General features: G+C 37.5%; 3 protein-coding genes across 3 annotated transcripts; 2 read left to right on the top strand and 1 right to left on the bottom strand.

The window, feature by feature from the left end:
* Positions 1 to 8,720: 8,720 nt before the first annotated feature.
* Positions 8,721 to 11,940, bottom strand: LOC140819689 (probable 1-acylglycerol-3-phosphate O-acyltransferase). The gene is made up of 9 exons (XM_073179867.1): positions 11,603 to 11,940; positions 11,276 to 11,512; positions 10,971 to 11,017; positions 10,747 to 10,865; positions 10,484 to 10,644; positions 9,797 to 9,906; positions 9,623 to 9,722; positions 9,179 to 9,305; positions 8,721 to 9,044 (listed from the first exon to the last, which is right to left on the bottom strand). The coding sequence occupies exons 1-9, from the start codon at positions 11,746 to 11,748 to the stop codon at positions 8,919 to 8,921; spliced, it is 1,173 nt and encodes a 390-aa protein (XP_073035968.1). The 5' UTR covers positions 11,749 to 11,940; the 3' UTR covers positions 8,721 to 8,918.
* Positions 11,941 to 22,916: 10,976 nt separating this feature from the next.
* Positions 22,917 to 24,891, top strand: LOC140819826 (aldehyde oxidase GLOX1-like). The gene has a single exon (XM_073180063.1). The coding sequence runs from the start codon at positions 22,924 to 22,926 to the stop codon at positions 24,538 to 24,540; it is 1,617 nt and encodes a 538-aa protein (XP_073036164.1). The 5' UTR covers positions 22,917 to 22,923; the 3' UTR covers positions 24,541 to 24,891.
* A 17,703-nt stretch (positions 24,892 to 42,594) lies between these two features.
* LOC140820155 (aldehyde oxidase GLOX-like) lies at positions 42,595 to 48,962 on the top strand. The gene is made up of 2 exons (XM_073180477.1): positions 42,595 to 42,647; positions 47,384 to 48,962. The coding sequence occupies exons 1-2, from the start codon at positions 42,595 to 42,597 to the stop codon at positions 48,960 to 48,962; spliced, it is 1,632 nt and encodes a 543-aa protein (XP_073036578.1).
* The last annotated feature ends 23,127 nt before the right edge of the window (positions 48,963 to 72,089 follow it).

Below are 72,089 nucleotides of genomic sequence, written 5' to 3'. Positions count from 1 at the left end.
CCAAGAGACTCTGTAAGTATTGCCTTCTCTTTTCCGGTTAACACAGTAGTTTCAGCAGAATCTCTAACTATACATGAATGCTTCTGAAAAGCTACAGAATAACCATTATCACATAGTTGACTAATGCTGATTAGATTGTAACAAAGATTGTCAACTAATAACACATCATTAATAGTTATGTTACCATGGATAATCTTACCCTTACCCATGGTTTTACCTTTTGAGTTGTCTCCAAAAGTTATCTTTGGTCCAGTACAACTCACTATCTCGGAAAGTAGGTTTTTCTGTCCAGTCATGTGTCTGGAACATCCACTGTCCAGATACCATGTAGAGTTACTGACTTCTGCTTTCTTCTGCAGTTCTTGCAAACACAAATTTTAGTATCTGGTACCCAAATCTATTTGGGTCCAAGCCTTATCAGTCCTTTGGGGACCCACATTTGTACAATTCTTGGTGACCTTGTACTTCGGGTATCCAAAGATGTGTGTGCAACAGAAGGTCTGTTATTTCTAACAGTATGCATATTAAAATATTGTTCCTCCCTTCTGTTTCTGTTTTCCAGTCTGTATCTCTTCTGAACAGGTTTAGAGTTGTAGTACTGGTGGTTTTTAACATTCATAGGATGTTGTCTTCCAGAGTTGAATTCTTTTCTGAATCTAGAACTCTGGTCAACTTTTTCCTTAGGTTTAACGTAACCCAGACCATAGTGCATTCTTCTGTTCATCTGATTTACATTCCTTTCAACTGAAGCAGTATGTACCTCTGGTTCCTGTACCACACTGGATTTCACAAAGTGAATGTATTTCCCTTTGCACATATCCAGTGTTGGCTTAGTATTAGTTTCAGAAGTGCCTTCATTATTACAAAAACCGAGACCACTACTATCTCCTGACTGTTTTTGTAATTCTTGCATATTTTCCAATGAAACAGAAGACTTTTTCCAAGTATTTACCAGTAGCGACAACTTCTGGTTTTCAGAATGCACCTTCTGGTAATCTGCTTTGGCTCTTTCTTTCTCAGTTATTAATTTACTCATCTTAACTTGTAAATCATTACAGCTGTCTACTTGCAAGCAAGTTAACTTACTGTTCTGATTCTTTAAGTTCTGATTTTCGATCTTAACTTCTTCAAATGATTGAGAAAGTCTGGAATACTCTTTTACCATGTCATGTAGTGCATCAATCAAATCAGTTCGTGTAAATTCATTAGAGTCAAAATCAAATACCTCTTCAAATGTCGAGGTTGAGTCATTGTCTGCCATGAGACATTTGACTTCTTCTGTATCACTATCACTGGAATGACTTTCTGAGTCAGATAACTCAGAACTAGAGTCCGCCCATTTGGATTTGCTTTCTTCGGCAATCATTGATTTTCGATCTCTTCTGGTCTTTTTGTCATTTCTCTTGTGATCCTTTCTCTTTTGGTCATCCTTCTTTGGTTTAGGACAATCAGCAATGAAGTGACCTATCTTTCCACAGTTAAAACATCCCATATCACCGGATGGTGAATCTTTCTTGAAGTTGCGATTGGGACCCTGATAAGTTCGATGGTTCTTCTTCTTCATGAACCTGGAGAATTTCTTTACAAATAAGGACATAGCATCACTACTGATTTGTTCAGCAGTCTTCTCCAATGCATTGTCAATGATCACAGTAGGTAATGTCTGAGGTACAACTGCAGCAGCACTAGAAGAGGTAGTGGCAGTAGCAGTAAAAGCAGTAGCAGTAGCAGCAAGAGCCTTGGTGGGTAGGTTTGAAGGCTCTTCTCCACTCCTTACTTCCAATTCAAACTCGTAGGCTTTCAGATCTGCAAATAAGTCGTGCAGTTCCAACTTGTTCAAGTATTTGGATACTCTCATAGCCATTGTTTTAACATCTCATTCTCTGGGTAAGGCTCTCATCACCTTGAGGGTTATTTCTCTGTTGTTATACTCCTTACCCAGAGCTGTTAGCTCATTTACCAGGCTGCTGAATCTTTCATCAAACTCGTTTAGAGTTTCACCAGCTCTCATTTTTAGATTTTCGAACTTTTGCATTGCTACAGACAGTTTGTTTTCTTTCGTTTGCTCATTTCCTTCACATATCTGGATGAGCTTCTCCCAAATATCCTTTGCAGTAGAACACATTTTGATCTTGCTAAAAGTGTTCTTGTCGAGAGTTTTATACAATATATCATTCGCCACATTATCAAGGTTGGCCTTCTTCTTATCTTCACTGGTCCATTCACTTCTTGATTTTTCAACCATCTGTGGTGCACCCTCAGTAACAGCAACAGCTGTATTAGGCTTTAATATTTTCAGTGGACCATCTGTGATGACATACCACATGTCATCATCTTGTGCTGCAAGATGAGCTTGCATTCTGATCTTCCAGTCATCGAAATCTTCCTTAAAGAACATAGGGATCTTGCTGAAGTGTGCCATTTGTTGTAGTTTTTCACGAACAAGAATAACCTGCTCTGATACCAATTTTTGATGATCGAAGTCGAGTTTAGAGGGGGGGTGAATAAACCCTACTCGTTTTTCTTTCTTTTCTGATGAGGTACTAAAATCCTGTTAGGGATAGTAGTTTATCTTGTGAATATACTTTCACCTGATTACAATAAAACGTGCGGAAACAATCTGATGAAGTAGTTGAAAGACAATAAAACAGTAGGCAGCAGTTGTTTATGGAAGTTCGAAGATAAACTCTTCTACGTCTCCCCTTCTCCTGTTTCCAAAAGGTATAACTAAAAGACTTTGGATGTTACAGTACAACTCTTGTACACACCCACTTCAGAAGGACTTATACCTTGGCCTACTGAAACTCTTAGTTTCTCAACTCACAAAAATGCGAAACACAAAGTTCTGAAAAGACTCATTTCAGATTAAAAACTCTTCCTGATAAAGTATAAGTGATGTAAAGATTGTGAAGAGTGTAAGAATCAGTAGCACAAGATGATCTTCGAAAGATCAGATATTAGCTATGAAGCGTGTGCTACTTTTCTTTGTGTTGAACTTTTAAGTACTCAAGGAATTTCGAGATTTGTCTGATAAGAGAAGATAGCTTTGTTCCTTGAAAGATGATATTATGCGAAGTCAAGTGTCGTATAAGGATTTGATCCAAGTATATATAATCGACTGAGTTCAACGTTCACAATCAAAGGATGTCTCCAGATAACTGATACAATCAGCTTTATTACCAAAAGAAGTTCCTGCAGAAAAGCTATAAAACAATCAGTCTTGTTTCATACTTAATTGGGTAAAATGCATTAAATGACTCCGTATAGTATTTAATGCTGCAATTAATACTAGTACTAGGAACTCTTTAACGGTAACAATAAAGGTAGCAACGTTAGGAAACGTCAACTACTGCTTTTGTATTACTATTTTTTCTACTGGTTTAGTTTTATTAGACCAGTAGCTTCTGATAAGTCAGTCTACTGTTCTGGTCTGCTGGTTTTAGTTAATCATCGCCACAATAAAATTCATGTCTAACATATTTCTTTCCTGATTTATATGTGATAAGACACATATATTTCTCATTCCCTTCATTCATTGTTTGAGTATCATACCCATGGGAATATATATCATTAAAACTCAACAAATTTCTTTTCGATTGTGGTGAATATAAAGCATCATTGATCAAATATTTTGTACCATTAGGTAACAAAAATTGTGCTTTACCACATCCTTTAATCAAGTCTACAGGACCTGATATTGTATTCACCGTTGTTTTTGTTGGTTTTAGTTCCAAGAAATATCTTTTATCTTGGAGGATAGTGTGCGTTGTACCACTATCGGGTATGCAAACTTCAGCTTTGCTCATAACATTTTCCATATTTGAACTTCAAAAAAATATGCAATGAAATAAATTACTGGCAATATATATTTAAATATAACACATATCATAATTATACAATAAAAGATTATTCTATGAATACATGAAAAATAAATTATTGTACATTTATATTCTACCATTATATTGTTCATTTTCAGAGAAATCGTTGAGAAAATCTGCAGTATCAATATTGTTCATTTCTATCCCACCAACATATTGATCATTTCCAGATAAATCATTCATAAAATCACCAGCATCAAAATGAGTTGAATCACTCACACGGTCACTGCGTTCAGTGAAGTTGGTCTCCTTTTATTTCCCCTTTAATGATTCTTTATAAAGTTTACAAAGGTGCTCAGTGGCTCGACAAATTTTGGACCAATGTCCTGGAGTACCACATCTGTAACAAGAATTTTCATATCTTTTTGAGTGATTCTCATTAACACTTGTATTCTCATGATGCCTTTTCAGTGGATGGTTTGGGACGCTCTTTTGAGATGAGTTATAAAAATAACTATCTCTATTATTTTCAAAATCACGGCCGCGTCCACGACCACGACCAATTCCACGTCCACGTCCACGACCTCGACCTCGACCAAAACCTTGTCTTTGAAATTGATTTTGGTTTCCAGGTTTAAAATCATTTTTACTTACAGCATTTACTTCTGGAAATGCTGTTGATCCAGTGGGTCGGGACTGATGATTTCTTATTAATAGCTCGTTGTTTTTTTCCGCCACAAGAAGACAGGCGATGAGTTCAGAATATCTCGCGAATCCACGTACTCTATATTGTTGCTGTAGAGTAATATTTGATGCATGAAACGTGGAAAATGTTTTTTCAAGCATCTCAGATTCTGTAACCTCATGTCCACAAAATTTTAATTGCGAGATTATTCTATACATCGCCGAATTGTAATCACTGACTTTTTAAAGTCTTGGAATCTCAATGTATTCCATTCATCCCGGGCGGTCGGAAGTATAACTTCTCTTATATGTTCGAATCTTTCTTTTAATCCCTTCCACAAAGCCATGAGATTTTTTTCAGTCAAATATTCACATTTCAATCCATCGTCGAGATGTCGACGCAAAAATATCATGGCTCTTGCCTTTTCTTGTGATGTCGATGTGCCATTTTCTTTTATTGTCTCACTTAGACCCAATGACTCAAGATGCATTTCTACATCGAGAGTCCATGGCATATAATTTTTCCCCGTGATGTCGAGCGCAACAAATTCGAGCTTTGTTAAATTTGACATGGTGGTACTACAAAAATTACGATGCATTTTATTAGTTAATGAATATTGCAATACAAAGTAATGGATAACAACAAGTACAAGCATTTGTAAAAATAAAGAAAACACACGAGGAGGATATTCTCCGATAAATAAAAGACTTGTGAGTATGATAACCAAAATAATTAAAAATAACCTTGAGAAAGCCATCTTATTTTTTCTTCGAAAAATTTGATGAAGAATAATTTTTAGAGAAGAAGAGAAAGTTGGAGTGATTGAAAGAGTTTGTGAGATCATATTTATAGGGCAAAAAATAGCCGTTTTGTTACCGTTTATGACCGTTGGTGTATAAAAAATAAAGGTATGTATTTGTATAATTTTGTGGTAATAATATGGTGTATATAATATTAGACATATTTAAATAATTATGTATACATATCATATTATTATAATGATGTGTCATAAGATATTTTATTTAAATCTGATAGTCTTTTATACTTGTCGTATCTCTTACCGGGAGTGTGAGATGTCGTCTTAACATCCTCCCAGGATTTATAACAAGTTTTTGAAAAATTTATTAATAATAACATTATATTATATATTAAATATATACACAATAAATAAATAACAGTAAAATAAATATTATTACTTTTGTTACCTTTTTCTTCTGGTTGGAGTTTGGAAAATGATGGAGGACTTTTAGAGCTTCGTGCTGATAACGTGTTGTGAAAAGTAAAAATTTATGGTAAAAAGTAAAAATTTCAAACTCTCAAAATTTACCAAACTACACACTTTATAATATTTTTCTCTCTACTCAATTGTGATTTTCTTCACAAATGAGATATCTATTTATAGAGTTTCACTACACATAATCCAAAAAATAAAATACATCATCACACACAAATTTCTAATTTTACAACTCTTATTTTCAACATTCAAATATTCAACTATTACTTTTCAATATTCAAATCATTTATTTTCAACAATATTAACATTATCAAATTTTAATATTGTATCTTTATATTTTTTAATAATTTTAGTTTTTTTTATTAAAAGTGTTGATTAGACGATACATACATCATTACATAAAAATGATAAAATTATCACATAAAAATAATATATTAAAATTGAAATTTAAAAAAAAATTACACTCACTCGTTAGGACATCTACAATGTAACACAAGAAACACCATTTTGGTGTTACAAATAGGCCTCCAATGGACCCTATTTTTTGCACCAAAATTGCGCCCCTCATTGTTGCACCAAAACACAAGCTCCAAATTTGACTCGAACTATCGACTTTTCAAAAAATAACAGCTGCGTTGTGAATTTTAACATATGATTTATTCACGGAATATATCGAAATTGGATAATCTACTGCAGTTGAGTGTATGCAACGATTTTTGTGAGGATGTGGTGGAAGTTTTTGCGAAGCGATATATGAGATCACCTAATTCTGTTGTCTATATTGATAAACAACGAGAATTCCAAATGACGTTGGGAAGTGTACTGTATGTACTAAAAGTGGAAAAATTGTTACGCGGCTTGGGCATATCGTAGTGGTTATCCAACAATAATTTTAGAAACGGTAGCTATTTATTATCTTTTGGATATATCATGCATATTTTGGTATGCTGTGAACAAATAATGATATAAATATTTTGGAGACATCTGGTCTATTCTCTAACTTTGCACAAGGTATTGCAATCCCAACTCATTATACAATTGGACGGTTATGTGAGATATTACTTAGCCAATGTCATTTATTCAAAATGGTCAATTATTATGCAAAGTATTCATGATTCTCGAGATCAGAAAAAATATTTTGCGATAAAACAAGAATAATGCAGAAAAGATATAGAACATGCATTTAGTTTTCTTAATCATGATTTACAATTATAGTGTCCACATAAAGTGCTATGAAGAAATTTCGGTTATATGATATAATGACATCATATTTCACAATACACAATATGACTATCGAATCTAAACGTGACCTTACCCATTTAGGATGTGAGAGAAAACCAGGGGTGTTCAAACTTCGGATAAAATCGAAAAAACCGAAAATCCAAATCGAAAAAATCGAACACTAAACCGAACCGAAAACCGAATTTTATAATTCGGATATAAATGTTAAAACCAAAATTAATTTGGTTCGGTTTCGGATTATAAATGTCAAAACCGAACCGACCGAAAAAACCGAAATTTAATTGAATTAATAATGTTATTTTTATTTTATATTATTTATTGAGATGATATTAGTGAATGAAGAATTATTTTGAATAATACTTAGTTGATTGTTGTTTATGTAATTCATTTCTACTTTATATTTAAATATTTTACTAAGAAATCATTTAAAAAAATAACATATTATATTTTATAATATATTTATATTATTAATTTAAATAATTGTATCAAAACCGAAATAACCGACCGAAATAACCGAACTATTTCGGTAGAAAACCGAACCGAACCGAAGAAAAATGGTTCGGATATCGGATTATATATTTGTAAAACCGAAAACCGAAATAAAAAACCGAAATAAAAAACCGAAAACCGAACCGAACCGACCGATGAACACCCCTAGAGAAAACCAACTTCGGACTTAGAAATGGTTGTTGATGAGCATATTAAATTTCAAAAATTTATCAGTTGATAAAAAGAATAAAAAACATAGAGATGCTTGCTTTTACACTACAAAATGTCTTAATTGATCATTTATGAGACGAATATAGTAGGTCAAATGTTTGAAATTATATTTAATTAAATTTCATATATTCAAATTATTAATCAATTTAATAATTTCGTGTATTACTTTTTATTCTATATAATATATAATAATTAATTATTAAACCTAAATATTATTATATTAATAAATATAATATAAGAATTAATATATGTGAAATAAAAGAAATATTTTCAAAAATATTCTTTTTCATAAAATCTGAAATAAATGAGTTGGAGTCAGGCGTTGAATTTAGTGGAAAAATTACATTATTTTAATGTAAAACTTGTACTAAAATAAAATTCATGCTTAAAGATATAGATGCGAAACGAGCTAACGGGCCACTGAATGGCAAACTCAGTCCCATCTTCACAGTCTGCCTAATTTAAAAATAAAAAATAGGAAAAAAGGCTAAAAAATTTTAATAAAAAATTGATGACAACATTTGAAATGTTAAGAAAATGAAAAACAAACTTTAATCAACTAAAAAAAATTAATAAAAAATGCTAATAACATTTTAAATGCTAATAAAATGAAAAATAAACCTTAATCAAATTGTTCAACCAATATTCACACATTACAATAAAAAATAACTAGTTAAACAAAATATTTAGAAACTAAAAAAAAAATTATAGAATTAATTATTATTAAAATTATTCAAGGTAAGCTAAACAAAATTTAAATTATCTATCTCAACAAAAAATTAAAAATACAATTTTATATATAAAAAATTTAAAAATAAAATTTTATTTTGTCGGCCCCCCTCCCCTCCCCTCCCCACCCCACCTCAACCTAATCCGCAACCTAAACGGGCTCAACTCGTTTGATTCGTCTTCAAATGGGTTGAGATTTTGTCTACCAGCCCACCTAATTTTTATGGCGGGACGAGCCAATTCCACATATCAAATTCAGTTTGACAAATCTAGTTGGAGATGACATACGGGGTGATACAAAATGCTAGAATATATTACAAAATTCACAATGTAAACATGCATTGTACAATAAATGGTTGATGTTGATAAAGAGAAGAGAAACAAATTCTCACAAGATAAACGCTAGCCACTTTTATGCCGGTTTTTTTTTTTTGCTTCCAAAATTGAAGTACAAGAATAGGAACAACTAATAAGCCACAAACACTGCCCTTCAAACAGATTGCAGGCCTTCTGGGAGAGTGTGACAGCCCTTCTCTGGCGAGAAAAACTTGCGACAAGCATAATTTACAGCCGAATGGAATGCAGACGGGTTGTCTATGAAGACGAAATGACCAGCCTGGGTTTATATATAAGAATACCTCAATTATACGTGGAAGCTACATGGAAACAATCGGATTGCACAAAACCGAAGTGGCATTTGTTGTTGGAGTCATATTTTATATCTAAAGCAAGGGAAGCGGTGAGAGATACCTGAGGAACCCTTATGATCTCACACGGAACATCCTTCATTCTCTTGCGAGCATCTTGTGCTCCTTTGTAATTAGTCCAATCTTCGACACCGTATATGAATGTTGTCGGCACTTTCCATTCAGAAGCACTGCACCAAAGAGAGGCAACAGCTTCTTTATACACCTAAATGCTGACTCATTGTGTCTTCTCTTGGAGATGGTGAATGGAATGGTGCAAAATATACCCAAAAATTTCTTAAGAGTTGATAGCAAGTTGTGGTTTTTGAAGGTCATTATATTGATTAAACTATAAGCGAATGAATTATAAGTAACAAATGAATGTTACAACTTTTCGTGTTTCCTCAAATGAAGAAAGTGTCGTAAAAATTTGAAACATTTCCCACGGTGTAAGATCCTATAATTTCCTCACTCACATAAAACCAAAGAATGCAAGGAAGCAACTAACCAGTGTAAAAGAGGCATCCTAGCAAAAGCTCCAAAGGAGAATATATATTTTAAGCACAGCTCGCCACTAGCTTTCGCTGCCAGTGTATGATATACATAATCTATAAATGGACAAGAAAACTCAGATTAGAACAATTCAACAAAGTTATGGAAAGAAAGGTAATCACTAAGCTACCTGTAAGTAATCTGGATTCATCGTCAGTCAACACGTTTCCACTAGCATATGCACCAAACCGCGCACTAGTATATCTCCGTACCATATCTGGACCCCAAGGACCTAAACCCCTGCAGGATCATATAAAATCGAGTCCATATATGTTGTAAAATCACACCCAAATAATCATGATTTCAAACACTAAAAAGAGATCGATCGCTGCGCAGAATACTGAATGGAATACGACCCATTCACAAGGCATGGCTTGCGGTGTTGGATCATATCTATGAAGTAGAAAAGCAGGATATCCTTAAATTAACTATAAATAACCGAAGAACAAAATCAAGTAATCATTAGGCTGGAAAAGCATGCAAGACATTTAATTGCAAAAGCAGCAGTCGCAAACTCAAAAGAGTTGGGTATAATTTCAATTAAAACTGATAAAATTAGCAAGCTGGTTTAGAAAAAAGAAAACCCCAACTTTATGAGGTTCATCAAACCAATATCTGGCACGCGCATACAACAAACTCTGTAATACGGTGGAGGGACTAGGTGTAAATGTCGAAGTTATGAATAATGCAACAAACATGAACTCAGAGCAAGTATGACAAACAATATCATGTTTAAAAATAATAAAAAATAAATTAAAAGCAGTAGAGGTTGTTCCATTTAGCATATAGCTACAACAATGTTAGAAAGAGTAGATACCTTATAACCTTCTGAGGGGTAAAATTTGACTCCCATAGATGATTTAAGATTGCACCTTTCCACGTGGCCCTAAATTGCGTAAGCCACTCGGACCGATGTTCTGTTTCCGAGGTGAATCCAACAGGTCCTACTAAGATCAAGTGTTGAACATGCTCAGGATGCTGCAAAAGCATTGAAGAGCCATTAACAATGAAAAAGAATATCGCCGCTAACAATTTCTTTATCAATTACATGTTTATCATACAAAAAAAAAGGTTGAATACCTTGATTGCATATTTAGAGGCAACATAACCCCCAAAGGAATGCCCAAGTAAAATGAAGTTGCTGAGATTTTTCGCTTTACGCCATTCTTCAAATGAATCGATGAACCATGCCTCGGTTTCTGAACAACATTGTACAGAACATGTAAAACAGGGAACAAATCCTCCAACTTGAAAAATTATAATGATATACTCAGACAGGCTAGGTGGACACTAAAACAACGAACCTTCAGTGCTTTTACATGTGAACTCCGGCCTGCTTGATCCACCCCAGCTGTACACAAAAGGAGCAATAAAGATGAGCGAAATGCAAAACACTAATCCATAAGTTATTGTATTTCTTTAAGACTTATCATTCTTCTGATTATCCCCAATTCGGAATTTTGCACTCCTTTTTAGCTTACATTTGTTGGTCGTATGTTCTCCCAAGTCCCAAAAATAGGATATTTGTCAAACTTGGCGACCAAATATTATCCAATTTTATCAAACCAATGGATGATCAAATTATACAGATAGAATAAACAGGACCTACCCTAATTGATCAATTGCAATGACTTTAAAATGTTTGGCAAGCGCATCGAAATTACGGAAAAAAAAGCCTTGAGATGCACCATAACCATGCACCATCACGAGCGTCGGAGAACCCTCTTTGCTATCAAACGTGACCGTATTGATAAACCTTGGCTCATCGCTCGCCGACCGGAACCACCGGATTCTCGAACCCGGCGGCCCTGACCCGATGTTAACTAGTTCTTGCTCATAAGGAGTCCTACGAAATCAAAATCGTTTACGTTACTAAAACCTAAAAAATAACTCACACCGTAAAATACCAAAACCGAATTGTATCGAAAAAATTTACTTGACAATAGAGAGGAGCCGTTTTTCGGCGGCGATGATGTGATCGGTGGAAGTCGGTATCCAACGGAGAACTGCCGGCCATAGGGAACGCCTCTTCGCCGCAGCAGCCGCGGTGGCAGCGGCGGATGAACTTATACCCTCCGCCATTTCTGTGATGACAATTCGGACCTCCAACAACGAACGAAGCTCTCGGGGTCGAAAGATATTGAATTTTATCCGAAGTGTTGGCGGATGAACTGATTTGACGAAGAACCGTGCAATTTATATATACGAAGATCGAATAATTTCGTGGAAACTGAGAATCGAACGAGGAGAAGAGTCCACCAACGTAAGAGATGACGTTTCTTTTTCTTTTTTCCCCCCTTTTATTATGGGTCGAAGATCCGCAGACGTAAGTGAACTAATAAAAAAAATTTTAAAAAAAAACTAACAAAAATTTGCGTGAAACGATCTAACAAATCGTATTTTACGAGACAAATCTCTTATTTAGATCATCCATGAAAAAGTATTAATATTTATTTTAAGAGTATTACTTTTTATTATGAATATCAATAGTGTTGACTCATCTCACAAATAAAAATTCGTGAGGCCTCACAAAAGATATACTTTAAAAAAATATTATTTTTATGATAATAATAGATCGAATTAATCGATTTTATAAATAAAAATTCCTGAGACAATTTCACAGAAAATAGAGTCACTGATTCTGGTTTAACAAGAATTTGTATGAGACGATCTCACCGTCGTATTTTGTGAGACAGATCTCTTATTTGGGTCATCCATGAAAAACTATTACTTTTTATTGTGAATATCAATAGGGTTGACCCGTCTCACAGATAAAGATTTGTGAGACCGTATCACAAGAATCATACTCTGAAAAAATAATATTTTTATGATAATAATATATCGAATTAATCGATTTTATAAATAAAAATTTGTAAGACATTTTCATAAAACAGAGAGTTACTAACTCTGGTTTAGAAGATTCCAGAACCAGTTTAAAAATGCTGCAAAATCGATTTGGGTTCCATGGTAAAACAATTCGAATATGATGGTTAATTCGATCTTAGCGGACCACTTTTGTGTCTAATATTTATATTTTCATTTCATCATTTATTGTATGCAATTTAAAAAAAATTGTATTTTTAATTACTATTTCACTTGAAATATAAAATAATATTATATTAAAAATTACAAACATCATTTATTGTATATGATACCCCAGGGATGAACCCATCAAGATCCGGCCCAAACTCCATATCTAGGGGTGTGGGGGAAAGAGAGAAGACAAAACTAGAAGTAGAGGACAATTCTCATCACATGTTCCCCTGGATAGGGGTCGTGACATGGTGATGGAGGTGAGGGAGCCTGGGAGGAGGTGGGAGAAGTCACGAAGGGTTGAGTGCAGTGCTAGATTTCCTTCGCGGGACAGACGAGAAGGATCCGCATCCGGGAGTCGACTGAGGTCTCACCCGTCCCCTAGACGTGGTCCAGGCCCTCCATGGATAAATCAGGGGGTTGGGGAGCAGAAAGGGGAAGGTCGAGGTCAAGATGTCCTTCATGAGCCTGTCGAACCGAGGGGGGGAATGAATGAGGATAATCACCCTACGAGAGGAATGATTCATATGATCTCGGGCGGTGCTACCGATGGAGGCTATGGGCGAGCTCGGAAAGCACATGGGAGAATATTGGAGAACTTTGAGATATATAGTGGTGCAGACTTAGCACAAGACCCCGTCATCAGCTTTGGGCCGGAAGACCTCCGAGGCGTTGTGACTCCACATAACGATGTCTTGGTGGTGACGGCCACCATTGCCAATTATGATGTGGCAAGGATATTTATTGATAATGGAAGCTCCGTGAACGTCTTGTTCAAGAGCACGTTGGATCAAATGAAGGTGGAAGAATTTGAGTTTGAGCCGGTCTCCACCCGGCTGTATGGGTTTGGAGGACATGCTATCCCGCCGCTGGGTCAGATTACTCTTCCCTTATCTTTGGGACGTGACTCTCGGCGGGTGACAAAGATGATAACATTTACCGTAGTGAATATTCCCTCATCGTATAATGGAATCCTGGGGCAGCCAGCCTAAAAGGATTTTAGAGTCGTAGCTTCCACTTATCATCAGAAGCTTAAGTTTGTTGTGGGTAAAGGAGTTGGAGTCTTGTGCGGGGACTAAAAAGTCGCACGTCGTTGTTATGAAAGAATCGTGAAGGAAGAAGAAAAGAGAGGTCGCGAGCATTCGCATAGAAGCTTTCGCTCAGTCTTACAGTTGTAGAGTCATTCGCAGAAGCTTCTAAGTGGGTAACTTTGTCCTATGGAGATACAAGAGGAGCAGAGTTGGGGTGGAAGAGATGGGGTGGAAGAGAAATTTTATTTTCCTGCTAAGGCATCGCCTAGCAGAGGAGTAGAGTTGGGGTGGAAGAGAAATTTTATTTTCCTATTAATGCATCGCCTAGTAGAGGAGCAGCGTGTAGAAGAAAAATTTTATTTTCCTACTAAGGTATCACCTAGCAGAGGAGTTAGAGGGTAGGGATGTTGAATTTTTATTTTCCTGCTAAGGTATCACTTAGCAGAGAAGTTAGAGGGTGAGGAGGTTGAATTTTTATTTTCCTGCTAAGGAATCGCCTAGCAGAGGAGCAGAGTTGGGGTGGAAGAGAAATTTTATTTTCCTACTAAGGCATCGCCTAGTAGAGGAGCAGCGTGTAGAAGAAAATTTTTATTTTTCTGCTAAGGTATCACCTAGCAGAGGAGTTAGAGAGTGGGGATGTTGAATTTTTATTTTCCTGCTAAGGTATCACCTAGCAGAGGAGTTAGAGGGTGAGGAGGTTGAATTTTTATTTTACTGCTAAGGCATCGCCTAGCAGAGGAGCAGAGTTGGGGTGGAAGAGAAATTTTATTTTCCTACTAAGGCATCGCCTAGTAGAGGAGCAGCGTGTAGAAGAGAAATTTTATTTTCCTACTAAGGCATCGCCTAGTAGAGGAGCAGCGTGTAGAAGAAAATTTCTATTTTCCTGCTAAGGTATCACCTAGAAGAGGAGTTAAAGGGTGGGGATGTTGGATTTTTATTTTCCTGCTAAGGTATCACCTAGCAGAGGAGTTAGAGGGTGAGGAGGTTGAATTTTTATTTTCCTGCTAAGGTGTCACCTAGCAGAGGAGTTAGAGGGTGAGGAGGTTGAATTTTTATTTTCCTGCTAAGGTATCACCTAGCAGAGGAGTTAGGGGTGGGGAAGTTGAATTTTTATTTTCCTCCTAAGGTATCACCTAGCAGAGGAGTTAGAGGGTGGACGTGTTGAATATTTATTTTCCTGCTAAGGTCTCACCTAGCAGAGGAGTTAGAGGGGGGAGGTGTTGAATCTTTATTTTCCTGCTAGGGTATCACCTAGCAGAGGAGTTAGAGGGTGGAGGTGTTGAATCTTTATTTTCCTGCTAAAGTGTCACCTAGCAGAGGAGTTAGAGGGTGGAGGTGTTGAATATTTATTTTCCTGCTAGGGTATCACCTAGCAGAGGAGTTAGAGGGTGGAGGTGTTGAATCTTTATTTTCCTGCTAAGGTGTCACCTAGCAGAGGAGTTAGAGGGTGGAGGTGTTGTATATTTATTTTCCTGCTAGGATATCACCTAACAGAGGAGTTAGCGGGTGGAGGTGTTGAAAATTTATTATCCTGCTAGGGTATCACCTAGCAGAGGAGTTAGAGGGTGGAGGTGTTGAATCTTTATTTTCCTGCTAAGGTGTCACCTAGCAGAGGAGTTAGCGGGTGGAGGTGTTGAATATTTATTTTCCTGCTAGGGTATCACCTAGCAGAAGAGTTAGAAGGTGGAGGTGTTGAATCTTTATTTTCCTGCTAAGGTATCACCTAGCAGAGGAGTCAGAGGGTGGAGACGTTGAATCTTTATTTTCCTGCTAAGGTGTCATCTAGCAGAGGAGTTAGACGGTGGAGGTGTTGAATATCTATTTTCCTACTAGGGTATCACCTAGCAGAGGAGTGAGAGGGTGGAGACGTTGAATATTTATTTTCCTGCTAAGGTATCACCTAGCAGAGGAGTTAGAGGGTGGAGGTGTTGAATCTTTATTTTCCTGCTAAGGTATCACCTAGCAGAGGAGTCAGAGGGTGAAGACGTTGAATATTTATTTTCCTGTTATAACATCGCCTAGTAGAAGAGAAAGAGAGTTGGATATTTTATTAGCCCTGTGGTTTAATAACATCAAAGATAAACTCGTGAGAATCACTAAATTCGAATGCAAAATACTCGAAAGATAAGACCAAAAGAACGAGCGAGTGAGCAGCGCGCGCTGGGGCGTGCGGGCGTGGCGCGCTCGTGCGGGGCGAGAGGCGCGCCGGGCGAGCGTGTAGGTGGGACGAGGGGCGCGCTGGGCGAGTGCTTGTGCGGGCGAGGCGAGCAGATGGGCGTGCGCGGAAGAGGCGGGAGCGTGGCAGAGGGCGAGCTCGGCGAGGGGCGAGCACTCGGGCGAGCGTGGCACGGGTGAGCTTGCGGCAGGCATGCTGGCAGGTGTGTGGGGCGAGCGCGCGCTCGGGCGAGCAAGCGGCGTACGGCGCTCGGGAAAGCGTGGCACAGCGTGGGCGAGCACGCGGCGGGGGGCGAGGGCGAGCGTGGCACTTGCGAGCTTGCGGCAGGCGTGCTGGCAGGTGTGTTGGGCGAGCGGGCGCTTGGGCGGGCAGGCGTGCGATGGCAGGGGCGAACGGACGCGCGGGCGAGGGGCGAGCGTGCGCGCGCTGTCGGGGGCGAGGGCGAACGTGGCACGGGCGAGCTTGCGGAAGGCGCGCTGGCAAGGGCGAGAGTGCGCGCTGGCTCGGGCGGCTGGGCAAGACTCGGACGGCGGCAAGTTAGGCGATGGCTAGGGTGCGTTTGATGGTGACAGCGGGGTGATGATGAAGCTATGTAGGGGAGAAGTTAAATTTTTGTGGGAGAAATGAGAATGAAGGAGAATTTTTGTGATCCCCGTAATTTTCGCAGCGGTAAATATCGTTCATTAATGGCAAACGAAGTAGATTTTTCTAGTATGGTACGTCCTCATCGTCGATAAACCAAGAACAACACAATTAATCGAACTTTGATCCTACGATTCAGTTCGACTCGGGAGGGGGAGACTGGTGATACCCCAGGGATGAACCCATCAAGATCCGGCCCAAACTCCCGGCCCATATCTAAGGCCCGCAGGTGAATGGCCCATAACAAGCCCATGTATTCTCCTATAAATATCAGGTTCGAGCGTATGATTAAGAATTCAATATATTGCTTTTAGCAGCACCCTTAGCTGCTCCCCCCATATATCCTCAGTCACTGACTTGAGCGTCGGAGGGGCTACGCCAGGACACCCTCCTGGCCCCCTCTTAACGGTCTTTTTCTTGATTTCAGGCTCAGGGTCATCTTAAATCCCACGTCTGAACTAGTGACGCTCGTTGGGATCGGACCCTAAATTTCCCATGAGTATCAGTATATATGATCTTCAATTACTCTATCGTATTTTGAGAAGGCCGATTTGGATGTTACACTCGAACATTGAACTGCAAATATGTCTCTCACAATCGACGATAACATTATATATTGTCTCTATTTTTTTTCCACAATTGTAAAATTTCGAGGTTTTCCCAAATTTATAAACTTTGACTCAAAAGGAATTTTCAGTTCATTTGATGATCTCCCAATATTTTCTAAATTATATTTTTGTTTCTTTAATTTTTATGCAGAGTTGTACATACTTTAGTATTGTTTCACTTGTGCATATTGTTGGACAATTTTAATTTTTCGATGTTCGTTCTTCCTATCATTTTGAAACAGAATTCACCAAATGTTGGACTGTTCATCCACCAATATGGAACATGAACTGGGTTTACGTCATCGTCTATAATTCGATATTTACCAATAATAATTTTAACACACATAAATTATGTCTCAATTCTTTTAAAATAATTATCCTTAATTATCTTCAAATACCAATAATTAATATCGGATCATTACTGATGATATCCGGGTGAAGTGGGTATGAGATAGATGGGCAATCCCCCAGATAGTGTAGATAATTTTGTGTTTAGGAAATATGAGTAAGGATAATGGCTTCAGCTTAAAACCTGCAAACAAGGAAATAAACTCGTGAATGTGCGTCGGAAGGGTGTCCGGCGTGGCCACTCCGATGTTTAAGTCAGTAGGTTGAAGACGAAGAACACAAGAGATATATTTAAGTGCTTGATAATTCAAAATTTCAGAGTCCATAAATGAGAAGTATACATGTTATTTATAGGAGGAAATCCATCATTACCTTGTTTTCACTGACCACCTGCTAAATATGGCAAGTCGGCTGACCATACTTTCTGACGACTTATCTAACACACCAAATCCCTGTAGTTATGACAGATAAGATATTTCATGCTTATACACTAGAGTGTGACAAAGTTTCCAAGGTGGTCTGAGTAGAAAACTTTCCCAGGGACTTTGTATGAGGGCCCGGGCTCTTGATTGCCCGGGAATAAAATATTCTGGGCGTTCATATACCCGGCTGCTGAAGAAAATATCATGTATTTTGACTCTGATTTGGATTATCTATATAATATCACGGGTCATGAATGACCAGTACTCTTATGGGGGTATCACTTACCGTGCTCTTATGGGGTATCTATCACTTACAATTTTCTTTCTATATGTTGAATGGTCTTTCTTAGTTGAACATGTGAGATTCTATTGTAATTTACTATTACATTGTGTGAATAACGGCTGCTAAAATTTCAAATTAATTTAAATTAATTATTACCACATGCGATACTTCGAAAGGGGTCAAAAATCCCCTCACGGAGTATTCGAAAGGAATGTCACATTTAGCGAAAGTTAGACCCCGAGTTGGTTGCCACAATTTTTGTAAAATTTAAGTTGATTATTATTTTTTTAATTGTTTATAAATTTATATTTAAATTTTTTATCAAAAAAATTAACTTGATAAAAAAAATTGTTAGGATCGAGCGTTTAAAGTTTAGAGGAATAGAGAATAAAAATCTTGAAACTCTTTTCGAAATATTTGTGTTAGAGATGATTTTCAAACCGGATCAAAAGTTGTTAACCATAAAATCCTTTTTCTCGACCGTACAAATGCGTCTGGACTAGGGATGTAAATGAGCCGAGCCGAGCCGAACAGTATCAGGCTCGGGCTCGGCTCGTTCAATTATTTTCTCAGCTCGAGCTCGGCTCGGGCTCGTTACGAGCTTTTGGTTTCAAGCTCGGGCTCGGCTCGTTCGGAAGTTATGAAGCTCGGGCTCGGTTCGAGCTCGGCTCGAACATTTAGCGACGGCTTTTTGAAACACCGTCGCTGATTAAATCAGCGACGGTTTTTTAGCGACAAACCATCGCTCAATATTCAGTATAGTTTAGTTTCCTTTGTTAATCTGCTTCGTCAACATTGATATACCGAAATAAAATATAATAAAAAAAATATAGTGAAGCCCGTGTTTTTAAACATCCGAAGTAAAATATATTATTTTACTTCGCTTGTGTTATTACTGAAGTTATTGGTAATGTATTACTTCGTAATTTATTATTACCGAAGTAAAGCCTGCCGAAATAAAATCCGATTTTTCTACTAGTGAATATTGCCATAACATTCACATTTTTAATATAACTAGGTAAAGATACTTGCGACGCACGTGAAAATACATTTCTATTATCAATAATTGTTCTTAAAGAAATGAGATCAGAAGAGATTAATTTACAAAAAATTATATATTAATGATTTCATGCTATATTAGTCGATAGAAATGAGTAATACTATGTGCAACCAAATTTGTACAATAATTCTTACAATTCAAAAAAATCAATAGAAATTTCATTTATCAAAATCTCATGATAAATTAAATATAAAATCTCATTAGATAATAAAAAAATCTCACGATATAATTGTTGTAAATATCGCAGTACTATATATTAGTTGTACCTTTAGCATTATCCGTAGGAAATTCAATGTAATATAATTTATACTATATGTATTATAAAATGATTGCAAAAGATATTTGTTTTAAAAAATTTATGTGTTATAAATCTAAGGTTATTCTTGATTAGAAGGATTTCAAATCCATGGATTTCAATACATTCAAATGTATTTTTGTTATTTAGAGATGTAACATCATAAACTTCAAATCCACTCATTTCGTGTTTATATAGTAGTATTTCATGTTAGTTATGATATTGTTCAAGTCCACCAAATAATAATGTTATTTGAAATTTATTCTACTTTATATAAATAATAATATGTAAATAAGTAATGTGTAGATTCAAGATTTGATATATTGTTTCATTGTTAACAATAAAATTATAATTCTAATCCATAAATTTGAAATCAATTTATCCAAAGACAATCTAAATAAATTAATAATTGTTGAAAAACATATTAATAGTAAATATTATAATTCTGTATAAATTAGACATTGGAGAAAATATAATATAAAATTGATATCATAATAGGTATTATAATTAAATTTGAGAGAAGAAAAAGGTATAATACATAACGTTGACCACTTATTTTATCACGTGTTATTGATTTATGAAAAATAAAAATATAATATATTCTAAACCTTAAATTAAATTATTGCGTCAAATTTTTTCTTCTTTTATATTTTCAATTTATATTGCTTTCACGATTTTTTTTGTCATCAATTTTTCTTCTCTTTGAAATACAATATTCTCGCCATCTTTATTAGCAAATCTTATGAGAAGAAATGTATATTCTTCTCTATTTGATGCCTCTACAAATCTCCACACAATTAAGTGTTTTGTAGAAAAAAAATTTGTTTCATCAAGCAAATAAAATCAAAGAATTTTGTTATTTCAGTATTCTACAAATTATATTTATTTTTTGTAAATATTTTAACTTAATCTACAAGCAAATAAAATCAATGAATTTTGGTTATTATATCTTCTAGACAACTGACAAAATATGATTTAATTAATATTTTATTATATTTATAAAAAATGTTCAACTCTTTAATGATATAACATATGTATGCAATATGTTATTTAAATACAAAAATTCAAAATTAAGATAACATAATTTTTTTTATATTTCATACTATATTATTGAAAGTATTAAATTTGTATATATTAATTTTTTCTGAGAAACTTATTGCATATATAACTTATTCAAAAGATTATAGATTTACAAAATAAAACAAATCATATTCAATTTAATATTTTGTGAAAAATATATGTTCACTTCATCTACAAGCAAATAAAAACAAATAACTTTGATCTTAATTCACACTTTTATAATATGTATAGATTTTTAATTTTTAATTTATTATTATTTATCATACATAATTATTTTAATATTATAACTCATTAATTATCTCAAATTCGAGCTCACGATCTACCTAAACGAGCCGAGCTCGAACCCGAGCTCGTGAACCACTTAAACGAGCCGAGCTCGAGCTCGAGCTCACGAGCCAGCTAAACGAGCCGAGCTCAATTTTGAGCTCACAAACCTATTATCGAACATGTTAACTAGCTAACGAGCCGAACATCATTAATCTCAAGCTTGGCTCCACAAAATTGTCGAGCCCAAAATAAGGCTCGGGCTCGGCTCGATAAGCTTAACGAACGAGCCGAGATCCGAAAAACTCGCGAACAGCTCGACTCATTTACATCCCTAGTCGGGACCACTATAAATGGTTTTTCAAAGGGTGAAAAGTGCGGTTGGGTCTAGAGAAGAATATAATCAAGTCACTAGACTTTTAACAAAGCAATCCAGAAAAGCAATAAGTGTGGAAAAATAAATAACAAAGAGATTTTATGGAAGTTCAAAAGCTTAGTAAATCGGAAGTTGCAAAAACTTGTGTGAGACGGTCTCACGGGTCGTATTTTGTGAGACGGGTCTCTTATTTGGGTCATCCATAAAAAGTATTACTTTTTATGCTATGAGTATTACTTTTTATTGTGAATATCGGTAAGCTTGACCCGTCTCACGGATAAAGATTCGTGAGACCGTTTCACAAAAGATCTACTCATCGAAAGTTACTTCAAGTCGTTTCCACACGTATTACAATATTTTTACTAGGATTTTTTATTTCTCAATCTAATTAAGTTAGACTGAATTAATAAAATAAAAGGTTTGATATTGCCAATATAAATTATAAGACAAATGAAAATTAAAGGTGTAAGAAATCCCATTTTTTTTTTTAATACTGAATTCAATACCTGACTCATATTGATGCAACACATGCTCCAGCCCTCAACCGCCTCGGAGGACATACGAGTAAACGGTTGACTAATAAATTTATTGACTCAGTTACAATTAAAGTCTTTATTTTAATATAATTTACGTTTTACGTTTCATTTTGCTTTCTCTGTCGCAACGAACTTGGAACAATAATTTCATGATGTTGCTCTATAATCTCAAGAGAACCAAATTATGAAGTTTTGATTGGTTTTAATTTGCCCCTTTTTTCGAGGAAAAAAACAAAACAAACGCGCTTAAAGAAATCGAATTCTGTTTCTAGTCACTTTCACTAATTGTTATTTAATATTTTTTAATTTATCTTCTTTCGATTAAATAACAAAAAATTTGAATGATTGGCCAAATTATTCACACCCAAAATCAACCATGCAAATATCAAATAATAAATTGAAATTAATACTTTTTTTATTTAATTTTAGATTTTGGTTCACTAAGTTTTCTAAGTTTGGTTTCGATACACTAGCTTATAATTCAGCTATTTTGGTCCAATTGTTGATGTACCATAGAAAAATATTCATGTCATTGAAAAATACTGTTTTATCAATATTATGTTAGATATAGGACCAAAACAACAACAAAAAAAAGTTTACTGAAATTAAATTGTGAGAACATGAAAAACAAATTTTTTTTTTGACAAGTCAATTGCGAAAAAAATCATTTTATTGTTGTCAAAAAATCTTTATTACCTAAATCACTCTTTAAATTATTGAACTATAAGGTTTCGGTAAAAGAAAAAACTTGTGTGAGACGATTTCACGGGCCGTATTTTGTGAGACAGATATGTTGTGAGACAAATATCTTATTGGGTCATCCATGAAAAATTATTATTTTTTATGTTAAGAGTATTACTTTTTATTGTGAATATCGGTAAGGTGACCCATCTCACAGATAAAGTTCACGAGACCGTCTAACAAGAGACCTATTCTCCAACAAAAGGGAAGTGAAAAGGGATTAAATCAAATCTCAAAAGAATATATCAATAAATTACATAAACCTAATTTATCTAATTTCACACTACCATTAGTTTTCTTTTTCTTGCTCGTGATGCTATTTAAAGCTCCATCTTCCCATCAAAACTTTGATACACAAAACTATGAAAATCCCAAATCTGGTGATCCTCCTCTTCCTCCTCGTTCTGCCACCGTTCCACCAGGATATTGTCGTGTATGCCGCCGCCGGGAGATGGGACTTTCTCATTTCGAACATCGGCATACCCGCCATGCACATGCAGCTCCTCCACACCGACCGAGTCCTGATCTTTGATCGGACCGACTTTGGCAAATCCAACATCTCCTTACCCGCCGGCAAATGCACCACGATGCAGAATGACTGCACCGCGCACTCGGTTGAATATGACGTCGGTTCCAACACCGTCCGCCCGCTCATGGTCCTCACGGACGTGTGGTGCTCCTCGGCAGCTGCTACGGCTGACGGGACTGTGGTCCAGACTGGTGGATTCAGGCTGGGAAATCATGTTGTTAGGATTTATAAACCTTGCTGGGAAAATTCTTGCGATTGGGAAGAGATTCCGAACGGGCTTGCGGAGGAAAGATGGTATGCTACGAATCATATCTTGCCGGACGGCGGGATGATAATTATCGGAGGACGCCGGCAGTTTAACTATGAATACTACCCGAAAAGACCCACTGAGAAGTCGTATAATTTACGATTTCTCGCAGAGACAAAAGATCCGTGGATTGAGAACAATCTGTACCCATTTGTCTTCCTAAACGTGGATGGGAATTTATTCATTTTTTCGAATAATCGAGCCATACTATACGATTACGCGAAAATGGTCGTCGTAAAAAGCTACCCGATGATCCCGGGCGGCGATCCGAGGAACTATCCGAGCACGGGCTCAGCTGTCTTGCTGCCACTGAAGAACAACACCGCAGCCGAAGTTTTGCTTTGTGGTGGCGCTCCAAAAGGAGCTTATACAAGTGCAAAAGATCATGGTACTTTCCTTGGTGCGCTTAACACATGTGGGAGGATCCGGATAGATGACCCCAATCCTCAATGGGTCATGGAGACCATGCCAATGGGTCGGGTCATGGGGGATATGGTTTTGTTACCCAATGGCAATGTGTTGATCATAAACGGAGCGGCTTCGGGTACCGCGGGTTGGGATTTGGGTCGAGATCCGGTTCTAAACCCGGTTATTTACAGGCCCGATAATCAAGTCGGGTCGAGATTCGAGGTGCAAAACCCGAGCACCATCCCTCGGATGTATCACTCAACTGCTCTGCTGTTACGTGATGGTCGCGTACTTGTTGGTGGCAGCGATCCTCACAAACATCATCATTTTACCGGAGTATTATTTCCGACGGATCTATCCTTGGAAGCGTTTTCGCCGTCGTATTTGGACGGGAAATCGGCTAACTTACGGCCTAAAATCATTTCTCCTTTTTCGCAATCTATAATCGGATACCAAAAGCAATTGGATATCCAATTCTACATTCCTCAGGGCATTGTGGGTGGAGCTGCCATTGTGGTAAATATGGTGGCTCCATCATTTAACACACATTCATTTTCCATGAACCAAAGGCTATTGGTTCTTAGTGGTGGGGATGTCACCGTAGCCGGAAACTCCACGTACTGGATTCGGGTCGTGACACCGGTTTCGAGTAATTTCGCTCCGGCGGGATACTATCTTCTCTTCGTGGTTCATGGAGATATTCCGAGTGAGGGAATTTGGGTCCAAATCAAGTGAAATGCAAATATGGCTACACATAATTTGGATTGTGCATGGGAAGAAATAATTTTGAACTAAACCAACTGAAGTTAAATTTTTATGAATAGACATCAAAAAAAGGTGGTTTGCGGCGGTTATCAGCGACAATTTTGAATTTCATTCCTATATCGGTCGTCGTTGACCATTAGCATTGGACTTTCAAAATAGTCGCAAATATTTACCGATGGAATAAAAAACTGTCGCACTTTGCGATGGTTTTGTATAAAATCGTATTTTTAGAAAAACTGTAGCTAAATTATTTATTTTAAATTATTTTTTAAATGAAATTAATATATAAAATTTTATAATTTATAAATTATTTATTTTTTATATTTAGAATTTTAATTATCAATATTTTTTTATTTTAAAAAATTATTATAATGCATCTGAATATTTATCAAATAAAATAAATTAAATTATAATTTCTCCAAAAAAATAACATTAAACTAAATCCGGCTGATATTATATAAAAAAAATTTCAAATCCGACGTATAAATAAAATAATGGCAATAAATATAATCAAAAAAATATAATAAAATCCTACAGTGTCTCAGTCTCGTCATCTTCATAATCGACGTGGTCGTCACCATCACCATCCTCGTGTCCATCGTCATCGTCGTGGCCCAAGTAAGGTGATGATCCCATATACTGTTGTGAATAACCGCGTCCATGTAAGGATCTACGCCCGGGTAAAGGTTCGATGACGAAGCGGCAGATGTGTTATCCTCTTGCTGTGAAGCGGCTGCTATGGGAGGAGCTGTGTGGGTGGAATGCAAGGGAGGTTGTATAAGTGCTCTTTGAGACATTCTAGCAACCAGAAGACGTACTTGATATTCCAAAAATGAAATCCGAGTTCTCAACGACTCGTTTTGCTTCTTCGACTCCTACAACTCCATCTCGAGTACATCAGACCACACATTTGATGCTGCTAAATCTTCCCTCAATTTTTGGGTCTCCTCAGTCGTAGCTGCCTTTGAACTCCCAGCATTACTAAAACCTCCATGTCGACATGGACCTATTTCCTCAGGATAAATCGTGGAAGCCTCGAATCCACAACCATATATCCACTCTTTTTTGGGTCCATATGTGACCATCTTGAACATTGTGTTGACCTCTCGTGTACCAGAAGCTTCCGGAATCGTCCTATTTAGTATGCGTTTCAAAGTTAAGACAATTATCTACAAATCATATTCACATGTCAAAGTTTGAATCGAAGTGTAAGATGCTGGTAAATAATGATGATCTACGCAGACTGAAATCAGCAAGACTGGTTTCAATTTAGTTCAATTGAGCATGTTCAGTTGACCTGATTAAATTGAGCAGATTCAGTTGTGAAAAATGAATGTTCATTTGAACAGATTCACTTGAGCAAAACTGAATGACCAGTTGATCAGGTTCAGTTGAGCAGGCGAGCAAAACTGAACAAAAACGTCAAAATCATTTAGGCTCGGGAAAAATGTTGTGCAAGACAGAACAATATCAGAAATAGTACAAAAACTTTTCAAACGGTCATATTCTTGTATCTAACATATATATCATTGTTGGAGCCTATAAATACAATATCTTGAATATCAAATACAAGTTTTGGAAGGGGATTTAAAGCATGGACAACCTATATGAAAAAATGAGCCAGAATGGGAGCAAACCCAAGTGTGAGTTTATATTTGAGAGATACACATTATAATGGATTAAATTCTCACACACAATCACTCACACATATGCATGAGTGTTGAGCTTCAAAGCTTAATTGAGTGAGTCTTCATACAAAAACATTAAATATTGTATTTGTAATCTTGGCATAAGAAATGTTAAACATTATGCGGATTGTGACGTAAGAGTTGTTGTGAGACCCCGATAATAAAAATAGTATTGATGGCATATTCGTAAATAAGTTGAAAAATAATGAATAAATTTTTATGGACAAAATATGACATATCTTGGTCATATGAAGTCCAAATGATTTGAGATTTGGATATGAAGTAGAAAACTTAAAGATGTAGAAGTTTCATGTTTTGAGTTTTGGAAAATTGGATCGTTTGACTGGTCCAAAGACTTATACCGACGATAAAATTTTAAATAGTATATATTATATTATATTATATTATTTTATTAATATAATATAATATTAAAAAAAATAAAAAAAATAGATAAATATGAGCGAATTCATTCTCAAGTTGCAGAGAGAGAAATCGGAGGAGAGAGGAGAGAATCGAGATAAGATTTTCATTTTTCTTTTTGATCGTGTGACTTATCGGTTTATCCAATCGACGAACCGAATTCAGATCTAGGATCGTTGACACGAGGTCTTCGATTTGAGGTATAAATTTCATATTTTTGGTGATGTTTGAAATTCGTCGATTTTTGGAATAAATCCGATAAATTGTTAAATCATACTGGAATTGAAGATTGTTGAATAGTGTATGATTTTAACGGAGTAGAGAAGATTATAGTGATGTTGTTTTGAATTATTCCTAATTTATTATAATTGGGAAATTTTAATCGTAGGATTGAGATTGAATAATTATTTGTCAGTTATTATTAATTATGATAAATATATGTGGTAGAATAACCGACAAAAAACCAAGTTTTGACGTCGAAATTGGATTATGATATGATTTGGATTTGATATGAATTTTTGAAGTTTCAAATGATATTTGAAACTCATGTTAATGATTTTGGAGTATGTTATTGATTGGAATGAATATGTTATTGATGTAGATAAAGTGTAATATCAATATCTTCAGGCTACATCAACTGGAAACTAAGAATTGAGGTATGTTGCGACCGGATAACATACGACATGTATCTGTATTATATGATATATGTCGATTTGATTGGATTGATTGGAATGAGATTATGTGTCTATATGCCTTATTTGTTGATTTATGTGGCATATATGACATTGAGATTTGAGATATCGATGTATAAAATAAATGTTTTGTTAACACACATCATTTTATGCATACATCGATACATGACATGCACGTTGAGCTATGATCCTTGGATACCTTGATATGATTGGATTGGATTCCGGGGTTTGTGAACACAATCGCTATGCCGGTATTATATGACCCGTAAAGCATAGACAATTGTGGCCCCATATGATTGGATATGAGATGTGGGATTTGATGGCGCTTTGCCGACGCTATCATACGTGTATTCCCATATCGGCCGATGTGCCAGCTCGAGCATTGATTTGATAGCGATTCGATTGATTCTGACATGTGCTCAGTGGATGGGCATATGACCCGATACCTCCACGACATACATGCATTGCATACCATATATCATTGTTTAGATATCTATGGTATATATGATTGGTTGTTCCATACGGAGCTTTGCTCACCCCCAAGGGGGGCTGCTGTTGTCTTTGTGTGTGGACAATGTCAGGTACTCCAGGTTATCAGGAGACCGAAGAGGGTACTTCTGGAGGGAGCCATATCTTGGGCTGAGGTTTATGTTTATGTTTTGTTCAGTATATATGTATATGTATCTATATACCGGGGCATGTCCCGAGGATATGATATGTTTGTATGTGATTGGTTTTGATTACGTCTGGGCGTGTTTTATGAGTTGAGATGAAATATTATTTTTAGTATTCAAATGAAATGATTTGGGCTCGTTGTAAAGAAATTTTAAACTCGTTTTCCGCTGTGATTAATTAACCCTAATCAGATTGCATTGTAATAACGATTAGGAGCTAAGGGCCCCACAGTTGTTAATCTACGAACATCCATAAACAAATTCATCTCTATTTATTTATTACATTTACTTATCATTCCACTCTTTTTTAGATGCATTTTGAAGCATTTTATATATATTTCAAATACCAAAATATTGTACACCAAGTGTTTTATGAAATGATTTAACCAAAATATTTTTTACTCATTCAATTAACATATCTTTTAAATACTTTACAAAATATTTAAATAAGTTTTAAATACATTAAATATCATTAACGATGTTAAAAATGAAATATGTCATATATTGTTCATATGAAGTCTACTAGGTTGAAATTTGGAGATAAGATAGAAAACTCATAAATATATAAGGTTCGTATTTTGAGTTTTGTCAAATATGATCGTCTTAATTGTCCGAACGGATTTATAGGTGATAGAAATATTAAATTTTATATATCATATTATGTTATATAAAAAATTAAATTAAAATGATAAGGCAATGGAATTAAAATTCCACCTCATCGACAATAACCTTAAGAGAGATAGACAAATAGAGAGAACAATGATTTTTGTTTTTTTCCTCTGATTTTATCACTTATTGGTTTATGCAATCAACAAACGACTTTAGTTATGAGATTTTTGACATGAGGTATTTGATATTAGGTATGAATTTCATATTTTTGGTGATGTTTGGAATTCGTCAATTTCTAAAATAAATCCGATATATTGTTAAATTGTACTGAAATTGAATATTTTATAATAGTGTACAATTTATCGATAATATTCATCAATACAATTTCATTAAGTTTGTGTTAACGTAGGAGCATATGTTATTATTGTCTAGTATTGATGAATATTATTGCATTGAACGATGGTAAATCACATAAAAAAATGTTATTTGATATTATCTGGCATCGATTTGTTGTTATTATTGTCGCAGTAGTATGGGAGAAATATTTATTGATGTTGTAGCTGCATAAGTATGAGAGCTCCACATTGTTCATGTTATTTGTCGCAGTAATAGGGGACCGATGTTGATGCGATCCGGGTGAAATGAATGAGCCGGGTCAGGAGCTCCAACAGATCAAATCAATAATTTTTAGTGTTTGGGAATTTGAGTGAAATTAGTGGCTGCGATAACACCTGTAAACAATGAAAAGAACTCGTGAATGGGCGCCAGAGAGATGTCCGGCGTAGCCACGCCAATGCTAAAGTCAGCAGATTTTCAGATGAACACAAGCATATTTATATGTAAGTGCTTGAGAGTTTAAAGATTTCAGAATCATAAAATAAGAAGTATACCTGCTATTTATAGTAGAAAATGAAGTAGGTACACCTCGATTCCAGTGACACCTACTAAGTATGACAAGTCAGTAGGTCATACTATAGCTTCTGATGGGTTTTAGGACACTCCAAGCACAAGTGGTTCTAACAGATTAGATGGCCTGTATCATTCACACTCGAGTGTGGTGCAATTCTCGAGGTGTCCCGGGTGGTAAGGTATCCGGGCACATGTTGAGGGCCCGGGCTATATGATAATCACCCGGGAAGAGGAGAAATGCCCGGGTGTTTCGGAAAGTACCCGGCATATAGTAATAAGCCGGGTTAATGATGACCCGGATTCTTATGAGGGTATCACCACCCATCCCTAAAATACTCGGGCTAGAGCTTGACTCGCTGTCCCGATCAGTCATACTTGTACTTTTGTAAAAACATAGTTCAGAATGGGTAAGAGCATCTGGGGCTTCAAATATCCCCTCAAAAAGGACGAAATATCGGGGTCTGATACCATCCGGGTTTAAGATATTATGCCGGTGCTTCATATCTCCCAAGTTTTGAATGAGATGCTGGGGCCTGATATCTCCCGAGCTCTAGAGGAGATACCGGGTACTCACATCGCCTGGGCTCTAGATATTTGTCGTTTAGTATTCTCGGACGGTCCAAGGGGTGTCATTATGACACATACTTTAGCATTTAAGCCGCCGAAAAATCGTTTCATATTCCGAGGTAATAATGAGTCTGTCTCCTCGATACTTGTGCACGTCTTTTCATATGCCCGGTACAATTTCTTAGATTCATCCTGATTGTCCAATCTGTTTTAGATCAACGATGGAGATTGATTCCTTCCCCTTATATATAGTAACCCTCATATTTTTCAAAAATCGCCTTCAAATTCAAACTCAAGGCGAAGCCCTTGTAAAAAAATTTCTCGTAACTCCTCCGCGTAAAATACTCAACTCCGTCTCCACCCCCCCCCCCCCCAAAAAAAAATTGTAAATTTTTCTCCTTCAAACTATGTCTAATTCAACTTCTTCGACCTCTGGAGCGAATACGCGAGGCTCTCTCAGTGATGAGTCCACCGCGATGCTCTCTGATTACCTTCCATCTCCCCCTCGTCGTTCTATCACCCATCCTCTTAAAAAACCTTCAGCCCACCAAACCAAACCAATTTCTTCAAAACCTTCTACTTCTATCCACTCCCAAGCTGTTGAAAAGAGAAAGGGCAAAGGCAAAGCCCAGGCTCAGAGCCCTCCTCCAACCGAGACCTCGGGAGTTCCCTGGTTCTCCTCCATGAGCAGCACCCTGCGCTCGGTGGCAGATGAGGAACTTCGGGTCTCGGGCAGTATTTCTTCAAAATTTTCCATTTTGATTCCCAGTCCCTCTGACCGGGCAGACCATCCACCGCCCCGACTACACTACCTTTTTCTAGGATCAAGTTAGAAATGGTCTCCGGTTCCCCCATCCATTCTTTCTATACTGAGGTCGCCCAATTATTTGGTGTACCCATCAACCAGCATCATCCCAATTCTTTCAAGATTATGGCTTCGACCTATATCCTTTTTAAAATGAACAATCTTGCCATCACCCCCTCATCCTTCATTACTTCTTCTCTTGCCGGCTCGGTGATAATGCATTTTCCCTGACTGCCCGGCTGAATGCCCGATTCCTTGATGACATCCCTTTATCTCAGAATGGATGGAAAAGAAGATTCTTCTTTATTCAACTCTGACTCCTCTCCCCTGTCTTACCGGCTTCCTCCCCTCTTTACCTTCACAACATGCCCTTCCCAAAACTTACAAATTTGAAGAGCCCTTCCTGGTAAGCCAAACATTGACTGCAGGGGCGTAAATACTCTTCTTCCATCCTTATCTCTCAGGAGAATTTAGTTGCCTAAGGGTTGAGTTCCCAGGCTGAGGACTCCTTGGACCGGGTGATTGACGAGGTGGAGGGCTCGAGCTCTCAACCCGATAATTTTCTTCTCTTATGTCTTTTATTCTCTTAATTTGTTTGTTTAATTTCTCATAATTCTGTCACTTCTATATGCAGATAAATCCAAGATCCAGGCGGCATTTGACAAGAAGCGGGCACCCGAGAAGGCGGCCCAAGCGAAGAAATTGGCAGCTCGCCAAGCAGCTGCTGAAGAAGAAAGGAGGCAGGCCGAGGAGGAGGCAGCCTCGAGGGCTGAAGATACTCGGGATAACGCTCCTCGGGATCAAGAAGGGCTCGACTTCCGGGTAATGGCTGAGACCACAGAGGACGTTGAAGATCTCATTCCTCTCAGATAGAGGAAGCGGAAAGCTATCACGGACCCCGAGCCAATCATTCTGGAGGATTTCCCCACGGGTGGCCAGGGCACCTCTCGGTCCGTTCGATCACCTCCCCTTCTCCAGCAATCCTCGGGTGCTCCTAGCCAAGAGCTCCCTCAAACTGATCAGCCTACTAGGCCACCGATGTTAGGCGCCTTAAGCAAATACTCTGCCCTGCTGAGGAAGCATTTTTGAAAAGCGCTCCTGCCAGCGTTAGATTCTTGGATGGATCAAACCGGCTTCTGTCTGTAAGTTCTATCCTTAATCTGTTTCTTCATCTTTTTTTAACTCTCTTTTGTACAGGCTACCCAGATGATAATCTCGAATTTTGAAGAGGTGGCGGCAGTGGCCACGAAAAAAGGTCAACAAGCCCGGGTGGCTCAAGAAATTCATGACCACCTTCGAGGAGAGATTGCTCGGGCTCAGAAACTTCATGAAGAGAAGACCACCTGGTCTCCAAGCTTCCCTGGAAATGGCCAATCAACAATTGGCCTCAACTCAGCTTTCCCGAGATGAAGTCCTGGCCTGGGAGGAGGCCTCTCAGAGGCATATTACGTTCCTGGAATCCCGAGTTTGCTATCTCTAGTATGAAGCCAGCATACAGCAACATCGGGCTGATATTGCTGAGGATAAGCTTGGGCTCTTGCAGCTGACCCAAGAGGAATGGCGGACCGTCTTCCTCCAATCCTCGGAATTTCAAGCGGCTGTTGAAGACAAGTCTTACAACTACTTCAAAGTCGGCTTCAAAAAATGCCAGAAGCAGTTCGAGGAAGAGGGCCTAATCCCAGCAGGTAAGGAGGGCTTCCCGGACTTTGATAAGGCCATTGATCCCTTCCCAAGGATGATGCAGAGGGGAAAGAGACTGGGCAAACTCCCTGTGGAAACCGAGGAACAGCCTATCCCATAAAATAGGATTGTATTTTTCATAATTTTTCTTTCTTTTGTAATCTTCAGCCTCCGGGCTTTTATTAATGAAAAAATCCTTTTTTTCAATAGTCTTGATTAATCTTCAAATACCCGGGTAACACAATTGCTTCTGGCTCTGGGATTTGAGAACTAACCGGGATTTCTTATAGACAATCGAGATAACGAACCATGTTTTCAAAATGAATGTCCAAAGTGTAAATCCTACCAAGTTAAGAATAACTAGGGTGTGTTAATCCTGGGCCGGGGAGCATGTCCCGGGACTTGGGAATGGTCGAGGCGTGGTTCCCCGAGCCAAGGCATAGTGCCCTAGGCTTTTTAAGAACAAGGTACGGAGCCTTGGGCCGGGGAGCATGTGCCGGGACTTGGGAATGATCGAGGTGTGGTTTCCCGAGATGGGGTGTAGTGCCCTGGCTTTTTAAGAACCAAGGTACGGAGCCTTGGGCCAAGGAGCATGTCCCGGGACTTGGGAATGGTCGAGGTGTGTTTCCTCGAGCCAGGGTGTAGTGCCCTGGACTTTTTAAGAACCAATGTACGAAGCCTTGGGCCGAGGAGCATGTCCCGGGACATGGGAATGGTCGAGGTGTGCTTCCTCGAGCCAGGGTCTAGTGCCTTAGGATTTTTAAATAATAGAGGCTTTGCACCTCCCGGTTAAGATATAAGAAACATTCATAACACTTTTCTTTTGAGAAAACAGATCTTTCATTATACCTTCGATCAAATAATTACATCTGTTAAGCATAATACTTCTAAAATTAAATATATTCCAAGGCATTTTAAGAGAATGTCCTTGAGCATCTTCTAAATAAAAGGATCTCGAGCCCACTCTCCGGGTGATTTTATAAGGTCCTTCCCACCGAGCTTCCAGCTTCCCAACATCCCCCAGCAGGGTTGACTTTCTTCATTACTAGATCTCCTACTTCGAAGTCTCAGATCCGGACCTTCTTGTTATATGATTTCATAACCCGGCTACGGTATGATTCCATTCGTATGAATGCGTCCAATTCCATGGCCCGGATTTGATCATTGTCATCCGGGTAAGATTCTACTCGGGAAGAAGTTTGTCCGATCTCAACGGGAAGGACTGCTTCAGAACCATATACCAAGTTGAAAGGAGTTTCTTGAGTACGTGCCCGGGGAGTGGTTCTGTACGCCCAGAGAACATTGGGAAATTCTTCCACCCAGTCCTTTCCTTTTCCTTGCAGCCTGGTTTTTAATGCTTGTACAATGATTCTATTTACGACTTCTGTTTGGCCATTAGCCTGTGGGTAGACAACAGAGGTGAAAGACTGAGTAATTTTCATTTCCCGGCACCAGGACGTAATTTCTTTGCCCTGAAACTATCTTCCATTATCTGAGATCAGTCTTCTGGGCACTCCAAACCGACACACAATGTTCTTCCACAGAAATTTAAAAACTTCCTGCTCAGTGATCTTAGCCAAGGGCTCAGCTTCTACTCATTTGGAAAAATAATTAAAAGCTACTAGCAAGAATTTCTTCTGAGCCCGAGTAATTGGGAAGGGACCCACAATGTCAATGCCCCACTGATCAAATAGACAAGATGCCCAAATAGGCTTCATGAGAGTGGCCGAGCTATGTTGAAAATTTGAATGATATTGACAGCCCTCACAATACTAGACCACTCGAGCGGAATCTTGGCTAAGAGTTGGCCACCAGAACCCGGCAAGCATTGTCTTCCGGGCTAAAGATATTCCTCCATGGTGCTCCGCACAACACCCTTCATGAATTTCTCGGAGGACATACTCCACTTCTCTCTCAGCCAAGCATTTTAATAGAGTCCCCTAGATTGATCTCCTGTACAATATTTTATTTAAGAGAACCTGGGATCTTGTCTCTTAATCTTCTGGGCTCGGACTTTGTCCTCAGATAATTCATTACCAATGATGAATTTGATTAGTGGTGTCATCCAGGAGTCCTTGGGCGCTGGTAATATTTCTTCTTCGGTGGAAAGGAATAACCAAGAAACATGCAAGACTTTCCGGGTGCTGACTTCTGACAAAGAAGTAGCCATTTTTGTCAAAGCATCTGCCTCTCCATTCTCTTGACGTGGTATTTTTTCAATACTCCAATCCACAAAGATTTCCGCTTGGGCTTGAATGAGCTGTAAATATTTTAGCATCATGTCCTCCTTAGCTTCATACACGCCCTTTATCTGTTGAATGATTAGCTGTGAATCAGAGTATAGAATAATTCGTGATGCTCCAACCTCCCGGGCAGCTCGGATACCAGCAAGGACGGATTCATACTCGGCCTCATTATTGGTTACCTGGGAATCAATCCTTAGGGCCAATTTAATTTTTTCTCCCGGTAAAGATATTATCACAACCCCTACTCCGCACCCAGCAAGGCTAGATGCCCCATCGACAAAAATTCTCCACACTTTCTCTTCATTGGGCTAAACCATCTCTGATAAAAAAATCTGACAAGGCTTGTGCTTTGATGGCAAACCCGGGGCTTGTACTCAATGTCGTACTCACCCAATTCTACTGTCCACTTGATCATCCGCCCGTACACTGCTGAGTGAGTCATAATCCTCCCGAGAGGACTATTAGTGAGAACAATAATTTGATGCGACAGAAAATAAGGTCGCAGCTTCCGAGCGGTCACGATTAAGGCCAAAGTAATCTTCTCTACTTAACTGTATCGAAGCTCGGGGCCTCTTAGAACATGGCTGACATAGTAGACAGGCTTTTGGTCGGAGCCTTCTTCTTTTATCAGGACTGAGCTGACAGCATACTCCATAGTAGATAGATAAACAAATATTTTTTTCCCGAGCTCCGGCTTTACCAATAGAGGAAGCTCAGCAAGATGAATTTTCAAGTCCTGGAAGGCCTATTCACACTTCTCATCCCATCCGAATTGCTGGTCCTTCCTTAAGACTTGAAAAAAAAGGTAACTCATGTGTGCTGACCGAGAAATAAATCGAGAAAGGGAAGCAATCCTCCTGGTTAGCTTCTGTACTTCTTTGACAGATCGGGTAGACGGCATGCACAACACAGATTTGATTTTCTCATGATTCACCTCAATCCCCCAGTCTGTCACTATGAAACCCAAGAACTTGCCACTCTTCACTCCAAAGATACATTTGACAGTATTGAGCTTGATTCCATAGTTCATTAAGAGTGCCAAAAGTTTCTTCTAAATCAGCAATAAAGTCCGCAACCTCTTTAGACTTGCCCAGAATATCATCCACATAAACTTCCACATTCCGGTCCAGTTGTTTCTCGAAGACTCTGTTCATTAGACGCTGGTAAGTAGTCCCTGCATTCTTCAACCCGAAAGGCATTACAATATAACAGAATGTACCTCTCGAGGTGATGAAGCTGGCTTTATCTTGATCATTCTTGGCCATAGGGATTTGATGATATCTCCGGTATGCGTCCATGAAACTTAGCAGTTCGAAGCCTGAGGTGGAATCCACCAGTTGATCGATCCTCGGCAGGGGATAATGATCCTTGGGACAAGCTTTGTTGAGATCACGGAAGTCCACTCACATCCTCCATTTCTCGGTGGATTTAGGCACTAACACCACATTCGAGAGCCATGTAGGAAATTGAATTTCCCGAATGTGGCCGGCCCTCAGCTCATTCATAGCCGGCCTCCCAAGAATGATGTTATATGATGATGGGGAGTCCACCACAGTGAAATAAGTCATCATCGTCTTTTTGAGATCTTGGGAGCCTAGAGTTAGTGGCAAGACAATATCCCCTTCCGGATAAACCACATGGCCAGCAAAGCCAAAGAGGGCAGTTTCCACAGCTTCCAAATGGTAACCCTGCAAATCCATCTGCACAAAGGTATCTTTAAAGATTAAATTTACAGAGTTGCCTGAGTCCATGAAGACCCTCAAAATGTCATAAATTGCCACCTGGACTTGGATAACTAGGGCGTCATTGTGGGGGTAGATTCACCCCCTTCAAATCCTCCGAGCCAAAACTGATGATCGCCTCGTTCCTCCTCTTCCCCTCTACCTCCATACAATCCCTTCTACTTATTGATTTCCTCGCCCGATTGGAGTCTCCATCAGTGGAGCCTCCTGATATCATTTTAATTAATCCCATAGACGGGGGCGAATTCTTCTTTCTCTCGGGCTCGGGCTCGGGCTCGGGCTCTATTCTTCTTCCAGGCTCAATCTTCGGACTACTCCTTACACCTCCTCCTCGAGCACTGGATCCTGGCTGCCGAGATGTCCAAGGTGAAAATCTCGGTCTCCTGTTGGCATGAATGGGTCTCGAGGCGGAAGGTAAGATATAGTCTCCCTTCAATGTTTTGCAGTCCTCGGTGTTATGATAACACACTTTGTGGAGAGTGCAAAATCCTCTCTTCTCTGTCCGGGATAGTTGATAATCCGAGGCTGTAACGACCCATTACAGGCCCAGTGGACCGCCCATACGGCCCACTGCCCCAATCGACCCAAGGCTATCCCGATCTTGTGACTTGGCCCGTAGGCCCAGTGGGCTTGCCCACTCTGTGGTGTCACTCACGGGCTTTCCATAAGCGTCGTATGGGTTACTCATAGAACTCTTAAGCCCATGAACTTAAGTTTGTGCCTCCCCAGGATCGAACCCAAGATCATATGGATATATAGATACTTGGCACAATCTTGGTACCAATTGAGCTTGTGGCGAAGAACATGGGAATATAGATACTCGGAATCTCTTGGTATGCCAAATTCGGCGTCAAGTCCAATGGCTCGTGGCGAAGAACATGGGAAAGATTCGCAATATACTCTACTGAGCATCGAAACATGAAACACATTGTGAACTCTGTCAAAGGCAACATAGAATCCCAGCTACCTGGATAATCGATAGTACAAGCTCTGAGCATATCCTCTAGAATCTGAATGACTCTCTCTGATTGACCGTCGCTCTGAGGGTGATAAGCTGTACTAGATGCTAACCGCGAACCCATAGCTCTATGCAAACTCTTCCAAAACTCTGAAGGAACACAAATACAACCTCTAAGGGTCACCAAACCATCACCATACACTCTAAACTCTAAGGTAACTCTCTCCTCTGCTCTAGCTCTCATCTCTATCAACTGAACCACGACAGTCTGCTATCTACGGATCCTGTCCGACATTGTAGACCTAATAACCAACGCTGATAAACGAGCAATGATTCCAGGGACCATCAAAGCAATCACAAACTCCCTATCTCTGTCCGGAGGCAAACCCGGCACATCAAGCTCAAACACATCAACAAACTCTATCACCACATCAATATCACCAATATTCAACTTAACCATACTATCCACATCAACAACAAAAGCCAAAAACCCAACACAACCTCTACACAGCAATCTCTCAGCCTCAAAACAAGAAGTAAAAGGAAGGACCAGCGAAGTACCTGCACTGGCGAGCATACCTCCCCTATCGCCATCATCTTCCTTGGTCATCGAAAATATACGACCCTGCACTCTCTCTTGACTAGCTCCCTGAGGACAATCTCTGGCAACGTGGCCTGCCGTGCCACAACGATAACAAGTATGAGTGCCATATCTGCACTCTCCCCAATGATGTCTGCCGCACTTGGGACACAATGGCTTCTCAGGATCAGATGGGACTGTCGGTGGTCTAGGACTCAGATCCATCTTGTCTTTCCCTTTGAATCGATCTCCACCTTGCTGACTCGAACTCTGGCTCCTCTGAGCACTAGCCTGATGTCTCGCTTGCCTCTCCCGGGCAATGTCCTTCTCGTCCTGCTCGACCAACAAAGCCTTGGACACGATTTCCTTGAAAGTCACAGCCTTGGACATGTTGATATCTCTACGAATCTCAGCTCTAAGGCCTCGAATGAAATGAGCGCCTTTATCTCTGTCATTGGATGCAATGTACGGAGCAAACAAGCAACCCTCCTCAAACTTTAGAATATACTGACCAACATCCATGCTCCCTTGCCGAAGCTCCAAGAACTCCGTAACCTTCCTCGCTCGAAGTGCGTCGGGGAAATACTTGTCATAGAAAAACTCTGTAAACTCTGTCCACTTCAGTGTCGAGACATCAACTCCAACTCTGGTCGCATTCCACCAGATGCGAGCAGCTTTAACCAACATGAAAACAACACAACTGATACGGTCTCTGTCCTCGTAGTGGAGATGATCGAAGATCGCCTCTAAAGCCTTGACCCACTCAACTGCAACTAAAGGATCGGTGCTCCCTGAAAACTCTGGTGGATCCATCCTCTTAAAAGCAGAAAAGACGGCATCAGTGCCAACAGCCTGTGCAACTTTCCCTCTACCCTGACCTCTGCCCTGACCTGCTCCTTGCAATCGGAGCAACTGCTGAATCTGCTCACTATGGACCTTGGCCTGCTCTATCAGTAACTTGCCGAACTCGTCGACAACTCTCGAGGAAGAACTACCCTCACCCTCTACTGCCTTCCTCTTAGGTGGCATCCTCTACTTTACAATGTGCTCACAAAAGACATATCAATATATAACAACGGATAGATGCAAGAAAACATACCCGGACAGTTGAAAGTAGACGAAGTCATATGCATTGGTCCGAAGAACACCGCTCTGATACCACTAAATGTGACACCTCTGACCTCTTTAAATAAAATACACAGCGGAAATTAAAATTTTTCTTAAAAATATGGAAGGAGTTTCAAAATACATTTTTTTAAACGTTTTTACAACGAAATAAGTACATGATCATTTAAATGACATAACAAAATACAAAACATCATTCCTATGATCATGCCAAAATCTTCCTCCCAACGGTGTATGCATATGACCCCCTGTCCACAGTCAACGTCCAGGGCCACCACTCTGATCTGCATCACATGAAATAACTGAAATGAGAATAAATCTCAGCAAGTGGAACTCTTACATAGCAATGATACATAGTATACTCTGTAAAACATGACTTTGAAATCATAAATACCATCAACTCTGAAACATGAATACTGTAGTAATAACTGTAGCAATAGCATAGCAATAAGATGGTATTTCTCTTTACTCTAGTTGGATTGATATCAATAGTAACTCTGCTCTGGGGTGCTCATATCCCAAATCGATATAAATCGATAACTCTGAGGGATATAAGCCTATGGTCGTTGATCAACTAATTGCATGCAATTCTCTGGCTATGTATTTATCAATCCAATAGAAACATTTAAACTCTTTCTTGGCTTTAACAATCACTTTGAAACTCTATCTTTTCTCTTGTATTCCCTTTTGAACAATAATGAGACATAAAAGCCTCCAATATGCATAGCAATGGAATTAATACATAACAATGAATCAATTGAAGGGAATAACACATCAAAACCTTTGAAACACAATACATATAACATCATGTGAGCACAAGGGATGAAATTCCACTTACAACCCAATAGAACACCTCAAACTTAGCTCTTGGTTCACCACCTACAACAATAATCCATAAATAACACCAACATCAACTCAATATCCAAGATTACAAGTTAATTAATCCATAAATCCAACAAGAACAACAACCCAAGTCAACTCTTACCCAAAACCTTAAAAGAATCACACCAAAAGCTTACCTTAGCTTCCTTATACCACGGAGAACCTCGATCTCAAGTCGAAAATCGAACTAGATCCAAGAATCAAAGGTAGGAAACAAAAGAAATGGATGAAAACCCTTGCAAATGGAGATGAAAACGAGTTGGAAGGGAAAAGATAAGGGAAAGTATGGCCAACCACTCCCAAAAAGCAACTAAATATCTCGCCCATACTTATACCGCGGGTGCGCTGCCACAAGCACCGCGGGTGCGCTAAGCTCACGGCACAACAAATAAATTCCATGCACGATGACCGCGGGTGCGGTGCTGCTAATACCGCGGGTGCGGTCCTTGCACTGCCGCGGGTGCGGTGATGCCACGGCCTTCCAAATCCAAAATGATGAATAGTACACCGCGGGGGCACTCCTCTAAGAGCGCGGGTGCACTCAAGCCACGGCAATGAACAGTACTAAATCAACTAAAATCGATCCGAAACACTGAAACGAACAATCAACACCAGCTAACACCTCAATAAAACAATAACCAATAATACTATGGTCCAAAACACAACTCTAAACATCTAATCACATAACCCAAATAACATACGAAACTTAAATCGTACCGTACACCGGGCTCGGCTATTACAGAGGCCAGGTCTCTACTGCATTCTTGGACCTCCCTCTCCTGAGCAATCTTTTGAGGCACATGGTGAGAAAAGTGCCCTGGATTACCCCTCCTCTGCCCTTTCTCCTCGGGCTTAGACACCCGGTCCCCTATCTCATTCTTTACAGCCTCCCTCTTCTGCTTCTGAACTTCTTCCATATTGATATATTTCTCTTCCCGGGACAATAAGTCCTCGAAGTCCTCAGGCACCTTCTTGGTTAATGATTTGAAAATTTCACCCCCCCTCAGACCTTGGGTGAATGCAATCGTTTTTGTTCCAGTGGCACAAGTAGGGACATGCAGAACCACTATATTAAATCTTCTGATGTAAGCCCTTAAACTCTCCTCCGGGCTCTGCTTGACCTCAAAAAGACTAAAAACAGTCTTCTTGTATTTTTTGCTATGGCTGAAATGGTGTGAGAACACCTTCTAAAAGTCTTTGAAGGAATGTATGCTTTGAGGAGCTAATCCCTCGAACCATCTCTGGGCCGAATCTACCAATGTTGTCAGGAACACCTTACACTTTATTCGATCAGTGTAACATTGAAACATGGCCATATTTTCAAATCTGGCCAAGTGTTCCTCAGGGTCTCCATTGCAATCGTAATCCTTTATTTTGGCATATTTGAAATTCCCGAGAAGAGGTTCTCGGACAATTATCGCAGCAAACGGGCATCCTTTGGTGACTGCCTGGGAAGTACTCCGGCTCTCCAACTGCCCTTCCAATACCTTCATCTTCTGCCTCAACTCCAACAGCTCTTCCGCCACAGTTGGGGATTTGGACCCGGCACTAGATTCCTCGTCTTCTCCTCTCCTCCTCCTCCCTCAACTCCTGCTCCTGCTCTTGCTCATTCTCCTGTCTGTCCCTAGGTGGTGTAACATGATGAGAAGCCTCTTTCCGGGCCATGGCTTGTTTCACTGCCTGGGATATAACTCTGGCCAGCTCTTCTGGGGACATAGTAATAAGATTTGGTCTGATGTTATGAACACCACCTTGTCCTGAAGTCTGTCCACCATCTCCAGGGACCCGAGAATTATCCTGGTTTGTAATTTCTTGTATGAGCCATATCCACGTCTTAATCTCACTTTCCCACAGACGGCGCCAATGATGTGATCCGGGTGAAATGAATGAGCTGGGTCGGGAGCTCCAACAGATCAAATTAATAATTTTTAGTGTTTGGGAATTTGAGTGAAATTAGTGGCTGCGATAGCACCTGCAAAAAATGGAATGAACTCGTGAATGGGCGCCGAAGGGATATCCGGCGTAGCCACTCCGATGCTAAAGTCAGTAGGTTTTCAGATGAACACAAGCAATATTTGAGAGAAAATATGTAAGTGCTTGAGAGCTCAAAGATTTCAGAATCATTAAATGAGAAGTATTCCTGCTATTTATAGTAGAAAATGAGGTAAGTACCTCGATTCCAGTGACACCTACTAAGTATGTCAAGTCGGTTGCCCATACTGTAACTTCTGATGGCTTTTAGGACACTCCAAGCAAAAGTGGTTCTCACAGATTAGACGGCCTGTATTATTCACACTCGAGTGTGGTGCAATTCTCGAGGTGTCCCGGGTGGTAAGGTACCCGGGCACATGTTGAGGGCCCGGGCTATTTGATAATCACCCGGGAAGAGGAGAAGTGCCCGGGTCTTTCGGAAAGTACCCGAAATATAGTAATAATTCGAGTTAATGATGACCCGGATTCTTATGAGGGTATCATATGTATTATTGATGTTATTTGTCACAGTATTAGGAGAAAGACTTATTGTTGTTTTTTGCAGTAGTAGCGGAGCGACGTTTGTTGATATTGTTGTTTGTGATATCAGTCGTTGTTCAGATATAGTTAATGGAGTGTTTGGATAATATGAATGAGTCAGATAGTATTCATGTTATGATTTCACTTACATCTTATGTTGTTATTAATATAACTGTTATATATTACGATGATGTTTGTTGTGCATACTATCCTTCGGAGGTGTTTCTTCTGGATATGTGATAAGTGCAAGATTTGCACTTAATTTATATTAAATTTCATTTTGAATTATGCTTGTTTCGAGCAGAATTATGCGTTTTTGGTTTATTTTGATTGTCTTTTCAGGAATGGAAAAAAAGAGGACACGAAGCCAAGTGAGCCAAGAAAACAAGTGCACAACCAACCATTATCGGACAGAACCTCGCGCGCAGCAGCGCGAGATCACACGCAGCCGCGCGCATGATATGCAAGGTTTATGACAGTGGTGCGCGCGCGGCCGCGCCACATCACGTGCAGCCGCGCGCACACTGAAGCAGCAGAAAACCCGAGAGGCGAGCGGGCGTGCCAAATCACGTGCAGGCGCGCGCGCACCCATACAAGCGAATGAACTAGATGCCTAGGCGCGGCCGCACGGCTTCATGCGCGACCTGCGCGCACACATGCACGGGCCAGATGAGCAGCAGCGCACGCGCAACCGCGCGTGATCTCGTGCCACCGCGCACACCGAGCGTCCATAATCTTATAAAATTCGCGAGCTAGGTCAGAAAGAAGGGACCGTCATTTGAGAAAGAATTCCACGAGAGATTCAGCCGTCCAGGGAGAAAAAGACACGAGGAAACAAGAACAAATACGAAGAACGACGGATCTGGGGACAGAGACGGCATCTCCGATTTGTTATCTGATTCCTTCATCTTTATTTTCTATTGTGTTGATGTCTAAATATTCAAACATGTGTTGCTTTTATTTAGAATTCGTCATGAACTAATTTTCTAGTCTAGAGAATGACGTAACTTTGTGGATACGGTGATTTGACACAGTGGTTTATTTGATTGAATTCCGCTCTTGTTTAATTGTGTTCTCTGTATTTATTTCACTGCAATTTACTGGCCATAAATTGTTTGTTGTTTGATTAATCTTATAACTCGGGAGAGGGACTAGGATTATAGATCAATAGAGACACATCGTTGAATGCGTATAACGTTCGGAATGCGTATAACTTTAGCGAGGCTTAGGTAAGAACATCGTTTGCATTTACCAATCAAACTTAGATTTTATTAGGAATAAGTGAATCGAAGTTTGATTGATACAGTTATTCGTCACTTGGGAAAGGGGGAATAAAATAATTTAAGTGTTCTTGGCCATTAAATAATTGGAATTCATGAATATAAAGTCAACTTGGAATAATTATCGTGGAAACTTTGTGAAATCATTTCTCTAGATATTTTCTCTCATTATTATTTCTCAATTCTGTGATTTAATTAATTCATTGTTTTCAAATAATTCGTTCAAACAAACCAATTTTTTAATTGATTATTCTAAATAAAAATGAGACTATTTTTGTAGTATCCCGATGCCTAATTTGAGTTAATTATTGGATTAATTATATTTCGGTGGGATCGGAAGGACCGAACCGGGTTCGGATCGTCCGAATAGGGTTCGGATCGTCCGAAGAGGGTTCGGATCGTCCGAAGACAGGTGGCTGGACACGTGGAAGACATGCAGAGTTCGGATCGTCCGATCAGGGTTCGGATCGTCCGAAGACAGGTGTCTGGACACGTGGAAGACATGCAGGGTTCGGATCGTCCGATAAGGGTTCGGAAGGTCCGAAGGGTACAGGGTTCGAATCGTCCGAAGTGGATCGGATCGTCCGAAGAGGATCGGATCGTCCGATCGTTGTCTATAAATAGAGGCGCGAGGCTTCACTTTTTACTCGCCAATTCCGAGTGTTCCAGAGCGTTTTAGTCGTTTCTGATGGGTTTCTAGCCTTTTCCCGAGGTTTAGGCACTAGCGGGGAGCTACTGGTTTTGTAGCGGAGCTGTGCTCTAGTTGGGAGCTAGCGGCATCAGTGGGCTGACTACGGACGCAGGCTTGATTCTAGGGCTGATTGCTAGGATCTACTGGTTTGAGGTACGAAAGTACTATCCGAGATAGCAGGATTGAGTATGCTTTACTATGTGTTGCATGTTTATATGTTGCATTATTATCTGTCATATGATGCATGGTTTATTATGCGGCATTTGCATAATCATGTTGAGCCTGATTATCTTTGAGATAGCCTGTTGAGAGGGTGCTCAGCCCTCGTTTGTTGTGGATGGTTGGACCCCGTTGGCCGACGGTGGTCAGGTCACCGGTATATCCACAGGTTTATTTTGGTATGGGAGCCACCTCCTGGTGCGACGGCGCAGAGTGCTACATACCTTGACGTCATTTACCTGAGCAGTATTTCGATATACCCAGATCCTGGTATCCAGTACATTTTGCATACATGCATGTCATAGTCTTGTATACTCATGCTTTCGGTGCTGAGCGTTTTATGCTCACGTCCTCGGTTTATCTCTGTTTTGGACACCCTATTCGATGGGGCAGGTCTCAGGTTGGACGGTCCAGGAGGGAGTGGACAGGGAGCTGGCAGAGGTTGACTTGTAGTTATTGGTATTTGTTCTTGGAATTTAGTTCGATCTGGTTGTTTAAGTATTTTGTACTTACAGATTCGATTGGGTTGTATTACTGTTTTTCCGCTGTTTTACCTGATTCAGTTTTAATGTTAATTTTGCATGCTTAAGTTCTGATTAGTAGGTGATTCTGGAACGGGTCACTACAATTTTAATTATAAGAACTGATATACATTTTTTACACACTCCTCGTGGGATCGATATCTGTACTCTAATCAGTACTAAAACTTGACATCGTGCGCTTGCGAGCATTTAAGAAAACACGCAACAATATGTTACAGGACTAGCGATATGATATGATATAGGTAAAAGACCAGGTGCGTCTAGTCAAAGAAGTCATGTAGTTGATAGTAAATGGAGATAGTATAGTTTATTGTCGCATTCAATTTACGTGTTGAGTAATGATTATACTTTCTCTGATTCACTGATGTAAATAGTGTGTTGATTTAACTATTTTTTCGTATGTGCATTATATTATTATGTAGTTGAAAGAAATTTTATGCATATTACGTCACATGTTGTATGATTATATTTCCAAGGTTTGGGTGCCGCAATCTCAAAAACCTTAAGTGCATGAGCATGAATGAAGGAGAAATTTTAAAATAGTAGTGATGAAGACTTGGAACAACGGTGAAAATTTACCTACTCCTTGAGCTAATGCAGATGGTAGAATTTGGGCTTCATGACAAATTTTGAAACGAGACACAGTAAGAAACAAACGTAGCTCATAAAAATAGGCAAATTTGGCATATTGACAAAATTTCCTTGGGGCATTTGTTGTTCCTAAAAATATAAGTTTTGGCTCAGGAAGACAAAAACTTGTGTGAAATAGTGTCACGAGTCGTATTTTGTGAGACAGATTTCTTATTTGAGTCATCCATGAAAAAGTATTACTTTTTATGCTAAAAATATTACTTTTTATTGTGAATATCGGTAGTGTTGACCCGTCTCACAGATAAAGATTCGTGAAACCGTTTAACAAAAGACCTACTAGGAAGGTTTATCTCATCAATCAGATTCTTAGATTTTCTTTTCTTTTCAGGAATATATTGAAGTAATACTTCACAATCAATTATATTTTACGCTTAAAATCGGTTTAGTCAAAGTATGTTGAAAATCTGGAATTTATTTATTTTTCTTTCTAAAAGGATATATATAACCAGAATTCCAGAATCAAGCGGGACAAAACTTTAATATATAATTTCCCGGTAGACAAAAATATAATATTTTAAATTTTTTAAAGTTACAAACTTAAAAATTTTGTTGTTTAATTTTATGTAATTTTTTCAAAAATTAAATTAACCATTCAAATGTCCACTTTTACCATTTTGAAAGCGCATGCACCTCCAAGATAAATTAAAGGGAAAATTATAATTTTAGTTCCATAAATTGACATTTTTTTCGTTTTAATTTTGTAATTTGTTAAAATTTGGTTTTCATACAATAATTTGGATTTTTTGTTTTGATCATTTTTTGTCCGAAACCAATAAATTAATTAAATATCATTTAATTGACATCGATTCTATCATACATGACATACGTAGAAAGAATAAATCTCATATTACTCAAATTAAAACTAATGTTATAAAAAAATGGAGAAATAAAGCAATACGACCCTCAATACTTCAAAATGAGAAGGAAAAATTTTGTCGTTTCTTTTAATTTTGTTTATGTCTATTTTAATGTATGTAATATAATATAACATATATAAATGTAAGATTGAATAAGTGCCAAATAATTTATATTTGATGAATTCAGTGGATCAAGTTAATGTGTGAAAATCAAATTTTGACAAGTTATAGAACTAAAACAAAAAATATTTTGAAATCTAAAATTGCAATTTTTCATAAATTAAATTAGACAATCCTATTTTTTTTTTTTTCTAATTTCACAAGGCCGTTAATTTTTCTTGCTTGTGATGCTACCTCGGTTCACATTTCACTCCCAACTATTTAAAGCTCCATTTTCCCACAAAATATTTGATAAACAAACTGATGAAATTCCCGACTCCGGTACTCTTCCAGCTCCTCCTTTTCGTCGTCATTCCTCCGTCGATCCACCGGAACAGTCTCGCCTATGCCGCCGCCGGGAGATGGGACTTGCTCCTTTCGAACATCGGTGTATCCGCCATGCACATGCAACTCCTCTACACCGATCGAGTCGTCATCTACGACCGAACCGATTTCGGCCCCTCCAACATCACCTTACCCGGCGGAAAATGCCTCAAATACTCGAACGGCACAGCGTCTTGGCCGGACTGCACAGCACACTCGGTTGAGTACGACGTGGCTACCAACTCCATCCGCCCCCTCACGGTCCTCACCGATGTTTGGTGCTCGTCGGGAGCAGTCATGGCGGATGGGACTCTTGTCCAGACTGGCGGGTTCAGGTCTGGCAATCACGTCGTTAGGATTTATAGACCCTGCAGCGACCATTCTTGCGACTGGGACGAGATTTCGGAAGGGCTGGCGCAGAGAAGGTGGTATGCTACGAATCAAATCTTGCCGGACGGCAGGGTGATCATCATTGGCGGCCGCAAGCAGTTTAACTATGAGTTCTACCCCAAGAAACCTTCAGAGACGTCATTTTTTTTACCTTTTCTCGTACAGACGAATGATCCGAAGATTGAGAATAATTTGTACCCGTTTGTTTTCCTTAATGTTGACGGAAACTTATTCATTTTTGCGAATAATCGAGCAATACTATTTGATTACATAAAAGGGGTCGTCGTAAGAAGCTACCCGACGATTCCGGGCGGCGATCCGAGGAACTATCCGAGCACGGGTTCTGCTGCCTTGTTGCCATTGACGAACAATGTTGCAGCTAACGTTTTGGTGTGTGGTGGCGCTCCAAAAGGAGCATATATCAATGCCAAAAAGGGTACTTTCACCGGGGCGCTTAACACGTGTGGGAGGATCCAAATAAATGACCCGAATCCTCGATGGGTCATGGAGACCATGCCAATGGGTCGGGTCATGGGGGATATTGTTTTGTTACCCAATGGTAATGTCTTGATCATAAACGGAGCGGCTTCGGGTACCGCTGGATGGGAATTGGGTCGAGATCCGGTTCTAAACCCGGTCATTTATAGGCCCGATAATCAAGTCGGGTCGAGATTCGAGATGCAAAACCCGAGCACCGCCCCTCGGATGTATCACTCATCCGCCCTATTGTTACGTGATGGTCGGGTACTTGTCGGTGGCAATAATCCTCACAAGTATAGTAAATTCGGGAACATATTATATCCGACTGATCTATCTTTGGAAGCGTTTTCTCCTTCATATTTGGACTCGAATTCGGCTAACTTACGTCCTAAAATCATTTCGCCGGACTCGCACTCGGAGATCGGATACGTGCAACTTTTGGATATCCAATTTTCCATTCCTGGAGGAATAGTGAATGGATCTCGGATTGTGGCAACTATGGTGGCTCCATCATTTGCTACACATTCATTTTCAATGAGTCAAAGACTATTGGTTCTTCGTGGTAAGGTTGTCACAGTAGTGGGAAACTCAACGTTCCGAATCCGGGTCGCGACGCCGGTTTCGGGTCATCTCGCTCCGACAGGGTATTATCTTCTATTCGTTGTTCATGGAGATATTCCGAGTGAGGGAATTTGGATCCATATCAAGTGATATCCAAATACCATTCTTTATCTTTTTTTTTTTTTGAACATTTATATATTTTTTTTATTTGTTATTAAAATGGTACAATGTATTTAGATAATACATTCAATATTGAAACTAAATTTCATCTTCAATATATTAGTGTTAGTATTCGGTCATAGAGATTGGATTGATGATTCTCTCTAATTTTTTACTAAATCTATAAAATTTGGTCAAAACCTTAGAGATGGGATTGATTTATTAATGAAATAAGATTAGAGATGGATTTGTAAAAAGATTTATAACGAAATCATACTATATTTATTATATTATTTTGATTTTTTTAGATCAAATAAAAATAGTATATTTGAATATATATATATATATATGAAACAACTCATTCCCATGATATTTAATTTAAATAAATAACATATGCAGGCGGAAGCATTACAATAGAAAAAAGGAAAATATAAAATACTATTTTCATAAAAAGATTTTAGACTTCTATCATAACAACTTTCAAAATATTATCATCATATATTCAAAAGAACCATCAACATGTAATTCATTTAATACAAAATACCAAGTACCCAAACTATTAATGTTCAACACCCCAACAAAAGTGATACAATTCAAAAGTTTTTCCCTTCCATTAGCCATATGACTTCTTCAGCCTCGGACAATCCATTTCATTCCTTTTTATCACCTGCACCACATGACATTAACTGGAATGAGAAAAAACTCAGTAAGTAGAAAATTATACATAATAAGTACATATACATGGGCTTGGCTTAGAAACATGGCTATAACAATAGCAATGAAAATTTAACGATATCATCTTCAATTAATAATAAATATCAAGGTAATATAAATGGTATCTCACAGCATGAATTAAAAGAAATGAATTGACAGTTCTGTGACATGTGGTAAGTATCTCTTTGATATAAATATCAAAACTGTAAGAGATACTTAATAATCATGAAATTGGCCAATAACATGCATGAATTACTTTCATTCCTTGGCTATTATAATAGTAAACTTCATTAAGACATTTTAACAAACACTTGATAGAAACAATGAATCACTAGCTCATTTGTCAATGAATTCAATGAAAATCCTTTAATCATAATATATATCAACAAATACATCAACAACATAACAATAAAAGGCGCTAGACATCAATATCATGGATTTTATACATATATGTATCATGTGAGCACACGAAGAGCTTCTACTTACAATCCAACAACAAAAAGATGGCTAAGGTGATCTTGAATAATTCTTACAACAATAATCACAATAATAACCATAAATCATTACCATTAATCCAAGGAATCAATCAATTTAACTTAACTCTCAATATCTCAAACCCTTCCAACTCCAAAAAAATATAAGTTCTTACCTTGAAGCTTGAAATCTAAGGTTGGAGACACTAAGAAATCAAATATGAGCCTTGAGCTTGAAGTGGAGAATGAAGGAGAGAAAACCTTGTAGAGAAATAAGTTAGAACCAATGGAGAATGAGGGAAAAAGAGAGAAGTGTGGAGAAATATCTAGAAATGTGTATATAAGCCTTCCAATCCATAAAAAACGTGTTCTTTTATACATGATGCTGGGCGCATATGCACGCCCCGCTCTGCCCAAACACTAAACTTCAGCACCCGGCGCATATGCGCGAGTTCTGGCGCATATGCTCGTCACATTCTGCCGAAAAAACTCATTTTTAGCTTCCGAATTAGCAAAAGTGGTCAACATGAAAGTTGTAGTCTTATGTGTTTTCTTGCATCTTCAATTGGCCTCATGTCATTTGAATGTCTGAGCAAAAAGTTATGCTCAATCTCCTAACATGTGTCAGTGCAGGAACAACGATACACACGACACACTTCTGCTCACTTTTGGCTCGTCTTCCCTAATGATTTGAACAAAACTTAAAACATAAAAGTTATAGCCTTATATCTTATCTTTCTAATGGAAGTGGCCTCACATCAATTGGATCAATATACATAACATTATGTTAAAAACCACAACTACTATCACATTTTTCATACCGTTCATGCACTTCCATTTCCTATTTGACTCAAGATCAACTTTCTATTATACCCATTCATTTCCTTAATCATCACCAACTATGAACATAATACCAAAATAATTACCATAAATAATGACCATATTTTAACCATTCCAATAAACATAATCATTCCACATAATCTCAACCATCAACCCATATGACATATCCATTACAATAATAAACCATGAATATTCAATCACCATAATCTCCAAACACCGAACCATAAAAAAACACCATAAACTATGACATGATAAGAGGTTGGGATATTACAATATATGGGTTACTTATAAAAAATATTACTTATTATTGTAAATATAGACAGATGATCTGTCTCACAGATAATGCAAAAAATGACGTCGCGGGAGACGAGACTTCAAAAAGAAAGAGAAGCTGCAATGATGAAATTAGAAAAGGTTTTTTTCTTTCTTTCTTGCTCATATGCTGACGATTTTTTCTTATAGATGCTAAAATCTATTGAAATCTATGAAAATTTAAAGATGATGAAAGAATTTGAAAAAATGGTGTGTTGTGGATGCCAACCAAGTAGGATATCGGAGTTTCACCGTGGTGATGACGAAGACAAAATATTGGATACGGAACAAGGATAAATTGACAAGCATATACAAACGAAATTCTGCTTATATATTTTCTCTGTTATAAAACGTGTTTGCACATGTAAATTCCTATTCTTCAATGGACTGATATAGGGATGGTGCCATCAATTATCTTGTTTTTAAAAGAATCATGATTGTCTAATATATTACTTTTATAGTCCTTGAGTATGAGAATTTCAATTATTTAATTTTGTAGTTCTCGAAAGAGAAATAAAGTATTGTAAACTTTTAAAAACTATAGAATGCCGAATAGAAACTAATGAACGATGTCGTGAGAAAATACAGTATGTGAAACTAGTAAAGAAAACTGATGCATGTGTAAAGTACAATGTCCTTAATGTCTGTCCCATTCGGTGAGTGTGAGATATGTCTGAAAGACTCGAGACTGCCTCCATATATAGACACTTGGGTTCCATATGGAGAGACATAGACTGACCATCCGAAAGTCCAAAGGTTGCTCAGCTGGAGCATCAACAGTCAGCCATATGGAGCACCTACAGTCAGACAGGTGGAAGGACACATCCTGAAAGATCTGAAGTGAATTTTCGGAAATAAAAATTCTGGAAAATAGCAAAAGCCAGGTCAATTTTGGTGGGAAATTTTGCTTTGATTGGTCCGACTTTCGACACACTCAGGTTTCTCTTGTACACTTAGACACAGGTCAAGCCTTTTCCAGTGAAATCGGGCCACCATCCTGCGCAGGCGGGAGAGAGAGCCAGCCTCTTGATCAATCATTCTTATATATTCACAAAGTGTAACTCAATATAAGGCTCACTCATGCTTATATTATTTTACTATGTGAGACAATCTTTTTTCATACTTAATAATCCATTTATCAAAGCCATATGATGCTTATCCAATTTCTATTACAAATGGAAAAGGCCCAATAATCCTCCAAAGTCCAAAGTTCAACAACCCACCACATAAATGGAAATTGAAAAGTTTTCGACGATTTTTTGTGATAAATTTCAACACTTGAATCTTGCATAGGATATATAAGTATTACCCTTTGAACCTTCTCTTGGAAAAACACAATAATTCAATAGTTGACAGTAGAAATGATGCTTTTGAATTGTACAACTGTTTGTGTAAATTAAGATATACTTCACACAGGACTCTCCATGATACTATGCAGTTCTCATGATCGTGTTCGTTTTGACCATGAATATATTCTTGGTTCTGCAAGAAGTTATAGAATTGAGCCTTGCAATTCCTTTGAAGTGGTTCTACTTCTTTCTCACCTAGGTGATTCTATATTGCTTATCATCAGAATCATTAAAAATTGTATAATTATACTCAACATTCATTGTTTCATAATAGGAATGAGCTATGGATAACCTCCACAGTGATCCACCAAATTAGTGTGATTAGGTTGTCCTATTGAACATTGTTGGAATCAGAATTTCGCAAGTTTGACAAATTGATCATTTGAAGATTACAGAACCGATCAACTCAACTAAACGTAACTAAACTGAAATGACTTGAACTGAAGTTGTCCAATTGATAATTAATGCGCTAAACAATCGAAGGCAACTGAACTGATTAAAGCTAACTGAAGCTGTGTAGCGAACCGAAATATCAGTTAAGACTGATCAGTTACACAGTCAGTTCATCGAATCGGCTATAGAGTCAACTGATAAATCAGCTTGACACGTCATTATTTAAAGAGCGTAGCCAACAACTGACAATTTTGTACAAGAGCAGACTGCAACTTGTACTGGGAGAACCACATATCAGAATGCCACAGTGTACGATTGTCAGAAAAATGATTGACGTGTCTACTCAGGACAAATCAACAGATATATGACATATAAATGCATTTAATATTATCGTTGGGAGCAAAGCCTATAAATAGCTGAGAAGATCAGCAGCTGAGAAAGAGAGTGACAGTTACCGAGTTAGCAAGAACAAGAACAAGCAAATCATTCTACAATTACAAAAAGCTCACGCTTGATCAGATATATTCATAGCTTTCAAGTTATTTCGAGCACTGGCAGAAGCACTTATTGTTACTATATTCGATCTTTTTAGATCAGTTGTGGTTAGAAAAACATATCAGTTGCGTACTGATAAAATTGTAAAGATACTAAGAGTTTCATTTTGGTAGTGTTTAAGACCAAACTGAATTGAGTTATTGCAGCTTTTGTAATTAATAAAAGTCTTTTAGTGAAAATCATATCCTTGAGATAGAAGGGGTGACGTAGGATCATTTGAAGTCTCCGAAGATCCATAAATCTTTGTGTTCTTTATTTCTCATGTATTCAATCTGTCTTTCAGTTTATTTCTGTAATTTAAGTTAACTGATAAATAAAGACAAAAAGATTATCAAATTCAGTTTATCACTAAATTGATTCACCCCATCGAAAATATTTGAATATCATAAAATATTTATTCAACCCTCATTTCTAAACACTTTCACTCACCCAATCGATCCTAACAAACCTAGTTCGTGGGATCTCCAGTAACCGTAGGTTGAGTTTTCCTTCACACTAATTTATTCTATAGGCTTAAACCCAATCTCCCTTGACGATTTCACAACTAACTTCCTGTTTAGTCCTTTGGTTAGCAGATCTACTATATTATTCTTTGACTTTACGTAGTGACAAATATATTTCCAATTGAGAATAGTTGTGTAATGATATTGTGTCTACGGCATATATAACTAAACTTATCATTATGCATATTGTTCTGTGCCCCTCTAATAGCATTGGCTATCACAATGTATACATACAGTTGGCATAGGTTTTTCCCATCTCGGAACATCTTCTAAGAATTGACGAAATCATTCAGCCTCTTCAGGACATTTTTCAAGAGCTATAAACTCGGATTCTATCGTGGATATGACTATTACAGTTTGTTTAAAAAATTTCACGCAATTGTTGCACCTCACAAAATGAATACAAATCCACTTGTAGATTTTGAGTCTTTCACATTAATTATCCAGCTTGTATCACTGTATCCTTCAATAACAGCAGAATATCTTGTACAAAATGGTTTGAATAGACATTTTGAGTCTTTCACATTAATTATCCAGCTTGTATCACTGTATCCTTCAATAACAGCAGAATATCTTGTACAAAATAGTTTGAATAGACAGGTGAAAAAAATATAGACACATTTTCAGTCAAATCACTCAGCTATATCATATGACACAGATACATGTATTATGTTACTCGATCGCAACATACATCAATTCATCATTTCCAGTTCAATGTAGCTTCAGGATTTCAGTACAAAAAATCTATCTACATAATCAAAATATTCATCAATGATTCATTTAAATTCAACTCTAATAGCGTATTAGAATGTATCAATTCGTTCTACGCTATTCATTTTAACCTTTACGTTATTAAGATAATTATATCGCATTATAAATCCTAATAACTTATTATTATACAATAATTTATAATCAAAATCCCAAGTTTCAAATTGTTTTGAAATCTTGAAAATTCATATAAAATTGAAATCATAAAATAATTCAATTCCGACTTTGAAAGTTAGTTTCTCGTAGGTTATTCTATCGCAAATAAAAGTTCTGCATCGAAAATAAATTATCTCAAAATAACATTCTGAACCCGAGGATTCCGAATATATAATTTGTTTCGAGTTTCGACAACGTTTCGAGATAAATTCGAACTATAAAACATGAACTAAAATTTTTCCCTTCGAAGCTTCAGAGGAAATGAAAAGAATCATATAGAAAAACTTATGCTTATCAACATTAAATGTGGTGCATCCAAGGCATGCGCACAAGGGCGTGAGAAGTGGCGCAGCCGCGCGCCTAGTTATGCCCGGAACACATTCTATATAGCCGTGCATGGGGGTGTGCGGGTTCCTACACGGAGATGCGCTGTATTCTGTCCAAAACGCTATTTTAGGTTTCGAATTAGCACGCGTGCTCAACATGAAAATTGTAGATCTATGTCTTGGCTTTCATTTGTCACCAACCTCTCAATTTGGATGTTGGACGCGAGAGCTATGATCATTCTCCCAAAATGTGTCAGTGCAAAAACTTCAATGCACACGATACACTTCAGGATGATTATGCCCTTATTTTCAAATGGATTTGGACAAAACTCAAAACATGAAAGTTTTAGTAATATGTATTACATTTCTAATGAAATTTATTTCATTTCATTTGAACTAATACTCAGATAATTATGCTGAAAATCGTAACATGTGTCATTTCTCTATTGCGGTTCAGCACATCATTCAAACACAAATCAATTACTACTACAATATTTCATTATCACAACATATTTTCTTACTTTCATTGTCAATTATATACTTTACGCACTTAATAATATGACAATTTCATGAATTATCGAGAATCAAAATTGATTTACGATAATACGATGTGAGGTCCTTACAGAACAGCTCGAGTTGCAGCATCCACCTTGATCCGCTGAAGTCTGACCGATTAGACTTGAACACTTAAACATTGATCATTTCAGTAGTTTGGTTTGAAGCAGATTCTTGAAATGATCTTCCAATGTTTTGCAACTTGAACTCTTTTATTATGTTGAGCGGCTTGAGTTGTCAAACGTCTAGAAACCTATATATACATAAGACAGTTAGTTGGATTTTGATTATTTGTCATTTATCAAAACTAAAGTAATATAAATGTGAGATCCATGATCTGATTAACGTTAATTACGTATATTATGAGTAGTAAATCAACACATAATATACTTGTATTTGGAAATGGAGTTGAAATAGTTTATGCAAATGGAAAGAAATTATACAATTTGAAAATACTCCACAATTATTGGAAAAATTATGTATTTAAGTTTCAATGGCCAACCTGTACACAATGGAAAACTTGTAAATAAATTGAAAAATATTGATTAAATTTGGATGGAAAATTTGTAAATAATTTAAAAAATAATAATTTAAAATTTAAGGGCAATATGGTAATTAGTAACTGAGAGGCTTAAATGTCAAACCAATTGCATTATTAGTGGACTTTAAGGTGGTTTACGTGGAAGTGGAGTAGAATTATAAGAATAATAATTAATAATAATACTAATGAATAAGAGAGAATCTCTAATGCCCGGAAATTTAATCCCAGTAATCGGTAATTATTGATTTATAATTGATATGATTACGAAAGGATTAATCGGGACACGAAAACAAGACTACATGTGAACTTCAAGGGATTTGGACAGAATGTCTCGCGCCCGAGCGGTAGTTATTGACCGCCCGAGCGCGAGAGGATAATAAAATAAGGATTTGGGCAGAATGTATGGCGCCCGAGCGGTAAAGAATTACCGCCCGAGCGCCAATGGGTCATGAGAAAATCCTCGGGCAGAAACCTCCGCGCTCGAGCGGTCGTTTCTTACCGCCCGAGCGCGAGTCATGCAGAACGCGAATTTGCCACTTGGTCTTGTGTGCAACGTGGATACATATATATATATATATATATATATATATATATATATATATATATATATATATATATATATATATATATATATATGTATGTATGTACAAATGTTAATTATCAGATGAAAATCGTGATTTGAAGGGAAAGCTTACTTCTTGATTTTAGAATTCGATTTGTGAGAAATCCGTCCGTTGGATTTTGAATCCGACTTCAGTACTGAGTTCCTATCAACGTAGGCTACAACTGGTCGTAAGTTTTGCTACGTTTTGACATGTTTTGAAAATATGATATTGTCAGAATTGAATAGAATTCATATATGATGTTCTTGTCATGTTAGACATCATAGAATTGAGGTCAGATTAAAGAACGGACTGGTCATGTAATTGTTATGATTTTTGGATTCGATTTGACTGAGAATTCATATCATAACTGTATGGTTATTGAGATTATGACTGGTATCGACATTGATTATGAATTCGGGTATTATATCTGTGATGTTCGGACTGACGGGGTTATCGAGACTGTATTGTTATACCGTCGAAACATCAGTTAATTGATATTGATCGGATTCAGTAGCGATTTCGATTATATCGTGATATTGTCGATAGGGATTAGATTGTATCTTGATTTGATATCGATCAGCATATATTTCGATTTGAATAGTGATCAGAACAGGTATTGAATTGAGTTATTTATTGATATTATATCTGTTCGATATTGTTATTACCAGAATCGGACTGGACCGAGATAGAGTCGGGATTTCTTCTTCTTCTTCTGAGCGAGAAGATAAAGGTATAAATTAATGTTGAGTTGGGATTGCACAACTCGAGGAAGGTTTGACTCGAGTTTCCCTAAATCACATACTTTACCTTATTGCATTGATATTTGCATTAAGTTGATTGATGTACTTGTTCTCTTGATATTAGATGACAGGTATTAGACGATTTATCTTGTGACAGAAGTGCCGGATAGTGGTGGTATCGCCACGGCACATTGCACGATGTCTCAAGATAGGATATTGGCGATAGAGCTACAGTCCTTGACGGTTAGGTCAGGACACTGGATGTTTGGTTATATCGAGTAATGGAATCTATTACGGAATTCGATATAGGAACACCATATTTGGTTATATCGAGTAAAAGGTATTGGAATTCTTCTATTACGGAATTCGATATAGGAATACTAGGGCACTGGTTATATCGAGTAATAGATATTATGGTTCCATCCTTTACGGAATTCGATATAGGAATACCACATCTGGAAACCGGGATCCCTAGACTAGGATTGAGTCTAGTCTAAATCGTAGAGTCACGAGCTTGAGTGACAGCTAGATTGAATGGTATTGATTAATACTGATTTATGTTCCTGATATTTGGTACATGTCTAGAATAGGAATTATTCTTGGTATTGATTAGGTTCCTGATATTTGGTACATGTTTAGAATAGAAGTTATTCTTGATATTGATTATGTTCCGGATATGGGTACATGTTGAGAATAGGAATTATTCTTGATATTGATTATGTTCCTGAATAGGACACATGTTTAGAACTTGATTTAGTATTGTATTGGTTCATGTTCTGATTTGATACATGTTAGAATTATCCGTTATATGCTTTTATATTGTTTATATGATTGCATGTATACATGATTTATACTGAGAATGTAATTCTCACCGGAGTTATCCGGCTGTTGTCTTGTCTGTATGTGTGCATGGCAACAGGTGGGATAGAAGAGGGGTCAGGACGAGAACGAGGCTGGACTAGATAGCGTGGAGATCCGGGCTTGAAGCAACGTAGGATTCAGTACAGACTTGTAGTTGAACCTAGACGGATTTTCGTAGATCATACAATAGTTGTATGTGATATTTAATATGTAATTTGAATTTAATTACATTATGTTTCCGCTGTGTAATTTAAAAAAAAAAAATTTAGACCCTGTTTATTATACTTGATTATTTATTCTTAAAGACGATTAAGAAATGAATTAGCGTCCGGATCCCCACAACAGGTGGTATCAGAGCTGTAGGTCCTTGAATTGTAGGTTCCTTAGCACTGAGATAAAAGTTAGTGAGCGGGGTAGATTGAGTTTTCTTTCCCTGCATGTGATTGCTAGCATGTGATTTCATATACTGATGATTATATGTATGCTAGCATGAAATTATGTTTTATTGCCTGGATTTATATGGCATAGAAATGCATATAATGTTGAAATAACATTGTATCTGCTAAGATTTCAGTATGTTGTTACTGTGTATTAAACTACATGTTACCTGGATATCGGAGATGATTTGGTTATATGTATTATATGAAACGGGATCAGAACCAATTCTTGATCAGAGGTAAGCTGATCAGGATTGGGATTGAGACGGACTTGTCTCCTGTTATTACTAATACCTGTGATTATCAGATATTCCTCCTAGACGACTTCCAGAACGGGGTAGTACATCGTATGATCAGATGGATGTGTCTGAAACTCTGATGGAAACACAGATGATAAGATTTCAGTCATTTCAGCCATCGATTCTGAGTAGGTATCGGGACGTCTGAAGAGTATGAGAACTGGGTTGATGACATAGAAATACTGTTTGATTTACTCGATTGTACAGATGAACAGAGAGTTAAACTGGTATTCCCTCAGTTACGAGAAGCTGCCAGAAGTTGGTAGATTACAACCAAAGGAGTACTAGAACTGAGAGGTTCCCGAGGATTTCAGGGAGCTGGATCATCTGGATATGGTGATCAAGGAACAGACCCAGGACACACTTGATGATATAGTGGCAGGTATTGTTCCTTTATGATTATGGTGCAATCGGTATGATTATCCTTGATTGGGTGGCACTGATATATGCTTTACCTGTTGGTTCTGTATCTACTGTGGTATTGGTTCTTTACCTTTTTGGGGAAAAGAATTGATATGAGTGATATTCCTTGATATATTGTATACTGCGGTAAGTTGAAAATGAGATTGAATTAGACTAGATTGTACTTCTATTGTCTGATGATGACTGCATAATGGATATTGATATATCGAACAAGTACAGAGCTATGATAGATTCTTGCCAGGAGATGGTAAGATTCGGACCTGAAATGGCCAAGGAATGAATGATATACGGTAAGGGATTTAGATTTTGAATTCCTTGATATCCGTATTATGTATGATTCGATGATTATCGAAAGGAATGGAAAAATTCCTTATGTATTCAGTTGATGACTGAAGTTGAGTATATCAGGGATTGATTTACTAATAGCAGGAAGTTTGCTATAGTCTTTCAGATGAGATTTCAGGTTGTCCTGTATCAGGAAAAGTGATTTCAGCTTTGATTTGATTCCAGGTATTGGTTTCATTTTATAATTTCTTATAGACTGATACTGATTGAATTGAGAGAATTGAAAAATCAGTTGAAAGAATTATTGTCTAAGAGTTAGAGTTACATTTGATTATATGTTCTCTATAAAATACTTCAGTTTCGTTATGGATTGATAAATCCTGTGTTCAGAAGTGTTCTGATGACTTTATGCTCGTTTTATCTATGATTTTGATATATTCGCAGCTTATGATTGATTGAAACGGATAGTTGACAATGGTATCAAATATTCTGGGAACTGAGGCTGTTGTATACAGAATTGTTCGGATATGAATTTCGATTGTAACAGATTGTATTCAGAGTCTGTGATATCTGAAGATAGTATACTGATTGATTGTAGCACAGTGAGACCGTAATCAGTGGCTGAGAACGACATTGAATATGGCAGGATTTTTTTGAAATGTCAGAAATTTCGTTCTATGCAGTTATTAGATCAATATTGTGTATTGATATTCTGAATCTGATCTGACATGATTATCATTCTGAGTTCGTGTTTGATACCGATTGTTATGAACCGTTGAGCTTATATTCAGTTCAGTCGAGTCAGAACTTGATTTTGATAGTCAGAGCCGAATACCAGGTAGGTATTTTTCTTTAATTTATATTATTAACTGATTTGTTTGTGTCAGATGTTTGAATTGGAAATGGCAGGTATTGTCAGATACACACAATAGTAGATTCAGTACTATTCTGGTTACAGAAAACATGTGATAATTCGAATAGACCGTTTTGAAATAAACAGATGGAAATCAGTTATGCCAGAACTTGTATTGAAATGTCTAAATCGCTGACAGATGAAGACAGACAGCTAGAAACTTTTAGATTAATGATCTTGATTATTGATTTCTAAATAGAAATGGGAGTACATTTCTATGGATTGTGTGATGACACTACTGAAATGGTGATAAGACTGTGCAGTGATGTGATTATGATTGACAGATTTCTCGAATCTGCCTCTCTTATATTGTACAGGATGACGTACAAATATAATCAGATGACTGAAAGGTATGTCAGAAACGAAGATCAGATGGTATTGAATGCCAAAGTTAATTATATCAGACTGTGATTTTCGTTTGATGTTATACTTTTGGCTGAGTGCATGAGATGATATTTTACCTATGATCTATAGATTGACGGATAGTCGGAGTGAACTATCCTGATATTGGAGGATATCCAGGAAATGTAGTGCTGTATTATAGCACTAGTTGACATGATTCATTGTCACTTTTGAATTATTGTACGATAATAGCTATTAGATGAGTACCGAAATAGCTTTAGTTGAGGTATTGTACAATGAGAACTGCGGATTTCCTTGGTATAGGAATGATATTGCAGTGATGTCTGAGATTGGATTTGATGATATCAGGGATCTGATAAAGAAAATGAAACCGATTTAGAAGAAATGAGGATAGCTCAGAATACATAGGCTAATAGCCAATGTCGGACGATGACTGTTGGTATTGGAAGCCGAAGATTGAATATATCTTTGACTAAGATTAACAACTTTGGTCGCAGATGCCAATACTGATTTGTTATGAACTGAGGATTGGCATATACGGATGTTGTATAGCCATTGTTCTGAGATTGATTTTATCACGAGTAATTTCGTCGATATGAGATTATTGTAGTTATGTATATCTCTTTCCTGTATCTGATTTGAAACATGATCAGATTATCTGTATAACATGAGTTGAATGGTTGTGATTTCGGGGACGAAATCATATCTTAGGGGGGGAGAAATGTAATGCCCGGAAATTTAATCCCAGTAATCGGTAATTATTGATTTATAATTGATATGATTACGAAAGGATTAATCGGGACACGAAAACAAGACTACATGTGAACTTCAAGGGATTTGGACAGAATGTCTCGCGCCCGAGCGGTAGTTAGTGACCGCCCGAGCGCGAGAGGATAATAAAATAAGGATTTGGGCAGAATGTATGGCGCCCGAGCGGTAAAGAATTACCGCCCGAGCGCCAATGGGTCATGAGAAAATCCTCGGGCAGAAACCTCCGCGCTCGAGCGGTCGTTTCTTACCGCCCGAGCGCGAGTCATGCAGAACGCGAATTTGCCACTTGGTCTTGTGTGCAACGTGGATACATATATATATATATATATATATATATATATATATATATATATATATATATATATATATGTATGTACAAATGTTAATTATCAGATGAAAATCGTGATTTGAAGGGAAAGCTTACTTCTTGATTTTAGAATTCGATTTGTGAGAAATCCGTCCGTTGGATTTTGAATCCGACTTCAGTACTGAGTTCCTATCAACGTAGGCTACAACTGGTCGTAAGTTTTGCTACGTTTTGACATGTTTTGAAAATATGATATTGTCAGAATTGAATAGAATTCATATATGATGTTCTTGTCATGTTAGACATCATAGAATTGAGGTCAGATTAAAGAACAGACTGGTCATGTAATTGTTATGATTTTTGGATTCGATTTGACTGAGAATTCATATCATAACTGTATGGTTATTGAGATTATGACTGGTATCGACATTGATTATGAATTCGGGTATTATATCTGTGATGTTCGGACTGACGGGGTTATCGAGACTGTATTGTTATACCGTCGAAACATCAGTTAATTGATATTGATCGGATTCAGTAGCGATTTCGATTATATCGTGATATTGTCGATATGGATTAGATTGTATCTTGATTTGATATCGATCAGCATATATTTCGATTTGAATAGTGATCAGAACAGGTATTGAATTAAGTTGTTTATTGATATTATATCTGTTCGATATTGTTATTACCAGATTGGGACTGGACCGAGATAGAGTCGGGATTTCTTCTTCTTCTTCTGAGCGAGAAGATAAAGGTATAAATTAATGTTGAGTTGGGATTGCACAACTCGAGGGAGGTTTGACTCGAGTTTCCCTAAATCACATACTTTACCTTATTGCATTGATATTTGCATTAAGTTGATTGATGTACTTGTTCTCTTGATATTAGATGACAGGTATTAGACGATTTATCTTGTGACAGAAGTGCCGGATAGTGGTGGTATCGCCACGGCACATTGCACGATGTCTCAAGATAGGATATTGGCGATAGAGCTACAGTCCTTGACGGTTAGGTCAGGACACTGGATGTTTGGTTATATCGAGTAATGGAATCTATTACGGAATTCGATATAGGAACACCATATTTGGTTATATCGAGTAAAGGGTATTGGAATTCTTCTATTACGGAATTCGATATAGGAATACCAGGGCACTGGTTATATCGAGTAATAGAGATTATGGTTCCATCCTTTACGGAATTCGATATAGGAATACCACATCTGGAAACCGGGATCCCTAGACTAGGATTGAGTCTAGTCTAAATCGTAGAGTCACGAGCTTGAGTGACAGCTAGATTGAATGGTATTGATTAATACTGATTTATGTTCCTGATATTTGGTACATGTCTAGAATATGAATTATTCTTGGTATTGATTAGGTTCCTGATATTTGGTACATGTTTAGAATAGAAGTTATTCTTGATATTGATTATGTTCCGGATATGGGTACATGTTGAGAATAGGAATTATTCTTGATATTGATTATGTTCCTGAATAGGACACATGTTTAGAACTTGATTTAGTATTGTATTGGTTCATGTTCTGATTTGATACATGTTAGAATTATCCGTTATATGCTTTTATATTGTTTATATGATTGCATGTATACATGATTTATACTGAGAATGTAATTCTCACCGGAGTTATCCGGCTGTTGTCTTGTCTGTATGTGTGCATGGCAACAGGTGGGATAGAAGCGGGGTCAGGACGAGAACGAGGCTGGACTAGATAGCGTGGAGATCCGGGCTTGAAGCAACGTAGGATTCAGTACAGACTTGTAGTTGAACCTAGACGGATTTTCGTAGATCATACAATAGTTGTATGTGATATTTAATATGTAATTTGAATTTAATTACATTATGTTTCCGCTGTGTAATTTAAAAAAAAAAATTTAGACCCTGTTTATTATACTTGATTATTTATTCTTAAAGACGATTAAGAAATGAATTAGCGTCCGGGTCCCCGCAGAATCGAAAAGCCAAAAAAAAAACAGAAGAAAGAACCGAGAGTAGGAGTAAGGAAAAAAGAGAATTTAAGTTCTATCCCTCAAAATGATATTGAAACGTTGTCCAAACTTGGAACAAAATATATATTAGAAATCGTCGCGTCGAAAGCGTTCTTTTGAGGTAATTTTCTTCCAGTTTTAGTATTTGAATTCAAGATTTATATATGCGGTAGACTAACCGACAAGAAACTAGGTTTTGAAGTCGGAATTGAATTATGTTATGATTTCGATTTGATATGAATTTTTGAAGTTTCAAAAGATATTTGAAACTTATATTGTTGATTTTGGGTGATGTTATTGATTGAAATAAATGTGTTATTGATGTAGATAGATTTTTATACTGAAATCTTCAAGCTACATAGATTAGAACTGAAAAATTGAGGTATGTTGCGGCCGAGTAATATACGACAGGTATCTGTATCATATGATATATATGTTTGATTATTTGACTGGTAATACTCGTCTATATGCCTTATTTGTTGGGTTGATGTGGCATAAATAATGTCACACCCTTACTTTATACTTGACATGATTATAATAATCAAAATAGGATTTGAATGATATATCTATATTATGAGACAATTCAAACAAAGACATCAATTTGACGGTTTATAAAAATTTTGGCATGACATCCCTATATTTCAATACACCAACACTCAAGCAATAATAACAATATGTAATACATTTACCCTCAAGCAACAATAACAATATGTACATATAATTATTTCCTTCTATGCAAACATATTATGTATCATTATACTCATAGACATATACATTGTAGAACTTGTTTCAAACCCTGACATTGAATTCATTATAATACATATGCGGAAGCTATACAATAAGAAGTTCCGGTTCTTGTCGAGGTGAAGCACGTCACAAGCATCCATTGGCAAACCGGAATCCTATATATTTTCTTTGCTTGAACCTGTAATACACGAGCTACGCGATTTTATACAACTCAATAAGTTGGCACTTATACGTATCAATATACGTCGAAGGAACATACATATCAAGTCGTGAACAACAATGAATCTTTAAACCATTTCATATCATAGCATATATTCATGTTCATTTTTGTACTTGAGCCTCATTAGTTGAGTTGTACTACAGTGCTTGCTTTATTATATAGCTACTACTGTGTTGGACGTCAGGGAGCAACCTTTGGCAACCCCACGTCCCATGAACATATATTGACCAATAGGTTTGGTGGACTTAAAACCACCCATGATTTCATTTGAAATGATAATATTACTCATTTATTACTTCAAGAACATGTCAACTTACAGTTCAAGCGTAAGAACACTGGTTTGAGACGATGCTTATCAGTCCTATGCTGTCAATACACCAATAGTTCAGTTACTATTGTTTATAATAAGTGAAAGTTACCTCTCTACATGTAGAACAACTAAAAGAGAAGAAAAATTACACCCTTATAAAGTTCTTGTGATGGAAGACTTAATTCTAGCTTCAAAATTATAAAAAGAATGAAGAAGGAAGATTTGGAGAAAGGTTTTATGAGTTTTTCTCGAGTTCTTGCTAAAGAAGTGTTGTTGAAATGGTTGAAATGACTTGGAAAATCGATACTTATCTTTTCCTATGAAAGGCGGCGCTCGGGTGGTGATTTTCTACCGCCCGGGCGCTGAATGTTCTGTAAAAATACTAGGCTTGTAGTGCACCGGCGCTCGGGCGGTCATTTTCTACCGCTCGGGCGCCACATGTTCTGCCTTTGCGCACTGCTTCCTCAAAGATCGCTCCAGAAACAGCTCTTCCTTTCATAATTTGAAAAAATGGTAAACATGATAGTTGTAGCCCTATGTCTTGGCTCTAATCTCCAACTAGTTGCATGTCATTTAGAGGTATGAGTAAAACGTTATGCTTATTCTCCTAACATGTGTCAGTGAGGGAATGATGGTATACACGACACACTTCGGGGCACTTTTGGCTTGTATTCCACAATGATTTGGACAAAACCCAAAACATAAAAGTTGTAGCATTATATCTTAACTTTCTAATGGTTATGGCCTCACACAATTTGGATCAATAGTCAAATGATTATGCTAAAACCCGTAAAAACTACCCTATTTTCATCTCAGTTCCTACCAACTTTGTGAGGACTCGGACGCTAATTCATGTTTTAATCATTATTAACGTCAAATAACACCCGGACGCTAATTCATGTTTTAATCATTATTAACGTCAAATAACAATTAAGAAAAAGCAGGACTAAAAATTTTCTTTTTAAATTATAAATGCGGAGACGTAATGTAATCTATCTAATATACATGTCAGTATAAAAGTACAACACATATAATACAGGTATCTATCTCAATTAGGTTCAGCATCTAAACATCAAGTGCTGAATCATACTCTGCTTCTGGGCCTGGATCTCCACACTAACTATAATCTCTCATCCTCTTCCTGATCATGTCCCACATGTTGTCAAGCACAAATACAAACAAGACAAGAGCCGGATAACTCCGGTGAGAATTATATTCCCAGTATAAATCATGTATACATGTATTTCATATAAACAAATATAAAATCATAAACCGATATTCGTAACATGTATCATAATTCGAAACATGAATCCATATAAACGATAAATCATACTCTAAATATGTACCATAATCAGGAACATAATCAACATCAATCAATGAATCACTATCCGTAACTTTTAGACTCAGACTAGACTCAATCCTAGTCTAGGGATCCCGGTTGCCAGATGTTGGTATTCCTATATCGACCAACAGTAATAGAAGAAACTCTGATTCTATCCACATCGATATAACCAAACATCCAGTGTCTTGACCTATCCGTCACAGACTGTGGCATTATCACCCATACACTATCCTGTGACATCGTGCAATGTGCCCGTGATGATCCCGCCACTATCAGGCACATCTGTCACAAGATTACTCGTCAACACATGCTCTCTATAAATCAATAGAACAAGCATATCCAATCAAATCAATACAAATAATAACAAATAGTATGTGATTTAGGGAAACTTGAGTCAACCTCACTCGAGTTGTGCAATCTCAACTCAACATTAATTTATACCTTTATCTTTTCCGTTTGACGAAGTCGAATTCTCTATCTCAAATCTGTCCATACTCAATCTGGCAATGACAATATCGAATAGGCACAATATCAATATACACTTCAATTCAGTACATGTTTTGATCAATACTCAAATCAAGGTACAATCTAATCCATATCGACGATATCACGATATAATCGAAATCAATTCTGAATCTAATCAATATCGATCCACTGATGTTTCGACGGCATAATAATACAGTCTCAGTAACCCCAGCAATATCAACATCACAGATATAATACCACGAGGCATAATCGATATCAATACAACTTATAACCCCATCGATAATAAATCATAATCTCAAATCTTTCTAATTTCAATCATATCTATTCAGAAAATCATAACTATTAAATAACTAGTCCGTTCTTCAATCTGACTTCAATTATACGATGTTTGTTATGTCGAGAACAACATATATCAATAATATATGATTCTGACAGTATCATAATTTCAAAGTATCTCAAAACGTAACAAAACTTACGTCCAGTTGTAGCCTGTGTCGATAGGAACACGATGCTGTACTCGGATTCAAAATCAGGCGGGCGGATTGAAATATACAGGCGTAAGGATTTATGACATCCTTTCTCGGTTCCTTTCTCTGATTCTTATTTTCCTTTTTCAAAGAATGAATTATATATATATATATATATATATATATATATATATATATATATATATATATATATATATATATATATATATATATATATATATATATATACCTCTCGTGCATGCCCAAGCCAAGTGGCTTTTTTCTCAAACTGTACGTCTCGCCGCGGGTGCGCTAGCCCTTGGACCGCGGGTGCGCTGAGCGTACTTGATCACTTCCATAATTTCAGAAGGTATAAGTGCATTTTGTGCACTTAAATTATCCTTATAAATCTTATAGATTGTTAGTTTTCTTGGGCAGAATTATGCGTTTTTGTTATTTTTGGTGTGATCGTAGGAATTTAGGTACGACTACGACATGGGCGTGAAAATGAATTAAAATGGCGCTTATGAGAAGAAGTGTGAGAAAAGCAAGAGCCGAGGGCAATGCATCGGCGCACATGCGAGACTCAATGCGCGCACATGCGTGGTACAGACAGAAGGCTCCGCGCATATGCGCGTAGCAATGGCGCGCATATGCGCGCGCAAGAAGAAGGCAACGCAGTGAGACCCACACATATTCACGAGTCTGTGTCGTGCATATGCGCGCGGCGCGAGTTTCCGGAATTAAATAGGTTTCGCGTGGATATTTTTTTAGGGATTCCGCAATATTTACAAGCAGCCGTCATATCACTCGAAAGGAGGAGAAAAAAATTCAGAGCACGGAGCACGAGACACGAAGAACGGAGATAGAAGACGTTGAACCCGGACACAGAGATGCACTTCCATCTCTCGCCAACACATTTCTAATTCGGTTCTTTACTTTTACGTTTTTAATGATTACAAACAGGTTTTGTATTGATTTAAATTCGAGTATGAACTAATTCGATTTTCTAGAGATTGACGTAGTCGTGGTTGAACCTATGTTAATGACGTTTTGAATTTTCATTGAATTATTCATCGTGTTTATTTGTGATTTCTTGTTCTTAATGATTTTGAGTTACTGGCCATAATTCGATTGATTACATAATTGAAATCTAACACTCGACAGAGGGGATTGAAATTAGGACATGAGAAATCGCATCGTCGGATGTTTATAACGTGCAAAAAACGTGTAACTCCGGTGAATCCGTAAACCTTGTTTGCATTTATTACGTGTTGCTTAATTTTGAATAGACATATTAAATCAGTAATAGGTAATATATTTCTATTTATCACTTGAAAAAGGGAATAGGAAAATTGTGAGTTCTAGTTTAGTAAACATGATGCAAATTAATAATGTGGTAGTCGATTTTAATTTAACATAGGAGAAACCAGATGAAATCATATCTCTAGATTTATTTTCTCAGTGAATTTTCTACTGCGTGCTAGAATTACAGGAATTGTTATTTTATTTTAATTATTTTAAACCAACTATTTGATTTGTCTAAATAAAGTCGAGCTATGTCAATTATGGTACTTAATATACAATTTTAAATATTTACTCTTCGTGGGATCGATATCTGTACTCAAACCAGTACTAAAACTTGACACCGTATACTTGCGGTAGTGAAAACACGCAACAGGCACGACCGTGGGTGAGGTGCATTTTTTACCGCGGGTGCGGTGACTCTATTGTACCAACACCGCGGGTGAGGTCACTTTTATGGCGCGGGTGCACTGACTCACTGTACCACCTCCAAAATTTCAGAAGAACCACTGCGGGCATTACAAACTTCATTACACTACTTCTACCTACACAACTTACTATCACTATTTAAACACATATTCATTCTCAATACACCATGGACAATCTAGAAATCATATCCAATCTCAATATCGATACCTCATTCAACATGTAAAATATAATGAGCTAAATCACTACATATTAAATGACATAAACGCATTATTATCATTTGTACGAGTAACCGGTTATTGCACATAACATGCACGTTTAGTTATGATCCTTGGATACCCTAATATGATTGGATTTGATTATAGGGTTTGTGAACACGATGCTATGTTTGTCATTATGTATCCCTTAAAGCTTAGACATTAGTGGACCCGATGATTGATTGAGATTTGAGATTTGATGACGCATTGCCGACGTTATCATACGAGTATCTCTGATTGAGGCCGGTGTGCCAGCTCGACATTGATTTGATAGCGATTCGATTGATTCTGATACATGTTCTGTGGATAGGCATTTGACCTGATACTTCCATGACACACATGCATTGCATATCATATATCATTGTTTAGATATATGTTGTATATATTGTGATTTTTTCATATGGAGTTTTGCTCACCCCAGAGAGGACTGTTGTTGTCTTTGTATGTGGACAATGAAAGATTCTACAAAATATCAGGAGACCGGAGATGGTACTTCTGGAAGGAGTCACAGTTTGAGTTGAGGTTTAGTGGTTTTTCCAAATGTATATATATGTATCTATATATCAGGGCATGTCCCGAGGGTATGAGTTTGCTTGTATGTAGTTGATTTCGAGTATGTGTGGGTTTGTTTTATATTGTGACGTGTTTAGACGAGATTATATTAAATACTATTTTAAGTATTATAATTACACTCGATATGTTTTGGGCTCATTGTAAAGAAAAGTATTTACTCGTTTTTCGCTGTAATTAATTTACCCTAATCAAATTACATTGTAATAACGGTTATGAGTTAAAGACCTCACAATAAATATTTAAAATCGATGCGAGTAAAAACTCGATCTATACGAATTTAACTTAACTTCGATCAAATCAAGCTTAGTAAATTGAATTACTCAAATATAAGCAACTGAAACTTGAATTTGACTCAAGTTATTAGTGCTTAAAACTCGACTTAAGCTCGATAATGTATAAAAGATATGTCAGGTATTGATTTTTATTATATCAATTTTTTTACTTTGAGTACTCCACTTTTGGGCCCTACCCCCCTACCTATCATTCATTATCATAAAAAAATTTGTTGTAGGGGATTTTAACCACAAAATTTTTAAAATAGTTGGGATTGTAGCGAATTAAATAAATTTCTTTTTTAACAAAATATCTAAAATAAAGCAAGTAACTAAAATGCAAATTCACCCTTTTATCAGAAAAATAACATATATTCCTTGACCACTCATTCTGAAAAAAAATATATATATATACATACATATATATATATATATATATATATATATATATATATATATATATATATATATACACTGTAATCATTTTTGGGCAGCGTAGAGAATCGAATTTGCTCCTTTAACAACTTTTAGGGCACGTTGTTCTCAAACTTTCGACACCCTTCCATCACAAGACTAAATGAACAAAACGAATAGTACGATCCGAAAAGAAAACCATGTGAAGACAATAACATCGAGCACGAGCACGAGCACGATGAATATCACATCAAAAATGCAAACTAATTGATAAAGATCATAAATTAACTGATAATATGACAAAAAAACGTACAAATAAAATACAATTTTTCTTCATATATTAGAATTCTACAAAAACAAAAATGTAGCTATCTATGGAAAAAATTTATGTTACTTGTCTATTTCCACACGACAAAAACTATTAGAATAGAAATCTATACGTAAATTATATGTATTCTACTTTTCATAATATTTGAGTTATGAAACTAAAGTTGTATGACACTTCAAATTGACAATTATAATTCTTAGAGTGGGTCTCGTGTGATACCATATCACGAATTCTAACATGTGAGACGGATCGACCCTACCGATATTCACGATAAAATGAACAAAATGAATTGTACGATCCGAAAAGAAAACCATGTGCAGACAATAACGAACACGAGCACGAGCACGAACATGAGCTCGGCACGATGAATATCACATCAATTAAAAATGCAAACTAGTTGGTAAAGATCGTAAATTAACTTATGATATGACAACAACAAAAAACGTACAAATAAAATATAATTTTTCTTCCTATAT

Source organism: Primulina eburnea, chromosome 18 (assembly GCF_022965805.1).
Source record: "Primulina eburnea isolate SZY01 chromosome 18, ASM2296580v1, whole genome shotgun sequence".
Classification (NCBI taxonomy): domain Eukaryota; kingdom Viridiplantae; phylum Streptophyta; class Magnoliopsida; order Lamiales; family Gesneriaceae; genus Primulina; species Primulina eburnea.
Note: the sequence above shows the minus strand (reverse complement) of the source record. Positions and strands in the feature narration are given on the sequence as shown.

Bases quoted from the DNA above. Each gene is read 5' to 3' on its own strand.
- LOC140819826 (XM_073180063.1), top strand. From the start codon at position 22,924: ATGAAAATCCCAAATCTGGTGATCCTCCTCTTCCTCCTCGTTCTGCCA.
- LOC140819689 (XM_073179867.1), bottom strand. From the start codon at position 11,748: ATGGCGGAGGGTATAAGTTCATCCGCCGCTGCCACCGCGGCTGCTGCG. The intron at 9,907-10,483 runs GTATCTACTCTT...ATGATCCTGCAG, and splicing joins ACCCCTCAGAAGGTTATAAG to GGGTTTAGGTCCTTGGGGTC. The intron at 9,723-9,796 runs GTAGCTTAGTGA...GTCCATTTATAG, and splicing joins TGAATCCAGATTACTTACAG to ATTATGTATATCATACACTG.
- LOC140820155 (XM_073180477.1), top strand. From the start codon at position 42,595: ATGACCCGGATTCTTATGAGGGTATCATATGTATTATTGATGTTATTT. The intron at 42,648-47,383 runs AGTATTAGGAGA...TCCTCCGTCGAT, and splicing joins TTATTGATGTTATTTGTCAC to CCACCGGAACAGTCTCGCCT.